The sequence below is a fragment of the Solanum lycopersicum genome, chromosome 6 (genome assembly GCF_036512215.1).
Source record: "Solanum lycopersicum chromosome 6, SLM_r2.1".
Taxonomy (NCBI): domain Eukaryota; kingdom Viridiplantae; phylum Streptophyta; class Magnoliopsida; order Solanales; family Solanaceae; genus Solanum; species Solanum lycopersicum.
Genome location: NC_090805.1, coordinates 34,795,895 through 34,867,137, shown reverse-complemented (window position 1 = coordinate 34,867,137; position 71,243 = coordinate 34,795,895). Strand labels below are relative to the sequence as shown.

Below are 71,243 nucleotides of genomic sequence, written 5' to 3'. Positions count from 1 at the left end.
TAAGGGAAAACCCACCGGTTCGCAGCATAGCTAACAGACTGCGAGACTTCACGAGGATGAATCCTCCAATTTTCACAGGGGCTAAGATTTCAGAAGATCCTCAGGAATTTATAGACGAGTTGCATAAGATACTGGTGGCCATGGGGGCCACTGATATTGAGAAGGCTGAGTTGGCTTCCTACCAGCTCAAAGATGTTGCACAGACTTGGTGCAAAATGTGGCGAGATAACCGTGTCCTAGGAGAGGTGCCAGTCACCTGGGAGCTGTTCAAGACAGCATTTTTGGAAAGGTTCTTCCCTAGAGAGATGAAAGAGGCCAAGGTTGAGGAGTTCATCAACCTCAAGCAAGGATCCATGACTGTCAGGGAGTATTCCCTGAAGTTTGTGAAGTTATCAAGGTATGTACTTCCCTTAGTATTTGATAACAAGAATGATGAGAGTACTTAACTTTGTTGAAATTATCCAGGTATGCTACTCCCTTGGTTTCTACCAGCAGGGAGGAGATGAGTAGATTCCTCACAGGAATCAATGGAGACCTGGAGGAGGATTGTCGGGCTGCGATGCTCCATGATAATATGGACCTTTCTAGATTAATGATGCATGTCCAGCAGGTAGAGGACAGCCGAAAGAGGAGAGGTGTACGTGATGTTAGGAGGCCTAGGCCTCAAGATCAGGCAGGTCCCAGCCATGGAGGCCATAGAAATAATTTTGGCGTCCGCGAGCAGCCCAAATTTAAGAAGGGGCAACAGAGTGCTGGTAATTCTGACCCTCAGAGAAATACAACACCTAGAGGAGGCAGACCCGAACCCAAGAGGGGCAATGGAGGTGAGATGCAGCGCCCAAGGAAGGCTTGTACTAAGTGCGGCCGAACTCACCTTGGGGAATGCAGGCAGGGCACTAATGCCTGCTTTGGTTGTGGTAAGAGTGGACACATGGTCAGAGATTGTCCCCAGAACAGAGGTCAGGCTGGGGGAAATGCTCAGCCTAGGCCTACCCCACAGGGTGCAGCAGCAGCCGAGCCTCCCAAGAGGAACAGATTTTATGCCTTGAAAGGTAGGGAGGAGCAGGAGAAGTCCGCTGATGTGGTCACAGGTATGCTGCAAGTATTCTCAACTTCTGTTTATGCCTTACTTGATCCAGGGTCTACGCTTTCCTTTGTGACTCCTCTACTTGCCCTTACTTTTAAAGTACTACCTGAAGTCCTGCATGATCCTATAGTGGTTAGTACGCCTTTAGGAGAAAATGTGAAAGCTGATAGGGTATACCAGAATTGCCCAATAGTTGTGAGTGGCAGGGCTATGTGTGCAAACTTGATTGAGTTACCCATGCATGATTTTGATATTATTCTTGGCATGGATTGGCTTCACAGCCATTATGCTTGCTTGGACTGTCGTAGTAGAGTGGTGAGGTTTCGTTTCCCTAATGAAGAAGAGTTAGTCTGGGAGGGGTACAATCCGACTCGCCCTAACCCCTTGATTTCAAATCTTAAGGCCAATAAAATGATGGCCAAAGGGTTACTATGTCATCTTGTGAGTGTTAATGACTTAGATCATGACGTTCCTTCCATAGACTCAGTGCCTGTGGTAAATGAATTCCTAGATGTGTTTCCTGAAGATTTGCCTGGAGTCCCTCCCCTTCGAGAGATTGACTTTGGTATCGACTTAGAACCCGATACTAAACCAATCTCAATTCCTCCTTATAGAATGGCTCCAGCAGAACTCAAGGAGTTGAAGCTGCAGTTAAAAGATCTCACTGATAAGGGTTTCATTCAACCGAGCATATCCCCTTGGGGCACTCCAGTGTTGTTTGTAAAGAAGAAGGATGGGACCCTTAGAATGTGTATCGATTATCGGCAGCTCAACAAAGTCACTATAAAGAATAAGTATCCACTCCCCAGAATTGATGATTTGTTCGATCAGCTCCAAGGGTCTAGTTTCTTCTCTAAAATTGATCTTCGTTCAGGGTATCACCAGCTTAGGGTTAGGGATGGGGATGTCCCAAAGACAGCTTTTCGTACCCGATATGGTCATTATGAATTCTTGGTTATGTCATTCGGTCTCACGAATGCACCTGCTGCATTTATGGACCTCATGAACAGAGTCTTCCGTGAATACCTTGACTCTTTCGTCATAGTATTCATTGATGACATTCTCATCTACTCTAAGACCAAGGAAGAGCATGCACAGCATTTGAGACTAACCTTGCAGGTACTTAGACATCATCAGTTGTATGCCAAATTCAGCAAGTGTGAATTCTGGCTGAGGTCAGTGACCTTCCTGGGCCATGTTGTGTCCGATCAAGGTGTAGAAGTGGACCCCAGAAAGACTGAAGCCGTTAAGAAGTGGCCAAAGCCTCTTACACCCACCGATATCCGTAGCTTTCTGGGATTGGCTGGTTACTACCGCAGGTTCGTGGAGGGATTTTCTTCCATTGCTGCCCCACTTACAGCCTTGACAAAAAAGAAATCCAAGTATGAATGGACGGAGACTTGTGAGAAGAGTTTCCAGGAGCTCAAGGACAAACTCACTTCAGCCCCAGTGCTTACTCTGCCTAAGAGTGGCGAGAATTACACTGTCTATTGTGATGCATCTAGGGTTGGTTTGGGATGTGTTCTTATGCAGGCTGGTAAGGTGATAGCCTATGCTTCCAGACAGCTCAAGGTTCATGAAAAGAATTATCCCACTCATGACTTGGAGTTGGCAGCTGTGGTGTTTGCATTGAAGCTGTGGAGGCATTATCTTTATGGAGTACATGTGGATGTGTTCACAGATCATAAGAGTCTCCAGTACGTGTTCACGCAGAGGGAGCTGAATCTACGACAACGCAGATGGTTGGAACTGCTGAAGGATTATGACATGAATGTGCACTATCATCCAGGTAAGGCTAATGTTGTGGCTGATGCTTTGAGCAGGATGAGCATGGGGAGTACAGCCCACGTTGAGGATGAGAAGAAGGAGCTAGTGAAAGAGGTACACAGACTGGCCAGACTGGGTGTGCGGTTGGTTGACTCTACTAGTTGAGGTGTTTCAGTTCACCCTAGTTCTGAATCATCCCTGATAGTGGAAGTCAAGAAGGGTCAGCATCTTGATCCGGTGTTGATGGAGATGAAGGACTCAGTGTTGTTAAAAATGAATGAGTCTTTTGCTTTGGGAGATGATGGCATACTTAGATACCAGAACCGGTTGTGCGTACCAGATGTAGATGATTTACGGACCAAGATTGTTACAGAGGCCCATGGGTCCAGATATTCCATACATCCAGGTTCCACAAAAATGTATCATGATCTTAAGCAGATTTATTGGTGGGATGGCATGAAGAGGGATATTGCAGACTATGTGGCTAAGTGTCCTAATTGTCAGCAGGTTAAGGCAGAGCATCTTAAGCCTGGTGGTCTGACTCAGATCATTGAGGTTCCGACTTGGAAATGGGAGGCCATTAATATGGACTTCGTAGTTGGTCTTCCGAGGACTAGGAGGCAGCATGACTCTATATGGGTTGTTGTGGACAGATTGACTAAGTCTGCCCACTTTATCCCAGTGAAGTCTACTTACAGGGCCGAGGATTACGCGAGACTTTACATTGATGAGATTGTGAGATGGCATGGGATCCCTTTGTCTATTATTTCAGATAGAGGAGCTCAGTTTACTTCACATTTTTGGAGATCTTTCCAGAAAAGCTTAGGCACGCAGGTGAAACTTAGCACTGCCTTTCATCCTCAGACAGATGGGCAGGCAGAGCGCACTATTCAGACATTGGAGGACATGTTAAGGGCGTGTGTGATCGACTTTAGAGGTAATTGGGATGACCATCTACCTTTGATAGAGTTCTCGTATAATAATAGCTATCACTCCAGCATTGGGATGGCACCGTTTGAGGCATTGTATGGTAGGAGGTGTAGATCTCCAGTTGGGTGGTTCGAGGTTGGAGAGTCATCTATTTTGGGTCCAGAGATCATTCATGAGGCCTTGGAGAAAGTTAGACTGATTAGGGACAGGTTGTCTACTGCTTACAGCCGACAAAAATCATATGCAGACAACAGAAAACGACCCTTAGAATTTAACGTTGGTGACCAGGTCTACTTGAAGATATCTCCTATGAAAGGGGTGATGAGATTTGGTAGAAAAGGGAAGCTTAGTCCGAGATATGTGGGGCCATATGAGATCCTACAACGCGTGGGTGAGGTGGCCTATGAGTTAGCATTGCCTGCGGAGCTAGCTTCTGTTCATCCAGTCTTTCATGTCTCTATGTTGAAGAAGTGCCTAGGTGATCCAGCATCAATCCTACCTGTAGAAGGTTTGGGGGTTGGTGAAGACTTGTCCTATGAGGAAATACCTGTTGAGATCTTAGACAGACAGGTCAAGCGGCTAAGGAACAAGGAGATTGCCACAGTGAAGGTATTATGGAGAAACCATCTTGTTGAGGGTGCTACGTGGGAGGCCGAGGCCGACATGAGATCCCGATATCCACATCTTTTCAACTCTTGAGGTTAGGCTTCCTACTCATAAGACTATAGTTCCTTATCTCTTCGTATTTGTTGCTATTGGCTGATTGTACATAGCAATTAAGTTATGATCTGATTGGCATTATGAGGTGTAATGGTAGTGTCATTCGGGGACGAATGTTCCTAAGGGGGGATAATGTAACGATTCAAAAAAAAATTTTTATATAAATAAGAATAAATAAGTATTTAAAGGGCGTAATTGTCCTTTCACGTTTTAAATGAATAAATAAATAAATAAATCAAAAACAGATTTGTATTTATTGATTATTTGACTGATTTTTGAATTAGTCTCCTAATCCAAATAGTCCTCTCTCTCTCACGCTCCTTAACTCTCTCTCTCACGTTCTCCATCTTCATCACATTATTTCTGCCAAAAATATCAACAGTTTTCATGCTTGAAAAACTCACAAAAAAATTTTCAAGTAAAAGAAAATAAGTAATCAAAACGTCAAGGCTAAGAGAGGTTCGTCGAGAGAGGTGTGCGTTGAAGTGAATTGGGAGTGGTTTGGAGGAGTTTTCCGGGCAGCAACATTAAAGTTTGAACATCGATTAAGGTATGGGTTTCTTCTCTCTTGGCTCCTTTCCCAAGAGGCCCCTTACGATTCAAGTTATTCATCTCGAAACTAAGGCTGTTTCCCGTTGCATGCCCCTGTCACTAGCTCCCAATGAATTTTAGGTTGGGTATGATTGCTGGTAGATTTAGGTGTATATTATGTTTTCGCGATGAATATGATTATGTTTGTGTACTTGGAATCGTATGAAAGGCAACCATGTTTTTCTTGAAATTATGTGTAAGTATGTTACAGTGAATGAGGTTCTTTATGTAATGCTCCAAAAGTTTAATGTAATATGATTGTATATTTTTCGTGAATAAAATGGGGTAAGACGTGAAGTTCATATGAAATGTTAGGTGGCTTGATTGAGGGAGTAATTCTTGGTTAGACGAATCTATAAAAAAAAAATATAATGTGTAATTAAAACATTATGAATGAACCATGAAATTTCCCTACGAATTAATGTTAAACTTGATGAAAAAGTGAAGAAAAATCGTAGAATAAATTTCCAGAGCTTGAAAACAGACTTTAAAAGAATCTGGAAATTTTTGAACATCAAAAGAATTAAAAAAAAAGTTTTGAGGCCTGCAGGGATCGAACCCAGGACCTCCCTGCAGCATGCCTTAATTAAAAAAAAAAATGGGGCTGGCAGGGATCGAACTCGCGACCCCAGCCACGCGCGAAAAAAAAAAGGATTAATAAGGGAATGTTGGGGGCGGGGATCGAACCCACGACCCCCATTCGCGAAAAGAAAAAAAAAAGGGGGATTTAAAAGGGAATGCTGGGGGCGGGGATCGAACCCACGACCCCCAGTTCGCGAAAAAAAAAAGGAATAAAAGGGGATGCGAGGCGTGGGGATCGAACCCACGACCTCAGAGTTGAAGGGAGGGGTACAAATATTAAGGAAATAAAGGTGAGGCTGTGGGGGTTCGAACCCACCACCTCACAGCCTCCATTTCCAGCGAAAATAAGAGAAAAATAAAGGGGGCTGTGGGGGTTCGAACCCACAACCTCCCTATTCAAGTGAATGTAATTAAAAATAATAATAATAATAAATTAAAATTCTAATTAAAGTTAAAAAAATTAATTCTCTTATGTAAACATTGAGATTAAATTTAGAATTTTGATTAAAAATAGAATATTAATTCTTTTATGTAAATATTGAGATTTAAATTAGAATTCTAATTAAATTAGAAAATTATTCTTTCATGTAAATGATTGAAATTTAATTTAGAATTCTAATTAAAATAGAAAATGTATTATGTCACGAAAATGTTGAGATTTAATTTAGAGTTCTAAATTTATGAATATTAGAACTAAAATCAATGAAAAATATAAATGATGTCCAAATAATTCAAGATTTGGGTTCTCGTGCCCAAACCTCCGTATTGATACATAAGTCATACGTGAGTAAAATATTCAAGAATAATGTAATCTACTTTGATCAAAAATCAAGATCTTGGTATATATACAAGATACATAAGTCTTGTAATACATAATCTTAGGAAAATAAGAATCACTTAACGAACTATAAACGAAGCCCCATGGCTTGTATGTGTAGACACATAAGTTTAACATACGTTCAAAAAAATAAGTGAACCTAAGATGTACGTAATGAAATGAAGAATGTGGTGACAATCATGATGTGAGGCTAATGTATATGGAGAGAGCAATCTCAAACGAGCCTAAGTAAATGTTACCAATACGTATTCATCAATGAGGGTGTAAGATAATGAAGAGACCAGTCTCTATAAATACTTTAATGAAAAATATTGAGTTTAAAACACTTAATACTAATAATGAGATGAGAAATCATCTATTGAGCTATGATGCCCTCATACTAGAAGACAACTTCCATGATGTATGAGTTGGATGTAATGGAACTTTATACTGAGCACCGATAGGCTAGCTATGAGCGGTGATGCCTTCTTTCGGGAAGGGCGGAGGTTCACGTAACTCTCGTGAGATGAGACTGTCCGGCTTGCCGGGTATGGGTCTCCATACATCTCCTAGTCTTTGAACCTATATTGCCACTATAGGGATCTGGCGGGGTTAAATTCCCATATACGCTAGCATGTTATTGAATCGCTTTGGCCGGTGATTCCACCTCTTTTCGGTGTGGGGAAGACACTGGATTTCATGATGCTCACATGATCTATGTCGGTTAAAGTTAAAGTTCCCAATGAATGAATGAGGCCAGCCTCAAATGAATCATATAAAGAAATGAATGATACCGAAGGTGTTAGGATAGGATAATCAAGAGGTGAGCTAGATTTAGGTAATGACATTAGGTCATTCCTGATCATTGCACAGCAAACCCGATGGAAGTCTTAAACTACATCCTAGGTATAGCTGGTGTTCGCACTGGCCTATGAATGAATTGAAATGAAATACGAACGAATGAATGAAGCAGGCTCTGTGTTTGCTGAAGAAGGCTCCCTAGTTGAGGTCCCATATGTTGAGCCCTCATTTTGGGAAGTCTTAAGGTTAAGTCTATGATAGTAAGGTCTCATGGTATATGAATGAACAATATGAAAGAAACTATGTGCTATATGTTATGTGTTATATGAAGATATTATGTGTTGTGTGCCATACCATAACTATAATGATGCATGTCACTCTCGTGGCATAACCTTCCTAATCTCATTTTAGCAAGTCCACCGACTTGACTTCCAAAAATCATGTTGTTAGGAAAGAGCTATTCTTTCTCATGCATGTCCCTGGTGTGTGCTTGCATATACCCATACTTAGTACAAGTGTGTACTAATTCCATACAAACATCTACTTTTAGGTGCAGGCACAGGTGTACGGTAGAGCTACAAGTTCTTTGTTGCAGCTATCTGGACGTCAGCATTCATCCGGAGTTTGGTAGGTCCTTATGCCTTCGAGGATGCTACTGTTTTACATTCTAGCGTAGTTTTAGAGTTGAGCTACTGGAGCATGTTCCACTAGCGTTTCTTTCCTGTTTTGGTTCAGACTTTGTATTGGTGCTATTTTGGCCGATATACAATTAATATTTAATGAATTATTTCTTTCAGTTGCTTATCTCTTAAATGTTAGATGGTTGATGATGAACGATTACGAAATGTTAAGAATGTTCAGCAAGTATGATTAAAGAATCAAAAATTCCAAATTTTCCGCTAAAATTAATCTATGTAAAGTAAGAATGACGTAAGTAGGCTTGTCTGCGACCTCTGAGAGGTCAACGACGCCGGTCTCGTCTGGGGTCTAGATTCCGGTCGTGACAGTCTTATTACCCCCCTGAACTTATGTTATAAATAATTTTTTACCCCTTTTCGGCCTACGTGGCACTAGATTGTAAAAACTGTTAACACATACTGTGCCCACAAGATAGTGTCATATAGGCTGAAAAGGGGTAAAAAAATTATTTATAAAATAAGTTTAGGGGGTAATAAGACCATAGTATAGTATAAGTGTGTCTTTGAGGTTTCGAGCATATGTTGAGGTGGTACTTGTGCATTTTCCCTATAAAGTTATTCTTCATTTTGTAATTTTTTCATTACAACCTTTAGAGTTGCCTTATCCTTGTACAATTGCTTCACTTTCACAATAGAAATATTTGTCTCTGATGTATAATTTTTCAACTCCATTCCAGGTATGTAATAGGAATAACCAATTTTTGATTTAGCAATGCTTAGAGTTTTTGGCGTTGCTTTTTCCACACTCAACACATACGATTGCACTCATTGTTGCATCGAAGTTTTGTATTTCCTCATCACTTTTATCCGGCATATCAATGCATAAAGGATACATACCGAATCTCACCTCATGTTTCTTAATTTCTATGTACAATTTCACCCCATATCATTCTGAATACACAATGAAGACGAAATACGATTCACGAACGAAATAAGATACACAATATATCGCTTGTATCTAACACCACATTTTCATAATTTAGAATATTCTTAAAAAATTAAAATATACATTACGAATTTTCATAGAATTGTGTTCCAAATTTTTTTTGAATCAAACTTCTATTGTTTGTTCGAAGAACATGGAGAAAGTTTTACAATTTGAAATATGAATTGAAATTTAAATTTTCTAATTCAGTTAGAGTTTTACGAACGACTGATTGATTGAAGAAAAAACGTACGTGTGATATGTGAACATTAATTATAATTTTTATTTTTAATTTCTTATTTAATGCATTAAACTGATAATTAATAACTTATTTATTAATATATTCCGTGCAATATTATGTATCCAAAAGACAAAAAAAAAAAAAAGTTACAAAAATAAAAGCATATAAGAACCCATAGTTATGAGTCCAGCTAACCATTTCCCGCCATGTCGTCTCTTTCTCTCATCCTCAAACCTCTATCCATTCCTACATTTATTTCCGATAACCCAAACATCAAAACCTTCATATTCCAACGTAACATTCCACCGCCCTGTAAATCTCACTGCCATACCGAAAGGGGCCATCAATTCGATGTCGGCGACACCTTCTTCCGCAGTGAAAGCGCCACCGCCCGTGACCTCGGTGTTCTCTCCGCCGCCCTCTACCGGAATACCACTGGAAGTCTCCGGGTTCTCGACGCCATGTGCGGATGTGGAATTCGTTCTCTTCGATACTTAGCTGAGGCTGAGGCCGATTTCGTGGTGGCGAATGATGCAAATGAAAATACCAGGGATATTATTTTGGGAAATTTGTCTCGGGTCGCAAGTGGTTCTGAAGAAGGAAAAAGATGGGAGGTTAATCATTTGCCTGCCACTAGGTTACTGGCTGAGTGTTACTTGCGAAAAGATTATTTTGACCTTATTGATGTGGATTCTTTCGGTAGCGGTTCCAGTTACTTGCGAGTTGCCTTGGATGCTGTGAAATTGGGTGGCTTGCTATACATTACCTCCACCGATGGGCTTTCTTCTGGTGGTCATAGGCCTCAACAGTTGAGTTCTGCTTAAACTTATTGTTCCTTTGTTATTTTTATTTCTTTAATTTGCGTTTTCCCTCTTGAAACTCCGAAAAATGTCCATGTCAAATGTTTATTCGGGTTCAGAAGGGAGAAGTTCGCACCTATGATTGATTGATAAATCTTCATCACACCTGGTTTGATTACTCAGATGCGACTTAGGTAGAACTGCATAGTAAATGTTCAGGAAACTAATTTAAAACTATTCATAATTAGGCACTGGTATGACAGAAGTTTTTTGCAGAGGATATTTTCATTGGTAAGGATTTCTTTTGTGTTTGATAAAATCAGCTTGACTCATACTTATCATGTAGAAAATCAGAGACTAGGAATGGGAAAATTTTTCTTGCTTTCTATGCATTCAGCTGTAATGTATGTATGCAGAATACCTAAAGAGAAGAAAACAAAAGTATTCCTATACGTGTATGGAATCTGATCAGCTATCGCTACAATCCAATTTTGGACAGCTATGTATTTACTATTTTGTACAGAATTTGAATAAATCTGTCAAGGGAAATTTGGATTATTTGTTGCCTCATTTCTGTTTCTACTTGGCCCTTTCCTGTTTGTCCAAATCAGCTCTTCTAAATGAGCTTGGATGGTCAGGATTAAAATTTATATTGCTTGATCCAAAGGTTGTGAAACTTTCATCTCTTGAGCCACTTGAAGTGTCTAGACTATCTGCGAATTGAACAACTAATTGTGAAGCTCCATTGCAGCAAGAGTTTGATCAGTTATCTCTTCTTCGATGGTTGTTTGTTGACCTGTATCAACTTTGTCAATTTCGATTCCAACATCCCCCTTCAAGTTGGAGGGAAGTGAAACAAGACCCAACTTGCCGAGAATTGAATGATGAGATGGTCCCGATAAAGGTTTAGTGACAAGTCTGCAAGCTGAGAGGAAGAGGGGACGAGTTGAAGAGAAATCAAACCGTAAAGGAATTGTTGCCTAATAAAATGACAATCAATTTTTATATATTTGGTTCGTTCATGAAAAACAGGATTGCGAGCAATATGGATCGAGGCTAGGCTATCAGAATGAAGTGGAATCAGAACTAAAGGAGTGGCTCCAAGATCCGTGAGTTATAGAGTGAGCCAAGTGATCTCTGAAACAACTATAGACTTATACTCTGCCTCAACAGAGGATAAAGAAACAGATGCCTGCTTCCTTGATTTCCATGAGATTAGGGATCCTCCTAAGCTGATAAAGAATCCGCTGATTGATCTACGAGTGTTGGGGGCAAGAACCCCAATCTGCATCTCAAAAAGCAAGTAATTTGAATGAAGGATCAGGAGATAGGAAAATTCCTTGGCTTGGATTTGACCTGAGATATCGGAGTACTCTTAATGCAGCTGTAAAATGAGGTCCTCTTGGTTGTTGCATGTATTGACTTAGATGATGAACAGCAAAAGAGAGATCTGGCCTAGTGTGGATGAGATAAATTCAATTTTCCAAGGAGTCTCTGATAGGAAGTTGGATCAGTCAACAAACCACAAGTGAAGAAATCCAACTTCGAAGATGGATCGAGTGGAGAAGAGACTAGGGTAAATGATCACAATTGAACTCATTTAAAACCTCCAGAGTAAACTTTCCTTGACTTACTATTATTCCTGTTGGCTCCCGGAGGATTTCAAGTCCTAGAAAATAGTGTAAATTCCCAAATCTTTAAGCTTAAATTCTGAATGCAAGAACTTTTTAGCTGCACTAGTTCTGCTTCATTGTTTCCTGTTAGAATAATATCATCTACATAGACAGCTAGAATGGAGATATTAGTTCTTGATTTCTTGAAGAAAAGTGAGTAGTCATTGAGTGATGAGCAAAAACCTTTGAAATTTAAAGCTTCTGCGAATTTTGAGTACCATTGCCTTGATGTTTGTCTAAGTGCATATAAAGACTTCTTGAGTTTGCAAACATGTTGGGAACTAGGTGATTGCATTCCTATTGGAAACTTAATGAAATCTTCCTCATCAATTTTTCCATGTAAAAATGCATTAATGACATCTAGTTGTGAAATATTCCTTCCTTGCTTCACTGCTATAGTCAATAAGCACCTAATAGTTGTCATTTTGACAACCGGTGAATAAGTCTCACTAAAATCAGTACCTTCCTTCTGAATATCTTTCTAATCACCAATCTTGCTTTTAGCCTCTCCATACTTCCATCAAAATTATGCTTGATTTTGTAAACCCATTTGCATGGAAATGCTTTCCTTCCTTAATTCCATGACTTCCCAAGATTGATTCTCAAGGAGTGCTCTAATTTCATCTTCCATAGCTAATTTCCATCCCGGATGTAAAGCTGTCTGGGCATAAGAAGTTGGTTCTGTTATGTTTGAAATAGAGTTCAAGACTTGTTGATTTGTTGTGGATAGGCTAGCAAAAGAACAGCTTTTAGGGATAATAGGCCGACTGAAACAAGTATTGGTTAGATCTGTCAAAAGAACTGCATTGCAGACATACTCTTCTAAGTAGGTTGGTTCTAGTGTATTCTGTCTGACTTTCTTTGCGTGACTATGGAAGATGAAATATCTTGCGTCTCATGCAAGGTCACAGAGTCAACTCCTTCTGAGTTCCCTGTATCAACGTGTTGTGATTCAAATTCTGTTTCCAAATGTGATGTATTAGGCACCTCATTCATACTTTCACGTTCACGATTTTGAGGGTAAAAAGGATCTGATTCAATGTTCGGCAGAAAGTCAGTTTGTGAGATAGAATGTTCGGTGGTAAATATACGAGTTGGGAATGAGGTTTGTGAACTTGAGATGGTGGGAAAGGGTAAATATTTTCATGAAACTTGACATTACTGGAAACTATTATCTTTCTAGTATCTGAAACAAGCAATATATATCCCTTTTTTCCATGAGGATAGCCTATGAAGACACATGGAATGGCTCTGGGCTCAACTTTCCCCCTATTGTGCCCCACACCACAGTACTAGCATAGCATAGACAAACTAAAGCTCCTAAGATACGAGTAATTAGGAGGACTTCCAAATAGAACCTCATAGAGAGTTTTGTTTTTAAGGACTTTAGAGGGATATCGATTTATAAGGTATGTAGCAGTTTAGACACACTCTCCCCAATATGAAATAGGCAATTTAGATTGATGAAGTAGTGCCCTCGATACATCGAGAAGATGCTTGTGTTTTCTCTCCACAACACCATTTTGTTCTTGAGTATGAAGACAAATGGTTTGATGAGAAATACCTTGTGAAGCAAAAAATTCAGCTGACAGGTTGCTTCCACCCAATTCCAATGCATTGTCGGACCTGATTATCTAAACTTTGACGTTGAATTGTCTTTCAACCAACACCGGAAAATACTTTAAGACAGTGAAAACGTTACTTTTTGTTTTGTTTTAGAAGATGAGTCCAAGTTGCTCTACGATAGTCATCCACTATAGTTAAAAATATTTGTATCCATCATGAGAAAAAGTTTTGTACGCCCCCCAAGAGTCAATATGGATTAGTTTAAAGATCTTCTTAGAACTGATATTACTAGATTGAAAAGGTAACTTGGATTGTCTTGCTAAGGTATATATATTGCAATTAGAATTAAAATAAAGAGGAGAATCAAGAACTGAACAAATATTCTTCATTAATGAAATGACATATGCCCCAATCTAAGGCGACACAGCCTTACATCAGAAGCATTCTTTACGGGAACTGAAAAAGTGCTTGAAACAGAAAGACATCTAGATTTTTCTTGATTGCACAAATTAACTGATGTGCAGACGGAACTCTTAAGGTACTGGAAACTTGACTCTAGGAGATATAGCCCTGCTCTTGCTTTACCAAATGCTAGAGGCCTCTTTATTGAATGGCCCTGCAGAAAACAACCAAAAGAGGAAAAAATGAGTAAGCAACTTAACCATTTACACGACTTGTAGACTGAAATGAGGTTATATTTGAAACATGGATGATGGAACAAATAAGAAATCTTTCAAATGAGTTTAGTATGTAAAGGGACACTTCCAACTTGAGTAACCTTGACCCTATGAGAATTAGGAAGATCAACAAATACACGAGTCTTAAGAGTATTGAGTTCTAAGAAGATCTTTGTATCAAAACACATATGTTGAATAGCACCTGAATCCAATATCCAGGTTCTTTGATTTAAATTAATAACTTTATGAGGTATTTTATTGAAAACCTTACCAGCACAAGTCACTGCATTGGCTGAAGCATCACCAGTTGAACCTTCTGATTGATTCACCCTCACATTCTGAAGCATATGAATCAGTTGTGAATATTGATCCTGGGTGAAATGTTGTCCCCGTCCTTCTCCATTAAAATGTGCTCCATTTTGTCCTTGTGTTCTTTCTATGTAAGCAACATTGCTCTTCACACTTCCCTGGAACCTCTTTGTCTTAGTAAACTTGAAAACACTTGGAAAACCTATTATCTTATAGCATTTATCCACATAATGCCCAGGTTTCTTACAGTGAGAATAAATAATGGTGGTTTTTTTTCCTTTGGAGTTTGGACTCATAATATCCAGATCTTTGACCAAGAGTGTTCTGATTTGTGGCCAAGAAAGAAGCAGAGTTTCCTGGATAGTGTGTGCTCATATACACCTCCCTTTTTTTTTCATCTTGCATTAGGAGCGAGTATGCATGATTCACAGAGGGTAAAGGTGAGAGCATCAATATGTTACTCTTTCCAGCAGCATAGACATCATTCAAACCCATAAGAAATTGGATCAATCTCTCGTCTTGAATAAACTTGGCCATTTTTCGTTTTCCACCATATTGGCAGTCACATAAGCAATTGATAGAACTGTTCAAAGCATCAAGCTCATCCAGAGACTTTTGATCTTTGTGAAATAGCCAGCAATATCATTTGGACCCTGCACCAAGTCACTCAACTCCTTTTGCAGGTGATAGATTTGTGTTTCATTGGACTGGCCAAATTTGTCCTCAAGTTCTTTCCATAGATCCTTGGTTGTCTTGGAGTAGATAACACTGTCAGCTATCTCTTTTGAAAGAGAGTTGAGCATCCATGACAGGACCATGTCATTGCGTCTGTTCCATAGCTTGAAATCTGGTGATATCGAAGTTGGTTCTTTGTGAGTACCATCAATGAACCCAACCTTATTCTTAGCTGAAAGAGCTATCAAGATTGATCTCCTCCATCCACCATAACCTTTCCCATTAAAGGGTGAGTTAACAAGATTCATTCCTGGAGAATCTGAAGCATGAAGATAGAAAGGATGAGTGTGATCAGTTTAGAGTTCCAGTGCCTGTAGAGCTACCAGAAGTGGGATCTGTTGTTGTCACCATTGTTGAACTGAGAGATGGAGAGTAGGGATGAAGAAAAGGGAAGAAGAGGCAACAATGAGATGACATTCTCAAGGTTGCTCTGATACCATGTAGAAAATCAGAGACTAAGAATGGGAAAAATTTTCTTGCTTTCTATTCATTCAACTGTAATGTATATATAGAGAATACCTAAAGAGAAGAAAACAAAAGTATTCCCGTACGTGTATGGAATCTGATTGGCTATCACTACAATCCAATTTTGGACAGCTATGTATGTACTATTTTGTACAGAATTTGAATAAGGCATAATACATAAATATGCCCTTTAACTTGGGTTCAAATCATATTTATGCCCTTCAACTTTGGGTGTGCATAAGTAGACACTTAAACTTGTATAAAGTTGAACAAATAGACACACATGTCTTACATGTCATTTGTGGTGTCCTACGTGTACTTTGTCATTTAGGACTCATGTGTTTATTTATTTAAAAGTTGGATAGTGAAAGTCTGTTTGTGAATTATGAAAGTTGGAGGTCAAAGTTAAAATTTAAAGCCAAGTTTAGGGTCCAATATATGTATTATACCTTTGAATAAATCTGTCAAGGGAAATTTGGATTATTTTTTGCCTCATTTCTGCTTCCACTTGTCCCTTTCCTGTTTGTCCAAATCAGCTCTTCTAAATGAGTTTGGATGGTTAGGATTAAAATTTATATTGCTTGATCCAAAGGTTGTGAAACTTTCATCTCTTGAGCCACTTGAAGTGTAGACTATCTGAGAATCGAACAACTGATTGTGTTTGTCTCTGATTTTCCTTTGATTGTGAAGCTTCATTGCAGCAAGAGCTTGATCAGTCTGATGACCTGTATCAACTTTGTCAATTTCAATTCCAACATATCAAATTTTAGAAACAAAAGGGAGAACTGTTTTAGGCTCAGTATGGAGTTACTTGTGGACTATAGTGCAATAGCTATTTCCAAGTAGTTGTTTAAATTTACTGACTCCTGTCTTTGTGCTGGGATGATCATAAAACTCATTCTTTCTTTGTAGGTCCTTAGCTGCCTATGGAGCATATGTTCGGCCTTTGCCGTACTCAAATGAGATAGGTCTCCGGATGCTTATAGGTGGAGCTGTTAGAGAGGCTTCAGTTCTTGGTTATCATGTTGTTCCACTTTTCTCATACTACTCATATCATGGGCCTGTGTTTAGAGTGTTGCTACAAGTCAAGCGTGGAAAGTCTCTGTCTAGCAGGTCGGTTGTGGACTTTAACGGAGTTATTTCATTAGTACTTGGTGATGATGCCTTAGCTTCTCATGACAGGTATTATGGTTTTATCAGCTATTGCAACCGATGTGGGAACACTCGAGCATTTTCCTGGAATGAACTTGGTGAGATCAGCTGCCCTTGTAGTACAAATGTATGCTTTCGTACCTCATAGGATATTGATTTTGGTATTTTGCATCAAGAACTATTTAGGGCGTACTTATCCATCATCAAATTATTTGACATTGACATGTGCAATGCCACTAACTTCCATTCCTAACCCCTTTTTTTAATTGTCATAATATCTTGCATAAGATTTTACTCCGATCATGTCAGTAAATGTATAGTAGCCTGGGGGGATCCATGTGGAGGGTTGTGGGTTCACATGCACCCATGCTCTCGTCGTTAGATTATTTATAACAATGCTACATCTCTTCAAAATGATTTAAGAATATATATGTGCACACAAGCTCAAAGACCTATGGTGCAATGGTTATTTGGTGCACCTCTACAAGTGAGATCAAGAGTTCGAATCCCATGTCCTACTTGTTTTTTCTGCATGGGGATGGGCATGTCTGGTGTCCCTCTTGTTTTTAATTAACTGCTTTTTCTCTTCTTCTTTTTTTTGTCTGGTTTATTCCTTCTACACGTCTGACACATTGAAATCCTCATTTACCTTTTGTTAGTGTAGTCTTCTTAAAATTAAATCAAATGTCAATATTAAAACTAGTAGCAACAGAGGATGATGCATATAGTCAATAGGTTTAACTGATCCCAACCTTTTTTATTATGGAGTACAGATATATTGTGGAAAGTTACTAAAATGAGTGGTTCAACAGTAAGAACCACAAGGTTGGAACTAACCAGATATAAATCCTTGGATTCGCCCCTGATAGTAACCCTATAAATGAGTGGAATTGTGTGTGCACATAGTCAAACAAAATTATCATCAGGCTCACGCCTAAGCGTGTCACTTCTTTTCAGGTTAAGCGTTCAATTGTAGTTTCAGGACCCCTCTGGACTGGGCCTCTTCACAGTGCTCCCCATTTAACAGAAATGATGAGTTTGGCTGATCAGTGGGGATGGTTTGGTGATGAAGAAGGAAAAAACCTAGAAAAGCTATTGAAACAGATGATTGACGAGAGTGACCCCAAACTGCCAGTTGGATACCTCAATGCAGATGAGGTTTTACTAAACAATTTTTCTTTACTATTATTTCTTATTATCAGAATAATTTACTTAAAATGTTTGGGACCATCAGCAATTTCCATTTTTTTGCATTATTTTAGTTAATGATTGTTTTTACCCTATTCTGAACTTCAATTTATGTTTTATCACTTGCAGATAGCAAGTCGGGCTAAACTTAACTTGCCTCCCCTTAGTGTGATAATGAACAGCCTGCACGAGGTATGTCATTAGTGTAGGTATTACATGGAGAGTTTAGTGTTCTTTCTCTTTAATCAAAAGTTACTTTTCCATATTGAGCGTAAATATAACGGTTTCATTTATTCCGCAACAGTTAGGTCCCTTTTTTACAATATTTAAGATTTGTAGAAAGATAGTCTGACGCGCTTGACCTTGTAAACTGTAATTGGTGTTGGCCACTACAAAATGTAAAAGAAATATGAAAGAGTCGTTTAGGTAGGTATTGAAATATTTGACCAGTGTCTCTATGGCCTTCTTCAGCTAAAAGACCCCTTAGAGTTTGATTTAGAGCAGAACACTTTACTAGTCCAAAACAAATTGAACAAAACAGTGGTCGCAGCGAGCAACTCGCCCGCTGACAGAAACACAATCTACTTCCTAAATACCTTTAGTAGAATATAAAAATAGTTACTACCTTTGTTTCAATGAGCTTGTCTTACTTTCTAGTCGGTTTAAAAAAGAATTACTTTTTTTTTTGGACAACTCTTTAATTCTTACATTCAGCATGGCATGTTTAAGACCACAAGATTAAAAGACATTTTGGTACATTCTATTATCTTTAAAATAGGACTAATAGATTCAAAAATATCTTTTACTTTCTTAAACCCAAACTCCGTGTCAAGTGAAAACTACACAAACAAAGTGACATGAGGATTAAGTAGTAAATATTGAATTTATTAACTTTGATGCATATGAAAGCTTCTTCAAATGATTCAGCGTTTGGTGTTTTTTTTTTTTTTGGCCAAAAACAAATCCAAAACCGGATTCTCCTGAAGCTAAATATCAAAGCTGCTTGTTTCTGAACCCTTACACCACCACATGTTATTCCTCTCTATCCAGATACACCAATAAATAGTTGCTGGGATCATTTTCCAGATCGTTTTATGGCCTAATCAACTCTCCAATAAAACCAGCACTCATACTTTCCTTCTTTATTTGTACATACATTTTGATATTAGACTAAAATTTGTTGATGGAAATGAAATTCATTGAATGAACGTATTAACATGTTAGGCCAGACAACAACATGTAAAGCTAGGAAAGAAAACTTTGAATAGTTTTGAAGTTTAACCAGCCTTAGATGAGCATAATGATGTTTTCCTACCAAATATTAGGGAAAATGCTTGTTTATGAAAGTATTTAATACCAAGTTTATAGTTTCATGGAACTTAAAGGGCGTATTTGGTGTTTTCTTGAAAAATAAGTGGGTGTCTTACTTATTTTCTAGTGTTTGGTAAATAAGCAAAAAAATATAGTCCCAAGAGCATTTATATGTAATCCAGTAAAACACTATGGACGGAGGGGGAGGGGGGGGGGGGGCGCTCAAGTGTGGTGGGATGAGACAATAGACTTGGAATGCCACTTATGGAACTTGTTTTCTCTACTTCCATTATGGAATTCGTTTTCCTCATTTGTTAAAGAACTTGTTTTCCTAGAGAAAATATTATCCAAAACATTTTGACCGACCAAACATGGGAAAGTTGGAAGACATTTTCCAGAAGATGTTTTCTCCATACCAAGCTCATCTCCTATACATTAGACTAGATGTTTTGGACTTCAGGTAGCAATTTGTTTTTTTATGGAGTAACCTATAATCCCTGTTAATAGTACCGCTACTGTTTTGGACATCGTTAGTTCCCTGGTCTCAAGTACATTTCGCTCATGTATTGGTAGCTAGCTACCACATCTCATTTGTACTTGTTGCATTTGGTTGATGCCTTGTAAATGAAATTATTTTACTACATTTATAAAAAAAAAAAAAAAGGCAAAATAACTTTTGTATTTATATGCAATTTTCAATAATTTTAATTCGTGGAGCATTATAGAACCCATGGACTATTTGTGATCGGGGTTTGATTATCTTAATATGATGTAGGTTGATTACAATCTTGAATTGACATATGTTTACTTGAGTAAGTACCTCCAAGAGTATATAGTGTTTGCTGCGACTTGCTTTGAGATTCTACAGATCTTTTCAATTAGTTATGAACCTTTTCAATAAATTCAAATAAATAAAATACGAGAACATTAAATTGAACTGTTTTGAATTTGAATTCCTAATGCACAGCTGACATTTAAAGCTTAGTCATGAAGTATTTGAAGTACAAGAAATATTTGTTTTTAAAAGTTCTCCTCTTAATAATAAACTCAACTATAATTTGTGGCACCACTTTAGTGCTCACTTCAGAAAAATTACACCCTTTATAATAAGTGTATTTTTTGAAAATGGTAACATCATATACAAATCAACTTATCAACCACAATATATTTGTTGTATCTCAATATGCTAAATCATATTTAATATAATTCTGTGAAATGCTTATTCATACAAAAATGTTAGTCAATTTTAAATAACCTGAACATAAAAAAGTTAATGTTCAATAACATATGACTACTTTTTTAATTTAAACTCAACGTTTTTAAACTTTAATAGGAACTTATATTTAGAGTAAAATAGGCATCGTGTGCAATGGCCTTAACACACAATCTGTAGGAGTAAACTGCCATATAATCATTTAGGTGGGTTGAACGGGTTGTGCAGGACGTCTTTTATTCAGGCTTTGGGAGCAAAGATGTTTTTAGCTCACAAGTAAATGATGTTTTTGCATGGGTTCTCTCCCTCGGGTGATTTTATGCCAATATCGCCTGTTCTGTGCCAAGTGTATCTGTGAATAAACCTCCATTATTATTATTATGCTAATATTATCTTATTTACTGCTTTTGTTTCTGTTACTAGTTATCTTCACTATTTTTGCCGTCAGTACTTTTCTTTCTTTAATATTTTCATCTTTACACTTGCATTTCTTTCAAAACCTACTTCTGGAAAATGATTTCTCAAGTCGACGGCCTTTTAGAAAAGCCTCTCTACCCACAAAACCCTCCCCTAACCTCATTTGTGGAACTATACTGAGGATGTTGTTGGGTTTTCTTATTCATGTGCCTAAACATTGCTGATGGAGCAGTTGCATTATTGCATCAGTGAACTTTAAGCATAATCTCCTTGACATCTGCGCCCTTAGATTTATTACTTGTTACAAGCGTTAGACATAAGATTAACATCATCAAGGGTTTTATTGCAGGGAGGTTATGCTGTTAGCAGATCCCATATTGCCCCAAATGCGATTAAAACAGACTGCCCCATGGTTGTATGTGTGAAGATTGTGAAGCATCTCCAACAGGCTGCTGAAATGAGCTCGTGCCATTAAAGTTCGTTCGATGAAGGGGAGTCATTACTGTTGCAAAAGGCTTGAAAAAATCAGTGATTCCACGTTGTGCATGCACCTGCTTCCACGGGAGCAATTCAGAAATTTGGAGGTTGCTGATCCACCCCTAGTTTTGGTTTAACTAGGCAGAGTTATGCTAAGTTTAGCGTATCATGTTTTTGACCCCAGCTTGGGTGTATAAAGAAATATGTAACACTTGGGTGAAAGTTGAGAACGTATTTAGCTCTTGTTGGAGAAAAAAAAGTGTGTGAAATGAATATGGACGATTTACATAGCCAATGCAACTACATTGAGATTAAGGTGTTTGTTGCTCATGTAGTTTTGTAAAGTAGATCCATTTAGAATCAGCTGCAATTAACATCATTACATCAGGATCAATTAGGTCAGCTATGTAGTAACATTACCACCTTGGAACTAAGGTTGCAATAGTATGGAGCGCGGTGATAGTAGTATACAGGCTTATTCTGAATATCGACACAGGAGAGACGCAGATGTTCAGTAAAATCAGCTACGAACTTCAACCTGTTACTATATTTGCATGAACTGGATGTCCAAGAAACTGAGTCACAACTCACGAGATAAAAAGTAGTTTTATTTGGGATCCATACATCGATTACATCAACCAGCAACTAAAACTTGAGAAAAATAGGTTGCTCGTGTCACTCAGCTATTATTTCACATCATAAGCTTTTACAAACATGGTCCCTGTTCAGGGGCACTCATTTTCGTAAACATCATTGGCATATTTCCAGTTGATAACTTTCCATATATTCTTCAGGTAATCTGGTCTTACATTTTTGTACTGCATTACAAAAAAGCAAAGCGAATCAGTCAAGTTCAATAATAATTCTAATATTTGGATGAAAACTACCAACTTAATAAAAATGGCTTTTGAAAACATCTCTGTCCATAAACTATGACAAAAGACAAGAAGCTCTTCAAAAAATTCATGCATAGAAGCTCATTCACCCTTATTATTAAACCTTTTTTTCAGTTCTGTGCAACATACAAAGGTCAAAAGCATATAGTTAACTCCACCAACAAGTAAAGAGAAAATCTTGGCTTGCAAGAAGTAGCAACGTCAATCATGCTTTGGAAAAAAAACATTGGTAGTATCACGAATATTATCACAACATTGTAGACACATGATATTTGGGTACTAAAGACTGAAACAGAATAATCAAATCACCTGCAAGTAGTATGCGTGTTCCCAAACGTCTATACCCAGAAGAGGTACCAAATTTGCTCCTTTAGAAACCAAAGGGTCCTGCAAGAACAAAATAATCCCAAAAATGAGCCCTATCATAATTCATAAGACAACCTGACAAGCAACTATTGCGAAAGCATATGCCAACATTCTTATACATTCCTCTGTATAAAAAGGATTGTCAAAAAAGATAAAAAATAAGACCCATCTACAGTTAAAGCCGGACAGTATGATGTAGACTGCAGAATACTGACAGACCAAGGAGGTCGGGAAATGCAAATAATCCTAAAGGACCGGTTAGAGAAGTTCATTAACCAAAGAGGAAAACTCAGAGTCTCAGACCGAGCAAAGACAGCATCAATTAACATAAAAAATACATCTATCAATTATGGCAGCTAATAATAAATGGAAGTCAGATTATTTAGTCTACAGCTCTAAGACTTGTAAGCAATCAAGAATTTAGCAGTTTTATGTATTTTGTTTTCACACTTTCTTGGGTAATATTAACCTCTAAGTCAAGGCAACAAAGTGGAGGCATCAGCTTCACTTGTTGAAGATGATGCTCAGCTATCTATTAATTTAGGATAAACAGAACATGCATCAATCACCTGATTTGCAGTGGTTTCAACCACCAGGCGCTTAAGCTCTTTGTCCACACCAAGCCACTGCAAACATATATTCAAGCTCAATAAATAAATAAAAGGTACAATCCAAAGCTTGATTTGCAGCAACATAAGCTGACCAACAAAACCCCAAGAAAAGGAAGCGAGACCTACCACCCAGCCAGAGCCCTGTAAAGCAGCACCTTCTGCGTTCATCTTTTTTACTAAAGCTTCCAGTGAACCAAAGTTAGTGTCAATAGCCCAGCCAAGAGAACCCTTTGGAGGCTCCCCACCACCTTCCTGCAATATGATTAAGCAGTTATGTTATTCCCCCTCAAAGCAGAACAATCAAGTAATGAGGGAGTAAGCTTACGCTGACAGGGGCAAGGTTATTCCAGAAAATTGAGTGATTAATATGACCTGTGTGAAAAGTTGAAAAAATAAAATCGTCAACTTGGATATAAGAAAGACTACTCATGAAATCAACACAAACAATTCGTTGACAACTGGTTGTTTGGCCACATCAATGGATTTCAGGCATGGATGCAAATCAAGTGCAACTTGTTAAAGAAATGAACCTTGGGCCTAATTCACTCCAAAAACTAGCTCTGGAGGTAAGAATTGCCCAAGTCATATAGTCCCCCATCCCCTAGCCAATGTGGGAGACTCAACACAAGTTGCAAGAGGAAGTGCAGAACCAACATACTTCTGGGATGATAATCAGCATATTAGTTTGTGACAATCTGAGGTTTATCTTTTGGACCACCAAAGTTGTAACTAATTACTGTATATCTACGGATTTCTCATTATCCAGAAAAGCAAAAAGACCATTTCAGCAGTCAACTGACATCATTACCACAACCAGAATTTGTATTTAGAAAAATATCAGCCATCGGCCATGATGATTCATTCAATCAGACCTCAAGAGGGTCCAAAATTGGACTCCTCCTAATTTCTTCTCATTGAACTGAGATAATTAATTCCACCGAGAGTAATACACCATCAAATTAAAGAACCACCTAGTCCGTTTTAATACTAGGAAGATCAATCTCTCAAATCCAGTTCAATTCAAATCCAATTAATCTCAAACAAATGCAATAACACAATCAATCAATCAAATTCAACAAACCATAGCAACGGACAAAGTGTAAAAAAGCGAAGTGTCTAGAACCTCCTCAAATAAATTCAAATCAATGAATTATTCAGTAAAAAACAAAAGAGAGAGAGAAATGGAGATACCTCCGCCGTTAAATTTGAGGGCACTGTGCAATTTGGCGACGGCAGGAGCATCTCCTTTGGAGATGGCATCATGGAGCTGTTCAAGGGCCTTATTGTAATTAGTGATGTAAGTCTGATGATGCTTCTGGTGGTGGAGCTGCATTATATCACCGCTAATTGCCGGCTCCAGGGCGCCATAGTCGTATGGGAGATCGGGGAGCGAAAAGGTTTGAACGCCACGAAGTTGTTGGCGGAACCCTAGCCCTGCCGCTAAGGTCCGTCTGCTCACTAAAGTCCGAAGAGCCATTTTCGATTATTTTTAATTTCTAAATGCTTCTAGTAGAGAGATGTGGTGGAAATGATTCTGCCAGCCAGGCCAGGTCGTTTAATACTTGAGGGTGGAGAAGTGGAGATAGCTTATGGAGCTCACGACACCTGTAATCTTGACTAAGAGTCTGTTTGGCTCAGTTTAAAAGCTGGTCAAACTGATTTAAAAGCTGGTATTGACGACTCTACTTGTATTGTAACGACCTGTTTAGTCGTTTTGAGCAGCAGATTTTATTCTGGAAAAACAGGCTGAGGCGACGGACCCAACGACGGACCGTCATGGGCACGACGGACCGTCGCAGGGTCTCGTTTCAAAACACTTAGAAAATCTGAAATTGGGTACTGAAAATCGACTCTCTGAACTTCGTAACGGAGTGGCAGGACGGACCGTCACAGGCCATTCACCCAAAATCAAGTTTCTGAACTATGCGCCGGACAGCAGGACGGACCGTCGCAGGCGCGACGGCCCGTCACAGTTTGCATAATCCCAGTTGGAGTCGGATTTCTGGTTAAGTTTTAAAGGGGCGTTTTGGACTATTCCTGCTATAATTATATATTTTGTGGGTTTATATTAATAACTCAAATTCTTGGGGGTTAAAAGAGGTAACCTTAAGTTAATTCGTGGGGTATTATTGCCATCTTTTATTCTTAATTATATACTAATTAGGGTAAAAGAAAGAGGGTTTGAATAAGAAAACAGAAAGAACAAGAAGGGAGAGGGAGAACCGATCGAGAGAAGAGGAAAGCACCAAGCTTTGAGGATTAACTTTCTTGATTTCAATTCTTCGGTGGAGGTAGGTTATGGTTTTCATGCTATTCGTAGTAAACTCTTAAAAGCGAATGATATGTGTTAGTAGTATTGTAAACCTTCTATATGCTTAATTGTATGCTTGCATGAATAATGTGAATATGTAATTGTGAATAAATAAGCATGATGAAGCTATTGAATCCCAAATCTTGAAAAGAAACCCTAATCTACTTTGTTAATGATGATGCCTTGGTATAAAAGAAGGCTTGATGAACGAAAGTGGTGAGATTAGGGGATCGGGTGCCATATTCCGGTACCAGGATAGAATATGGATCGGGTGTCACGTTCCGACACCAGGATAGAACATGGATCGGGTGCCACGTTCCGGTGCCAGGATAGAATGAGGATCGGAGTGTCACGTTCCGACACCAGGATAGAATATGGATCGGGTGTCACGTTCTGGTACCAGGATAGTATATGAGGATCGGAGTGTCACGTTCCGACACCAGGATAAAATATGGATCGGGTGCCACGTTCCGGTACCAGGATAGAATGAGGATCGGAGTGTCACGTTCCGACACCAGGATAGTATATTGAGGAGCGGAGTGTCACGTACCGACACGAGGGGAATGAAGATAATGAATCTTGGAATATGTTAATATATCCAATCTAATGAACTAAATTCCCAAATGAGTATGATGAGCAGGTGTGAGTCCTCATTGATGTGCTTGGTGTTGTAACCAAGGGTTATGGTAACTGTAAATGCTGCATGCTAAGGATATTAGTTGATTTTATGATATTGCTTAATACATACTGTTTTCTATTTTGAGTTGGCCGATGATATCTACTCAGTACCCGTGTTTTGTACTGACCCCTACTTTTATTGTTTTCTTCTTGTTTATTTGTGGAGTGCAGCAAACGTGCCGTCATCTTCGACTCAACAGTAACTCAAGCCAGTCTTACTACATCGGAAATTCAGGGTGAGCTAATGTTTCTAGCTTGGACTGGATCTTCTTCTTCAAGTCTTGATGCCTTGAACTTCCGGCATGGACTAGCTTCTTATGTATTTTTAGCTTCTTAGAATACTCTTAGTTTAGTAATTTGATTATAGATGTTCTTGTGATGATGACTTCCAGATTTTGGAAATAATAATAGTTATTGATTTTATTAATGAGTTTAAGTCTTCCACATTTCTTTATGTTGATATTACATTGAAATGTTAAGGTTTAGATTGGTTGGTTCGCTCACATAGGAGGGTAAGTGTGGGTGCCAGTCGCGGCCCGGATTTGGGTCGTGACATGTATGGTTGAATACTTCACAACATGAGGTAATTTCACCTACACCCAAGTTAAGTACTTCCTCACCTACAAAAGAAGTTGGTGTAAGTAGGCTACATAATGGAAACGATCCAGATGTTCAGAGACCTTCTTAACAGCCTTGTTTATGTTATCCACATATAAAAATAATTCATCCTAGACAAAGATGAGAAAGGCATAATAGGTATATCTATATAATTATTTAATTCAAATAATTAAGGAGGTTTCCTCCAAGTCCATGACATGGGTAGAATAGATTGAAGATGAAGAATATCAAAATGAGATTAGCTCACCAATTTCGGAAAGTAATCTCAACCATAATGCACCTATTATTGTGTCTAGGAGTAGCGAAAAAATTACAATTATGGTGGATACGTCAATAGGTAGAATCAGCCCCATAAGCAAAAATTACTGAAATACATGTCGTATGTTTCTTTATTTTCCAATATCCTTCTCTATTTCGAAAAATTTTAAAGTTCCTTATTTATTAATGTATCCGAGCTAGTATTTAATGTGTTCGGCTCATATTATGTATCAGATTTATTTTATAATGTATCTGAACTACATATTATCTATCCGGTTTATGTTATAATATATCTGAGATGCTCCTTAATGTATCCAAGCTACATATTATACATCCGGTTTGTGTTACTTTTTAAGAAATTAATGTAATTACAAACTAAAGAGGGATAGATTGTAATTTCATATTAAAACTATGATATTTATGTAAGTTATACTAAAAATTTTGGTATAATGACAATCAATAGGTCTAAACAACCATTTGATGAAGGCATTTGGAACAACAAGAACATGTGATTATAAAGAAGAATGAGTTAGGGGCCTTAGCGTCAACACTTAGTCCAACTAACACTTATGTTATTGATTTGGGCGAGAAATTTTCGACGAAGATGAAGAAGACAATATATTAGACATACGCTTTGATAAAGTAGCTAGATATTAGAGATATTTCACCTAGGTAACAAAGGAGTGGAAGCAACAAAAAACAAAAAGAATACACATGGAAGATAACATAGTTGGGATGGTAAAGTGGCTGGAGAGTTTGTTCCAAGGCACATATTATTGCGACTGGCAAAACATAATCATATAATAGTATCAGTTTCTTCATCAAAATCCAAAAAGAAATGATGAATTATAAATTATTGTAGGATAGATTTGAAGAAATAGAAGACAAGATACTTCAGACGGACAGTCTATATTTTAAAAGTTACGTGTTTGTAAAAGGAAGCTTGAATTTGATACTCAATTTTCTTTTTGTCTTTCATATTTTTGCATTACTTAAGCATCTGTCATTTTTAATATAATTACAGAGAATATTACAAATGTTAAGTGGCTATCTTTTGGTCAAGAGTTTTTTACTTGGAGCCAAAGTACAAATGTGGAGGAAATAATTTTCATATTTCACTTTTTTATTTTTACCCAACTTGGAGCCCAAGTTTTAGCTTCTATAAAAGGAGACTATTTCTTTTCATTTAAAATACAACCGACATACTTACAAGAGATTCTTTATCTCTTGTTCCCCCCACCCCCCCACCCCACCCCCCTTTTTTTTTATGAAACATTTTGTAAGAGAGTGAGTTTTGAGAAACAATTTTGTGAATCCTTTCTTTGGAGTGATCCTGTGAGATTATTCTCTTTAGGTTATTTGGGATTAGTTGGAGTTTTATCTCTAATTTTGTACTCTCTTATGTACTCTTGATGATATAGTGAATTTGCTACTCTCCGTCTGTGGATTAGGTCACACTAATCGAACCCTGTTAAATTTGTGTCTTCTTTATTTATTTTATATTTTTTATTATCAATTTATTATTGTCATTATAATATTTTTGAGCTAAATCCCGCAATACTCGGATCACCGATTCTTACAAATTGATATCAGAGCTAAATTTAATTGGATTATTTTCAGTAGCCAGAAATGACAGTAACAAAGACTTGCATTTAGAAATTTGATCAAAGTGTGAACTTTGGGATGTGGCAATTAAAGATGAAAGCTATCCTAATTCAAGGTGGCCTAAATATGTTGTTGGAAGGAAAGGAGAAGAAGTCAGAAAATATGACGAATTCGGAGTTCGCTGTCTTAGACAAGAAGGAAAAATAAAGTATCATTATTAATCTCTCAAATGAGATTTTACGTGAAGTATCTACAGAAACCACAGCCAAAGGCATGTGGAAAAAACTAAAAAAATTGTGTATAAAAGAGACGGTGAAAACACACTTTACCTGAAGCAAAAGTTTTATACATATTCCGTATGGTTGAAGGTACTTTTGTTCTCTCACATCTTGATGCATTTGATTCCATTTTTATGGATTTGAGTAATATCGATGTTGAAGTTAAAGATGAGAATCAAGTCGTCTTATTACTTATTTGCTTACCCCAATCATTTAAGCATATTAGAGATATTATGTTTTATCGAAAAGATAATATCTCTTATAGGAAAATTAAATCTACCTTAAAATCAAAGGAACAGATAGATAGAGATATTATTGAGGAAAGTCGTGTAAGCCATGGGGAAGGACTATTTATAAGAGGTAGATCTAATAAGAAAGAATCAATAATGAGAGGTCTAAATCAAGGTCAAAGTCTGATACAGAAATATAGTATGAAAATATTGCCATAATAAAGGTCATATTATTTTCAAATGTTATAAGTAGAAAAACAAAGAAAGTATAAGGAAAATAAAAATAAGCACCAAAATGTAGATCCTGCTGAAGCAAGTGTAGCGGCTGATGAGTGTGAGGGAACAATATTCTTTTTTGCTAATAACAATTTTAAATCTAATGATGATGAGTGAATTTTGGATTCAGGTTGTTCTTACCATATGTTTCCGAATAGGGATTTTTTTTTTAAACTACATATGAATCTACGGGATGTGGAGTTGTTTTGGGAAACAATGCTCCGTGCAAAGTCTTTTATAAAGGTACAATTCGAATTCAAATGCACGATGGGGTGGTGAGAACTCTCACCAATGTTAGATATGATCCTGGCTTAAAGAAAAATCTCATTGGGCACCCTAGACTCTGTTGGGTGCAAATACACAGGTGAAAGTGGAGTTTTGAAAGTCTATATTTGTTATAGTGATCATGAAAGCATGACGGTTTGGTACGTTGTACACTTTATTGGGATCCACATTTACAAGTGCTATTGCAGTTTCTACTTCAAATCAATTTGATTCTGACATCATCAAATTGTAGCATATGAGACTGGGGAATATGAGTGAGAAATGTCTTTCCATCCTCACTAAGAAAAGGTCTTCTATGTGGACAACGTACCAAAAACATGGAGTTCTGCGAATATTGTGTGTTCAGGAAGCAGAAAAGACTCATCTTCATATCTCCAACAATTCATCGAACAAAAAGTATTTTGGACTACAATCATTCAGATCTTTGGGATCCTTCTAGTTCCCCGTCAAAAGGTGGTTCCATGCATATGTTAACTTTCATTGATGATTATTAAAGAAAAGTTTGGATTTATTTCCTGAAAAATAAAAGTGATGTTTTCTTAACTTCAAATAATAGAAAGTTTTAATTGAAAATCAAACATGAAAACATGTCAAACGACTTAGAACAGATAATGACTTGAAATTTTGTTATGATGAGCAGTGTTCAGAGAAACGTGAAGCAAAAAAATCGATAAGGCCCCGTTTCACGCTCTAAGTGATGAAGCGCTCGCTCTAAGTGATGAAGCGCTCGTGTACTCATTCTAGTTTGTGAAGCGTAGAAGGCGGCGATGAAGCGCTCTCTTCCCTGAACACTAATGATGAGTTTTGACGAATTTTACAAAAATAAAGGAATTGTTCGACATCACACGTGAGGATGAACCCTCAGCAAAATGGTGTTGCAGAAAGGATGAATAGGACTTTTTTGGAAAGAGCTTGTTGCATGATTTCAAATGTTTGGTTGACATATATTTTTTGGGCAGAGGCTATTTGTACAACTTGTTATATTGTAAATCGTGCCTCTTATGCACCTTTGAACTTTATAACTCCATAGGAAATATGGTCAGGTACTCTGCAAAGTATTCTGATTTAAATTTTTTGATTATCCTGCGTACATGCATGTAAATGATGGAAATTATAGCCAAGGGCTAAAAAGTGTATTTTCCTTGGATATGCATCTTGGGTGAAAGGATACAGACTTTGGTGTCCTGATCCGAAGTCACCAAAATTTATAAGTAGTAGAGATGTAACCTTTGACGAATCCTCCATGTTACATCCCAGTAAAGACTCTTCTAGTTCTTGTAACAAGAACAAAGAGGTGAGTATACTTGAGCAGGTGGAGGTTATGTTTGGCGTTTCTTTTGAGCCAAACTCATCAACTGTGGAAGAAAATACAGTTGAAATTCCAGAAGCGGAAGGCCCAGTAACTTCGGAAGTTGAACCAAATGAGTATTCCATAGCCACACACATCAAAGAAACAAATTCAAAAACAAGGAAGATATGGAGATTATGTTGCATTTTCTTTTTCAATTGCACAGGAAACTGAAGAAATTGGAGAACTATCTAATTATTCAGAAGCAGTTTCTAGTGTTGATTCAACCAAGTGGCTGATTGCAATGAATGAAGAAATTGAATCTCTCCACAAGAATGATACTTGGTCTCTTGTGAAGCCGTCATCGGGAAAGAGAATTGTTGGGTTGGTTGCAAATAGGTCTTTAAGAAAAAGGATGGCATCCCAGGAGTTGAAGATACAATGTATAAGACACGAGTAGTTGCAAAGGCCTATAGTCAGGTACAAGGAGTTGATTTTAATGACATTTTTTACACTTGTTGTTAAACATAGCTCTATTGGTGTCTTGCTTGCCTTAGTTGTCATGTATGATGTGGAGTTAGAACAACTTGATGATAAGACAACTTTCTTATATGGCGAACTTGAAGAACAAATATACATGCATCAACCTGAAGGATTTGAAATTGAAAGAAAAGAAGACCATATTCATCTATTGAAGAAATCCTTATACTGATTAAAGCAATCTCCAACACAATGGTACAAGAGGTTTGATTCCTTTAGGTTGGGTCATGGTTATTCGAGGAGCATGTATGATAGTTGTGTTTACTTTTAAAAGTTAAAATGATTCATTTGTTTACTTATTATTATATGTTGACGACATGCTTATTGTTGTTAAGAATTTAGCAGAAATTCCCATTTTAAAAGGTCAGCTGAAAAGTGAATTTGAAATGAAAGATTTGGGAGCAGCTACTAAAATCCTTAGCATGGAGATCAAAAGAGATTGGGGAACCAACATGCTACTCCCGACCGAGAAGAAGTACTTAGAGAAGGCCTTGGAGAGATTTGGCAAGAAATATGCTAAACCAGTAAGTACTTGTCTTGCTGCTCATTTTAAGGTAGCAACTGCTCAATCACCACAGTCAAAGAAAGAAGAGGGATATGACACATGTACCATATTCTAGTGCAGTTAACAATATTATGTATACAATAGTGTGAGCACGTCCAGACATTTTACAAGCAGTAAGTGTGGTAAGTCGGTATATGGCTTGTCCTGGAAAAGCACACTGGCAAGTTCAAACTCTACTTGAACTTGATTTTCATATGCGAAAAATGTTTTACCCCATGTGGGCTTTGGAGAAGAGGGTGGAACAATTCATTATAATAGCCAAAATCAAGCCAAGGTGGAGCTTTGTTATATGGCTATCTTTTGGCCAAAAGTTTGTTACTTGGAGCCAAAGTATAAACTTGTGGAGGAGATAATTTTCATATTTCTCTTTTTTATTTTTACCCAACTTGGAGCCCAAGTTTTGAATCCTATAAAAGATCATTTCTTCTCATTTGAAATATAACCAGCATACTTTCAACAGCTTTTTTATCTCTTACCCCCCCCCCCCCCCTCTTTCCCCCCTCTCCTCCTTTTTTTAATAGAGAATTTTTTAAGAGAGTGCGTGTTAGGAAATACTTGTGTGAATCCTTTCTTTGGATGATTTTGTGAGATTTTGTGATCACAAATACTAGAAAAGCTATGAGAGGACAGACTGCACATCTAACCATTTAAATAATCTTAAGAGCATATCTTTACATGACCGTTTAATCAAAACTTTGCTTGCACTTTCTGACATCAAGATTAAAAAAACAAATCGATGTTGACAACAAAAAAAATATGAAGTCAATGACAAAATCCTAATTTTCTATAGAAATGCATGTGTATCCTAAGTTTTTATTCTTTTCTTTATACAAAGCATGTGGTATCCAAAATTTATGGATTAATTTGAATCGAAACCTGTAATTATTGGCAGAAGAATCTCATGAGGTGGTTAATATGTATAAGTATAATTAGAAAAATCTGATCATTTTTAGTCAAAGACCTTAACGTTTGTGGTATTCTGGGGACGTCTTGGAGATAGTGCAAAATATACATTAATTTATCAGTTCTCTACTAATATGATTATGGAAGTATAGTTCCATCTACTAGGACTCTTCAGGAATCAAAATATCAGTAAGCACATCCCCCCTCAACTGTTTTTTTTTAAATCACCGTAATGTTCAAAATAATTTATGTGCACTTGATTAATTCCCTAATAAGATTGGAAAAGAAAGAAGGGACAAATGGTTAGGAGATAATCGAAGTGGAGGGTACTACGATTTCTTTTGATAACGAAGATATTCCTTGTGGGCTAGCTCACCCAACCCTAGTTATGCTCACAAATTCAGAACTTTGGGTTCACCTTTTTATTCTGCTCCCACTTAAATACCATGCTTCACAGTTCACGGTTCAAATTTATAACCTATACCTAATGTGCAGTACATGTGTTGCGTCATTACCACTAAACTAAAGCCCTATTGGCCCTAGAGGGTACTAAGAATTACCAACGACATATATATATATATATATCACCTATTATGCAAAAAAGTTATCCACAAACTAAAAAGGCAATTTGCACAGAGTAAAGATATATATAGCTGGATTTAATAAGAAACATCAAATGTAAAACAATGGAAAGTATTGGTGGTTGGGGAAGAGATAACATCAAAGTATGCAGATTGGAGAAAAGCTGCTTAGAGTAATATATATATACTGTTCAGAGATAACATTATTCAGCTAGAACTCAAATAATTTCTGATCAAATCATTTTTACTATGCCTCAAATATTCTAATTATACAATAAATCAGGGAAGTACATGCATTGCTTACTATGGAGCAGTGGTAACATTTCAAATCTAGACATCAAACAGCAATCAAAGTGGAAATGAAAGCGTTCTTTGTTACTCATATGATTTTGAAGTAGGGGAAGTATTGTTGCAATTGCACGATTCCCATGGCGAACTATCAATTTCATCATAATTCAATTGATGCATCTTGGAATGCTAAATATACCATTTTCAACGGTTGTAGTCTCGAGCACGGAAATCATTATCTGCTTTCCCAATTGGGGACATTGGGAGAGCTACATCATTTATTGCACCAGCTCCAGTCTCCATGCCTATTAGAGGATCAGATTCATCTTCTTTGGTCTGTAATCATTATAATGGGAGTAGAATTGATGAAATTAGTAGCTAGTCAAGTACTGTAACAAAGAAATAAAATGGATCTGATGAACCAAAAGTATCATGTTATACCTGAAGTTGTACTGATGCTTCTGTAGCTTTTTTCTGACCTTCACGAGTGCAATAATATGAATAAAGAACCATTCCCAGCATAGCAACAAAGATCCCAAGAATATTCCTCCAGTTGAATGGGTCATGAAGCAAGATATATCCAAAAGCTAATACTAGACAAGTTTTAAGATGGCCAAGGACTTGGTAGGTGACAGGGGATGTTTTTCCAATCACAAGGAATGTGCTAAAGTTAACAGAGACTGAGATCAAGCAGGACATAGCAATGAAAGTCTGCACTTACAAAAATGAATTAGATCTGGAACCATTCCCCATCCATTACTATAGGAGCAGTAAGGACATTGTACAAGATGGGTTTATAATGCTTACCAGCACTTGTGGCGTATATCTGAAGGCAAATACATTTTGCTGAGTCAAAAACTTATCCAGAAACGGACCAGAGACGAACAAAGTCATGGCTTGATAAGGACAAGATTGATACAACAGTTGTGTTGAAGAAACCTTGAACTTCTTCTGGATGGTATTGGTCATCTGAAAGAAGCTAATTAAGAACTAACTTGAAGAAAAGATGTATGGACCATGACGATATATGGATGTGTGTGTGTGTGTATATAATACATATAACATAGGTTAAAATCCATAATTGTTCAGACAATCATCAATTCACTACAGGAAAATATCTAGGCATAGATTGGAACCCCACTTTTTGTTTTTTGCAGAGGGATTCCCCCGACTTTGTATCTACAAAGCACCATCTTTGTTGTTTATACTAGTTACATCCTTGCTTAACATTTCAAAAAATATGTAAAAGAAGCAAATACAACTCCAAAAGCAGCAGGTATAAACAGTTCACATACCAAGGAGCTGCTTGGTAATGCTCAAGCTTTATGACATTGAATCGAGATCAAATAAAGCTAAAATAGTATAGGATATAAGTTTAAGGTCATCTAAAAAGATATAACAAAGCAAGTTATATGTTCAAGGTAGGTCAGATAGATAACACAAAGATTTTGCATCTCCATATTAGTCTTAGAAGAAAAATATGAAAAGTGATAGCATGAAGATGCATCAATCACTAGTTAAAAGTTAAGCTAAAGACCTCTTGTGACCCACAAAACTTGCCATATCTGATCCGTATGCAGCTTGAAATATGCAAAAATAGTGCAAACAATGGAAATAAGGAGCCAGCTACTTTAGAAGGATACAATTTGAGCAACACAAGTGGTAAGAACTGCAAGGAGTGACAAGATAGAACCCAGGAAGTTCAGCTGTAAATCAGTTACAGTTGCAATTCCAACACCCAAAAGAAGGACGCAAAGAGAGAGTTGAATGCTCCGACTGTAAAACAAGGAAATTTCAGGTTAAAGCTCAAATAGAGAATAAGAATTTTATGAGAACCAAGTCTAGCAAAAAGTTACATAGCTAAAGCAAAATCCATTATTGTCAGTATAAAAAAACCATTAGTAGATGAAGTACTTTCTCAGACCATCTTCAAATAACCAGTTGATTGCTTAGGGAAACATGATTCAGTCTTTACAGGTTTCGCTAAGAATTAGTTTGGTTGCCATCGTCTGATTTACCAGTACTGGATCAGTATGAATGGATTGGTCAGTGAATCACTTATCTTGGTAGCTAATGCAACTTTAGGAGTTATCCAGTTCATCTTTTAGTCAAAGTTGCAGTGCAAAGGAAAATTAGCGACTCCAAGATGAAAATGGCATCAATCAAAAAACACTGATTAACCCAATAAAAATGATAAACTGACCTGAATTTCTTGCTGAGGAAAATTGTCTCTAAAAATACAGTGCATGGTATGATTGCAAGCTTCGTCATCTAACACATTAGCGAGAAAACTTGGAATTTAGGAAAATCATTATGCAGCCATGTTATCTGAAATAGAGATGAAGGGAAAGAACGTACCTGATAAAAACCAACAGAATTGAAACCAAGGCTAAGGTTTAGCAACCCAATTGATATTCCATTCAGAATACCAAATCCAACAACAGTTCTTGGATCAAAAGGTTTGTGTTCAAATAGCTTCATCCATAGCGCCACATGGAGGGAGCAAAAAGTGACCAGTAGATGCCAGCTCGTCAAAGTTGTAGCTGCCATAGAACAAAATTTATACACATTATCATCTCATCTCTATCTTGGAAATTATAACAGCTATTAAGACAACTTGAAAAATCTAGGTAAAAAAGGTAGATCTTGATTCTTAAGTGGTTTGAACATGAATCTGCAAACACAAAGTATTATTCACTGCAGTTAATAGTTCAAAACTATCTAAACCAAAGTTCATACCTTTAACTAAAACTTCAAGGACAGATTTATCTAAAGACACTAGTATAGAGGGAAGACTAACTTATTCATCCATCAGTGATTAGTAGGGACAGTATCATGTCATGACAACTTCTTATGTAATCAAAACTAGAAACACGTACAGTGTAAGACAAAACAGAAGCACATCCAACTTGGAATCGATATGTTATCAAATTGAGAGGATGATTTGAAAAATCAAACATAGCTGCTGGAAATGAATCTTGGACCTAACTTAACTGCAGAGTATTGCACAAGTCATATAAGGAGACTACATATCTCATTAACAACTGATGTTGCTATTTTTTCATTTTTTCAATAATAGCACAAAAAGCAAACTTTTAGCATGAAAAGCAAAATTTAATCACGTATTCACATTTCGATTCCGTATTCAATATGACAAGCATCTTGTAAAATGATGATCCATACAATGACAATTAACTCACCAAAACGAAAACCTAAAGAGCTCATAAGCGCTTTATTGCATATCACAATAGATACTGACGAAACAACAGATAGAGACAAAGCTCCAATGGTGCCAAGCTGAAAGCGCTTGTTCTCACTCATCCTTTCAGCTACAGCTCCTTGCTCCGCTAATTTATCTAGATCGAACAACAAACAATGATAAACCTCAACATTCCACAGCAACAATCAAATGAAACAAAACAAAAAATCAGTATGTACAAAATCTCACATCTGAAAGAAATACTTCCCAAAAACCAGCAACAAATTTGATCCAACACCACAAATTCTTCACGCTACCATTTCCAAAATTCCATATAATTACAGATCCAATCAAGTTAACAAGCCTGTATATGTGTATTTTGTATGGATTTGAGAAATTTTTCGACTTAAATTTTAGGGCAAAAGGTTGTGCAGTCAGTTCCAAGTTCCAACTACAGCGAGTGTATACAGAGAGTTTGATAATTTTGTATCCTGGAAATGTGAGTAAATTATATGTATGCAAATCTCAGTCAAAATCTGAGAAGGGGGGAGGGACGTGCTTGCATCTTCAACAAAAAAATATTTAACTTAATTAGTCTCTTAATATTGAAGGTTAGTACGGATTGGTCCTTAAAGTTTAATACTGAACATATAGAGTCCAACAAGTTTAGAATTTCTTGTTACTTTTAATTTGATCCAATGTTTAACGATGTCTATTCAATTAAGGAAATATAATTATTCATTATTATTTGAGACCAGTAGTTTTTTATTTATTTGAAAATAGCATTTGATCCTAAAAAATTTAAAGAAATTGTATTTCGAATTTGAAAGACATTCAATATCTTGTTTTTATATTTATTATAATTTTTTTAAAAAATAAAAATAATTGCATAAATTAAAAGTAAACACACCTCAATCTTTAATTTCAACTTCAAAAATTTTAAATATTGTGAAAAAGTATTTTTAATAGTATGCAGTAGCTCGTATATGACATCTAATTTATGATATTATATAATTATTAATTTGAAGATATTATTTTGTTAAGAATAAATTGAATAGTACTCCTGTTTTAGGTAAATTATCAAGTTGAGTAATTTTGATAATTCTTAAAAACTAAAAGATATAAATTATATATTTTAAAAAAAAATACTTTAAAATTCTTAATATTCTTTTTTATGGAAACAGAACTTCAACTTTAAAATTTTAAAATAAAGTGTTTTTGTTATTTTAATGGTCAACCCATTTAATAACACGTGGATTAGAAATATGACTCTGAGGCTCCATACACTTCTTTTATATTTCAAAATAATCATGTAATATATTATAAAATCTTAAGTAATATTATTTTAATTAAGGGATTTCATTATTTTCAATGCTATTGAAATGAACACTTCGGAAGAAATATTTCAGACTTTGGAGAATACTTCAGAATCTTGTTAATATTTTTATACTATATTTTCTTTCAAAAAAATTGACTTTGGTTAAATCAATTTTTTTAAAAGGAGAAAATGGTTTAAACAATCAAATATTAATTGGAATAATTAAAAGTAAATACACTTCACTCTTCAACTCTAACTCCAAAAATTTCAAAGATAGTGGGAAAAAAATTTAATAGCATGTAAAAGCTCGTACATGAAATATAACCTATAATATTATATAATTATCTTTTTGAGATACTAATTTTTTAGAATAAATCTAATTGTATATTCTAGATAAATTAATCAAGTCGAGTAATTTTGATAATTTTTTAAATTAAAAGATATAAATCGTATTTTAAAATATACATTCAAATTCTAAATATTATTAGGAAAGAATATGACCAAACATAATTTCCTTCATAGTTTTTAATTAAAGTAATACTTTTTTTCGTGGTCAAATGTCCACTTAATGCATGTAAATCTGAATCTAGGCTCCCTGCCATTTTATTCCAAATAACCATGTAGTGATATATTATTAAATCTTATGTAATATTAGTTCAATTAGCAAGGTAAAAAGGAATTTAATTATTTTGCTATGACTATTATGCTAAACTCAGACATAAATTAGAAGAAAGTTAATTTTTTCTAATAATATCTTCGTCCATTTTTAAATGTTATAATTTTCATTTTAGAGTCAATAATAAGTATTTTAAATAACATTTTACGATGTTTTATTAATTATATTAATATGTAAAAAAATTATAATTTATAGTACTTTTATATAATTTTTGAATTTTTATTTTTCTTTTGTTTAAAATATCGAATTAATATATTCTAATATAAATTTAAAAATTAGTCAAATTAACTTGTGAAGCGCAATATGACAATTAAAAGTATATTTTATCTTTTGAGTGTAATCAGTAAAGTATAAAAGTGAAGTTACTACATCTGGTGTTTACACCAAACTAATGCAATTTTCATTACTATGTGATTTAATAAAGTAAAACACATTTAAATTAATCAAGGTTAAGAAAAATGAACAATAATTTAAACACATGACACACATATATTAAATTAGTTTAAACACTTAGTCCGAATAAATTTTACCTATCGATTACGAATACCACACAAATATTTTTCATTCAATTTGATGGCTAATTTTGTGTAAATTTAATGTTTCTACTTGAAGGTTGGGTTTCTCCAAAGTTTGTTCTTTCAGTTTACTTTATTCATTGAGACTTCATGACAAAGACGTACCATAAATAATAGGGCTTCATCCTTGTCTTATACTACGTACATACCTAATTTTGACTCAATCGAATCATACTGTCCAAAAATAAAAGTTAGACACCAATTATATTTGACTTTGTCATTTAGTAATGACGAAATAATTTGATAAACTCTTATAATAAATATGTGTTTATATTCTGAATTTTTTTTACTTAACTTTTTGTCCATTAAATTTTTAAACTCAATTAAAATGAGATTTTTAAATTCCTTCAATTATATGTGTACCTCACTTTTCCTTGAATTAATGACATATTATATCCATGTCACATATATTAATATCAAGTTATTATTATTTTTATACCTATTTTATTTATTAACCAAAAAAATTAAATTAAAGAAAAATAATAATAAGTTTTCTATTTTCAAAATAAAATAAAATTATTATTTCCCTTTCATTTCCCACCTTCCCAAACTCAGAACCACTGTCAACCCAATTCACCATCACGCACATTGACCTTAAATTTCTTCTTCTTTGAGATTAAGCTCGAAGTACAAAGGAGAGGATTTTCACAATATTTGTTGGTATATCTATTAGAGATATTTAAAATTTTTATTTTATTTGAATTAGAGGGTTTAATTGACAAAGAGTAAAGTAGAGTTATTAAAAATATGAATCTATACAAGTATAAGGTCCATCAAACCCTTTAGCCTTTAGTAATTGATCTTTATTTGCTAATATGTATATGTAATTTTCTCTTTATTATACGTGAATTTGTAATTTACGTATCTTTAAAAGCTTTTTTTTACAACAAATATGAATTTGACGTTTCACTAAGGTAAAAAATAGTTCCGAGAAAAAACTTGGAATGTTATATAATTGTCGAACAATTAGTATTGTTCTTTTTAAGAAAAAATGGAGAAAACTTCTTTCCAGAACATACTTCTACTTCTAATGCAGTTTGTTAAAAGCATAAGCAATAAATCAATGCTTGTGATTTACGAATTTGGTGTTTAAATGGTAAAGTTAGAGATATTTTGTGATCAATGTAATCTTAATTTTTGTTATATTTCTCTTTTTGATGGGTTATTGAAAAATATGTTTAAAAAAAATAGGTATGTGAAATGATGTGAGACATTTTATTTAATATGAAATGAGACATATAAATCTAATAAATTTATGAAGAGTTAATTCATATATCTTCAATTTTATGATTTTATTATTAAGTAAGATAAAAAATTTAATAATTCTGTCAATAAATTCAAATGAATCACTAATATTATAGACAAAAGTATAGATTTGATAAAGGCAACACACAAAAATGATCATAGCTGGGAGAATCTTTAAAATGAAATCATCATTCATTTTATCATTGATCTCCATATTTACTAATCCTTCTTAATCTCAACTAATATATACACTTATTCTTTGTTTATATATTTTTAAAAATAAGTATGATAGGAAGTGCAAGAGCGATGACAAAAAATAAGAGAATGGCCTAAAATCATAGTTTTTTGGACTATCTATTATATCAATATTTGAACAAGTATTTATTATTATGGCAATTTTATGATTATTGTTTTCTTTATTTATACATATTTTTAGAAAATCATTATAACACGAAGTTCAAGCGTAAATATCATTACGCTAATAATAAAGTAAATATAATTTATAGAAAAATATTTTTAAAATAATAAAAATTAAAATTTAATATTCAGAACTTACTCTTCCACGTGACTTATGTATTAAAATAAATTCTAAAGTGGACTCACAGATTCTAAGATGTACACCTTATAGATCCACTCTAAAATATTTTTGATACATATTCCGTCCTAAAATTTGTCCAAAAACTTTGAAAACACCGATTGATACACCGTTAATTATGGGACCAATTACCCTAAATTACAAACTTAAAGGACTCTTTATGTTTAATTGTTAACAAAAAGGACTAAATCAAGTCTAGCCATAAAATTAATGGAGCAGCTGTGTTTTTTTTATCGCATATGTAGCGCTGATGAACGTGGAATGCATTTTATAAACGCGGAGTAGCAGAAAAAGAAAAAGACCCTGGTCTGTTTGATGGTTACGGGAACCATTTTCCTGAAAAAAAGTAATTTTTGTAATACAAGTTAAAAAAAAATATGATAAATTTAAAAATATTTAAGATAAAAAAAATATTTGTCTCGAGGAGTGACGGATAAAGTGGGGGTGGGGGAACGGGAGTCTGAGAATAACAATAATAATCAGAACAAGGAATGCAATTTGTCAAAATTATTTTCTTTAATTTTCTAATTCAAGTCAATTTTCTTATTTGTAAAGAAATTTATTTTATTGTAAAAAATTTAACTAGATAAATATAGAAAAATTGATTATTCAACAATATGATTTAATGGTTAGTAAATGAAATGAGTTGAAAGTCATTATTTAAATAAAAATGTTAGATAATTTCTTTTTATCTATTATAATCTTATTGTATACATTTACTTTTAAGTTTATTGTTGGTGGGAGGTGGAAAGTATCACATGGAAATCGATTATAAAAATCAAAAAAATGTTTCCTTACTTGCCAAACATATAAGAGTTAGGGGTGGCTATAAATACTGAAAAATCAAATCGAATTAAATTAATTTGATTCTTTGGTTTTTCGATTTGATATCAGTGCTATTTTTTTTAAAATTCGGTTCGGTGTTTGGTGTAAGGGTCTCAAAATTTTGGTGCACCAAAAAATCAAGCTTTTACTTTAAAATATATATAGACATTCTCTTAACTAAAAATTAAAAATTCAATCAACAATTAAATCATTCATGAACAAATCAATGTAACATCAACGTACGGTTCAATAGTTAACTTGAAATTTCCAAGAGAACTCATACATATTTTTATCAGTATCCATTATATAAAGGAACCATCTTCACACTTATTTTTCTTGATAAATTGTTGGAGGCACAATGTTCTTGATATAAATAAATATAGTCTTTTAGTTAGTATGATAAGTGTTCCACGGTAATACACATCATTCCTTGATATAATTTTCTTATACTTTATTTTTGTTTTATTTTTCATTCATACTAAAAAACTAATTTAAAAATACTGAACTAAATTAAGCCAAAGCAGAAAAATAAATCTAACCAAATTAATTTAATTTAATATATAGTATACATTTGTCTAAAATCGAAAATCGAAAACCGAAAAAATTGAAGGCTCATAATTGAGAGGAAACAATTGATAAATGGCGGAGCGTGAATGACACACACTACTGGCGCGTGAAAATATTGCTGAACTAAAGCAGCCGCATCCACGTCATAATTACCCCCACACGGGAAGAAAAAAAAAAGAGATGGTTCATTCTCATTGTAATCATCGATTGGTTCGTTGAAATTTTTAGTACCAAATTAGCCTCCTTCCATCATGATTATGGACTTCAACATGCCCTACTAGGAATTAAATTTTGTTTAGCTAGAGGTATAAGTATGCCAATTTCTCTATCTTCCTTCTTCAAAAGTACAAATTTTGGGGTTTTGTGATGTGAATTTTGATACTACCTTATAGTGAAATTCAATGGAGCATTCCGACGATCTTTGCAACATAGAAGGGAACGGAAATGGGAGAGGTAATAACGGTGCTTCCGGTGCTCCGTCAACATCGGCCGCGACTAGTTCTGCTTACAAGTTGTTCGGCCGGCAAACCTCTTTCCACCAGATGATGGGCGGCGGAAAAGGTAAATTCCTCTATTATTGAGTCTCAAAGAGATCAACTGGCAGAAGTGCGCTCTTTGGTTTAACTGTTACGCCAAGTTTCATGGAAATGAAGCTGATATTTCGTCTGAAAATATGATCATATAACTTTGATTAAATATGAATCCCGAGTTTAAGTTTTTGATTTTATGTTAGGTTAGCAATTATAATGTATTGATCCAAGGACTGAGACTAGGAAGCGTGTAAAGTGAAAAATCATGCCTGTATATGATTCTCTTTGTGCTCATGCTGGAAATGCTTGGAACTGTGGCCCTGCAGCTTTGTGGTTGAACTTTCTGATTTAATTCATGTCGGCATAGAGCTTAACAACTCATGTTGTTACTGGTTGAATTACCTTTTTATGCGTATTTCTCTCTTGCCTTGTATGAAGGATGTGTTCTAAAAATAGATTTGGTAGTGGAGCTCAATCATCATATGAATCAAAGATGGCTCTCAAATGAAGACTTAGTTATGTTTCTTGACAATCTCCACATATATTAGCTTTGTTACCTCCTCTACTTCATCTTTGAGTGCAGTAGCTATCTTGAAGCCAGGGCTGATTGTTTACATTCTCCTTAATTTGTGTCTTCTTCAAATTTCATTCTTGTTGCTTGATGACTTTGTTGTGACTTACTTGTTGTTTCACTTGGTATAAGCTGCTGACGTTATATTGTGGAGGCGGAGGCGTGTCTCTTTTGGCATCATTGTTGCTGCTACAGTTGCTTGGATCATTTTTGAGTATTCAGAGTTACCTTTCTTATCAGTTTCTTCTGATGTTTTACTGATTCTGATAGTTCTGCTCTTTCTCCGTGCAAACTATGCAGCCTTCAGGAAGAAGTATTGTTCCCATACTCATTTCACTAATTCGTTTAGATAGTTGTCTCTTTCTGTGTTTCGTTCTCCTATGGAGAAGTTCAACTGATTTTTCTTTTTCTATCTTCGACAGACAACTCCCAGCATTACCAGAGTTAGTCTTGTCAGAAGAAATGGTTAATAATGCTGCAGCATCATTTCGGGTCAAAATGAATTATATGCTTCTCATGGCTCATGATATCACTCTTGGCAAAGATTTCAAACTATTCTTCAAGGTTAGTGCTCACCAAGTGTGAGGATGTGATTCCTTATCCAAAAACAACAAAAAAAAGGCCAAAAACGTAGGGGTGTGATTAATGCTGGACATTGTGCCTTTGACAACAATAAATCAAACTAAACCATGATCTCTGAAAAAACTTAAACAATGATTTTAAATTAGGTGTTCAAGTGTTTTTCCCAAGTGAATAAACTGAGAAGAAAAAATTAGAATTGACCTGGAATCATGCTGAGAAAGGGAAAATGCATTATTGTTCTGTAATGTTTTAACTTTCAACATAACAGAGTGGAGAATGTCCAGTACTTTGTGACATCTGGTGCATATGACCAGTAATGTATTGTTTTCATTCAACAATTATAAGGTGCTTATGAATCTCGACGTTTGTATTTTGATTTATTTCATAGTGAGTTGTAAGTATTACATGACGACTGGGGAATTTGTGGAGCATAATTTGTGCCTTTAGGCCCACAACTGGCTTCATCTCCTTTCAGATTACGTGCAATAAGTTATCCAGCTTGACTAGTAATTGATGATATTACAGTAATTTACTTCCATCGAGCCACCCATGGTAACTGATGGTTTAACTTATGGGTTGCTGTTATCATATCTTGAATATTGTGTCCTACTTTATTCTTAGGATACAAGTGTTGGTTATAATATGGACTAATTTTCATTTGAATAGAACTGAGTTGGCCAAATTTTGACATATTTGCAGGTAGTTATTGTTCTGTGGCTTCTATCTGTCATAGGAAGCGTAATATCTTTCTTCACACTTGCATATATTGGTATGTGCCTATTCATTACACTATGATGTAACTTGATGAATCTTTATAGATATATGTGCTGAATGAATTTATCCTTCTCTATTTATTTCTTGTTGTGCTTTACTGAGTTTCCTTGGTCCCTTGTATGACTGAGCACCCTTGTTCCAATTTAATAAGGACAAATAAGAGAAATAAATTTGAGTAGATTACTGTAGTATTAAACCTATGAATCATACTATGGAAAAGAGCAATAAAGTACAAACATCAGGACATTGTAAGGATGACAATGAACCAATTTGGTTTTCGGGTAGATTTATTATAGACTCTATTTTCCTAACAAGATTTACAGAAATTTATAGTAAGAGGCAGAATGATTTCATATTCATCTACCTAGAGAAAATATATGATAAAGTAAGAAAGTTTTTTGCTAAGTCTTTGAGACAAAACAACAAACATATCAAAAGTAACATGTAAAAAGAAAAAGAAAGTATAGACATAATGAGTATGAATACTGTAACGGATATGTAAGAAGTGGTACATGGTTGAGAACTGTTGGAAACTAGAAGTGTCTCTTATACTCATGAACCTACGTTGGGAGTTTTGTTGAGCTTGTATTTGTAGTCCTTAGTTATGAATGAGATAATCGATACTTAATAGACAAAGAATGAAGATTTAAGGTGCATGCTATTTGGGGATGGCATTGTATTAATTGACAAAATTAGTCAAGGAGTGAACCAAAAGTTGCAATCATAACGAGCACTATTACAGAGGGTAATGATTTTAATGATAAGTAAAAATAAGACAAAAATACATGGAGTAAATTTAGCTCCCATAAACAAAGGTGAAGTGAGATGAGATATAATTGTGGTGCCTACAAGTAGTTAATTAAGATATTTAGTCTCAGTCTTTTCTAAGAATGACATGCTTGAAGAAGAAACCGAAATTCAATGGTCCTACTCTGAGTGGAATAGGTGATTGATGAACCCCGATGATTGGCTATGGAAGAGAAAGGGATTGGAATTTTATCGGTAAAATCCTTCTACAAAACTTTATTGAATTGAGAGGACACAATATTCTTAGGCTTTTTAGTTTAGATTCCTAGAACTTTTAGGAAAGTATGCTCTCTCACTTGACTAGCAGTAAGAAGGGAGATTCTCATAGCGGAACAATGAAGAAGAAGAAGAGGATTACGTCTGTCAACTTTGCACTACATATGCAAAGACTAGGGAGAATATCTTGAACATTTACAGTTAAACTGTCCGACCGTAGGACTAGTTATGATAGACTACGCTGAAAAATTTCAGAATATTGTTCATTATGGAAAAAAGATCAGAATATTGTTGTCAATGCTACCTGTAGTTGTGGATGTGTTGTTCAATCAGGTGTCGAGACATTGTAAAAAGAAGGCGAAGAGATTGAGATGTAGCTCATGGCCTTTTTGTGGCTTATAGAAGGAGAGAGAAATAAGAGAGCTTTTGAATGAGTGAGAACACTTCGGTACAAAATGAGAGCATGTCTTTTGTTTCTAGTCAATTTTTTTAAAGTGTCATAAGGTCTCAGTCAATTTTGACGATTTGGTAGTCTTTTATACTTTATATAATCATATTTTGTGCAAGGTTCTTTACTTTCTGTATCAACCCTTGTAGACTCGTGATTTACCTCATCACATTTATAAAATCTTTACTTTATCAAAGAAAAAAAAAGAAAAAGAACAAAGAAAATGAAGATGTAAAGCAGTAAAATAAGATGGTTGAAAATGGAGGGGTGGTACATAATGATATGTGATTGAAGATACATAATGAAGTGAAATGTAGATTTTATGACTACTGTGAAACTAACGATGTTATATGAGAGTGAATGCTTTTTTTTTTTTTTTGGAAATCAGTCGTATCCACGCTAGTTTGCTCGCATCTCGACTAATCTACCAGATATCCAGTATTTCCATTAGCATGAATACTGCGCAACACTGTCCACCCAAGTTTAGACATGAAAGAATTCACTTTTGGTTATTGTTATTAGTATCAAACTTATCTCTAAATGAAGATATTGCACGCTCCTTGGTTCGAATACCTTCATGTAGAGATAAGTTTGATTTGTCTTTAAAGATTAATTAGTCTCTAGTATTAAAATTAACAGTTTTGAACAGAGCAAAATGAATATAAATATGTATATAGTTGACCCTGATTGGTCTGGGGTCAAAGCACAGTTGTTTGATTGACTTTATTCTGTTGAGGCTTAAGATTATATTGTAGTTGGTAAGAAAATCTCAAGTTTGCATGAATAAATCTTGAAGATTTTATGCACTGGCGTCCCTGTGAAACCCTTGAATATCATCTAAAATTGGGTGGGAGTGACCAAATAGAATGATATATGCTTGAAAAGCGCGATGCACTTCTTTATCAAGTGGTTTCTCTTAGGGATGTCAATGGGGCGGTTGCGGGGCAGATCCCATATACCCATGAAGATAACAACCCGCTCCTCCCCTCATAACAAATATGTGTGTTTTCAATCCGCTCTACCCCACCCTGCATAGACCCACCACACCCTGTCCCACATAATATTTTTTCTTTCTTAACCTAGTTTCACACGCACAAAATAATAAAAAAATATTCATAAAACTATTTTGATTTTTCTGCTGAGTATTAATTTAAGTTAACTTGTACTGTTATATGATTTCTTACTACTAACATAGAGCATTATCTCAATCATGTAGTTGGGGACAAAAAATTTCTTGTTTAAAGAAGGGGTCAGGGGATCTGTGGGTCAAGCTTATGTTTTCATTTGGTTTCTAAACTTTCTTTGTCAAACACGAAACAATACAATTTCCAAAAATTACAAGGCTTCAAAAATATTTGAGAAAAGGCAATGACGAAGTAGCTAAAGAGAAATAGAAGCCAGGACTAACTTACAACTTACAAGTATTTTTTTCTCAGTATTAGAAACTAATTAAGTGGAATTGAGTGGTTGAAATCTTGTAGAGTATCTTACTGAGAACTAAGTTAATGATCGAAATCAACAAAAAAACTAAAACTAATGTTAAGTTTTGTAAAAGTTAACTCCATAACTGGCCAAAAAATTCAAGCAAAAAATTTCATGTTTATATATCTACTAAACTAATGGAAGAAAACACATATATTTTGAGTCGGAATTCCGCAACCCACATCCACACTACATCCGTTGAAAAAAGTTTCAACACACCCTGCCCCACCCTGCCCATTCCGCTCCTGCATAAGGGGAAACCCTCTCTGCCCCGCCTCATTGTCATTCCTAATTTCACTGCCCTACGCTGCTATTTTTACTGGTTTCATGCCCATCCTTGTTGGTCCACTGCAACAAATCTGATGACTTCATGCAGATGATATAGTTCCACCACAATAAACATCCTCTCAGTTAGTGGGTCCCATTTCTGCAAAGACTGCGTTCATATTTTTTGTTTCTTCATATTCCCAAAGTTCCACAACAATTTGCATCTTCCATGATTTGAGCTGTGTTTTTCTACACCATGGCCAGTTTGCAATTCTGATTTGTTTTTGCCTCCACAATTCATCACAGGAACGATAGTATTCATTACTGTGCCTGCCTTGTATAATAAATTTGAAGACCACGTGGATCGATATGCTGGAAAGATCCACAGGCAATTTTCAAGGCACTACAAAATAGTGGATGAGAGCATTAGCAGGCTGCCCCGGAGTATCTCCAAGAACAAAGAACTATAGTCTTTTTTACCAAGTAGGAGCATGTTGATTTGCATGAGATAAAACTTTTAGGTGTGCATTCCTTTAGTTCTGATTCTCCTTTTCCATAGAATGAGAATGATCTTGAAATCGTTCCTGTTTCCAAACTTCAAGTTTGGATTTTCAGAATTAAGCTAACAATGGCAATTGTCACCTACTCTCACCATCTACGCTGTCCTAGTGGCAGGTGTTACATAGTACAGATTTTTGTAAACATATTGTATTATTTTTTGTGTGTTGTTGTTGAAAAGTTAACATCTCGGATAGACAACTCTTTCTTTTTTACAAGTTTAACAAGCACTTCAAAAACTGAATTGTACGTTTCTCTTTTTTTTTCTCCTTCTTGCTTATTGTCTGCTTCTCTTCTTCTTCTTCATATCCACATCAATGTCTATTTTCATATTGCAACCAAACATGAATTTCAAATGATATAAGTTCTATCATGTTATTCTCACATGATACTAAATTGAAGTATGTACTGCATAGCTCAAACTTACACACACAATCTGGAAGTATAAACTGTGAGTTCACAATGTCACAAATTCGTGAATGTTTGTATTGTTTAGTCATCCAAATCCTAAGAAAACTTAATTGAAGTATAAACTACTACAGTTGTTGCTTTCTTACACTCATTATTCTTTCTTAGTCTCTAATTGCCAGAAGTTGAAATCACAATAAATGAACACAAGCTTGAAGTTTATTTAAATTAATTAGCTTGTATTTTGTTATTTAGATATAATTTTTTTGATTATATATATTATATTTTATTTTATACTAATAAATTTATTTAAATTAATTAGCTTGTATTTTGTTATTTAGATATAATTTTTTTGTTTCTAAAATATGAGTTATTTAATTTATTTATTATTAATATAAAATATTATAATCGGACTAATTGATGTATGAATTTAAGAACAATTCATAAGTTATACATTACACAAGTAGTTTAAAACAAGAGAGTGTGTGTGTGTGTGTGTGTGTGTATATATATATATATATATATGCAAACATACACACATCTCTAGTATAAAAATAGTTTAATTTATTTTGCTATATTTATTTTATTTTATTTTAGGATAAAGAGTTTTTTTAAAGCTTATTGATACAAAACAAAGTTCAATAAATTTTCTCTATAAATCATTGTAGTTCTGTGACTTTTTGAGATATTAACTCTAATTTATTAAGATGACAATTATTTACTCTCAAATAATTTAAGTGAGAAAATAGTGAACATGACAATAAAATTTTTATTCTCCTAGCTAGTTAAAAATGTTATAAAAAATAATATTATCGGTCAATTATCTATTTTGACCCAATTACATGAAATATAAAATCTCATAATAACTTTAGCGTATAATTGGAAAGAATTATTTTTTGTAAACTTTAAACCACACACAAAATTAGGTAAAAACAATGAACCAAACACTTGATAAAAATAATCTCTGCATTACCAAAAAATGTATTACTACTCCCTGAAGTATTGATCTTTGTACCGTACGATCTCTTAGTGTATATCAAACAATACTTAAAAACTAGTTTGACCAACTTATAGGTTTGAAAGGATTAGTGTAAGTGTTATATTGATCTTGTTCACTTGCCTTGCCAATAGAAGCAAATTAGTCAAATGAGAAAAGTCAGGAGAGACTCAAGCATATTAGTGACCTAAAACAAAAATTAAATGGGGCCTTAAATTTGAATTGTTTAGAACTTTTATATAATTGATTTGTTATAATTTTCAATTGATAATATAACTATCCTTAATTTAAAATTATTTTTCATGAGATATAGTACTTCAAATATATCAATTTTCTTCTAAGGATTTCTTCATTTTCATGAAAAGTTTACTTTTTTTACAAATAATATTCAATATTTATTAAAAAATAATAACTTATAACCTATTACTATTAAAAATGAGCCCTTCTTAAATTTGGGGGTTTAAGACATATCTTTTTTTTAACACTGTCGAGCCATCGATCAGAAAGGCAAACCCAAAGAAAGATATAGAAGAAGAAAATGAACCAAAGCAATTATAAAGAAGGATAACATGATGACATTAAGTTGCCCTAATTCTGCTTACACAATGAATTAGGAACTACTAATAGACAAATCTATGTGATATTCAAGTGACCCTCAAATCCATAAATGGCCGCTAATCAAATATCTCTAAAATTGTAAAAATAAAATAAAATTACTAATAGGCCTAAGCGGGTGCAAACCAGCCACCACAGCAATAGAGCCAAACCCCCCACCATAAGGAGTTTTCTCCCAAACCTACTCACCCCTTTTATGCCATATACAAATTACAAGTTGAAAACCCCTCAATTTGTGCTTTGTAGTAAATAAATTAAAATTGAGCCCCTTCAAAAGTTTGTCCAAATTGCCAATTATTTGGTGCAGCATTGTTGCTAATGAGTGTCCTTCCATCACTTGTGGTGACTTGAAATGAAAGACTTTGACCATTTAGATTAGAATTGCTTTGCCAATTTTGGCCCCAATTTCTTGACATTGCTTGCCATCCAGTATTAGACCCTTTAATTGAAACTGATTGAATATCACCAGCACCTCCAACATTTGTCACTAAAACCAAGTTGAAAAATGAGTGTCCATTTACTGTAAACCTTATTCCTCCTTTTCTCATACAGGGCACCCTGCAAACAAAATTCACATATTATTACGTGTTCAACTGAACTCGTTACTTTTTTTTATAAATAATAATTAAGTCAATACTAATGTTTACCTTCGAAAAGATACAGGGACGATACCGGCTTTGTATTTAGCAATTTGCAAGAAAGCAGGTTGTGCTAAATCAAAATGTTGGAGAGGAGGATTGCACCAACCACCATTATTGTTAGGTAGAGACGGGTTCGGAGGACAAAAATTAGTTGCAGTGACAGTAATAGTCCCTTGGAGACACCATTGAGCTGCATTGTTGCAAGTGAGCTCATAACAAGCACCACAAGTTAAACCATTGTTGAATAGTGCTGTACTTAGTGCTGCAGTGTTAGTTCCATACCCTTGGCTATACAAATTTCCATATCCACAAGCACCCCCTGCAGTTGTTTGGACAACCATATATGTTATTATACTACAACAAGTTTAAGTTTTATACACTAACGGCGTCCATACTAGAAAATATGACATGGTATAAGTTAAAAACTAAGTCAAAAAGTCCACTAGTAATGTACAAATTCTTTACACTTATAAGTTAATTTTATTAATAATTAATGTATAGTTAACCTGATTTAAATGTGAAAAACTATATGGAAAGCAGGAGCCGCTCAATTGTCTTAGCCCCCAAATTTGAGCGCCTCGTTTTCTTAAAAAAATGTATATATGTTAAAAATATCAAGTATTATTTTGTAAAAGAAGTAATATAAGTTAGACAAATGTTGAATACTATGTTTCAAGAAAAATTAAATAATTGGTTATAATAGACTTTACAAAAATATATAGGCCTCTATTTAGATTTTGCTTTAGACCACTTATATATTTGAGTCGATTTGATGGAAAGTAAGAAAGTACAAGTGGATATACCCATTGTGCCAGAGGCATCACCCCCTCCATAGAAAGTGGCATGAGCAGTTTGCCATCCTCCATAATCAGCAAAAGTAGAATAGAAGCAAAAGCTTAAAAAGAAGAAAACAAGTGGAAGTGAAGCCATTGAGTAAATTAAAACTAAGGAGAGGATAAGAGATGAGTGGGAGTGGGAATTGATATGAGCCAAGGGTTATTGACAAAGTTCTATTTATACACAAAAAAAATAGAAGCTGAATTTTAGGCATAAGATATGCTAATTAATTATAGAAGAAAGTGGCAAGTTTAAAGTGTCCACGTTTTGAAAGAAAGACACATGAGTTCTGGTGCAATTGCGAGATTGCTTTATTATTAACCATAAATCTCAGGTTTAAATTTTGAGTATGAAGAAAATTATGTTGGGAACGCCACACTCCTGCATGAGCCCTGAAGTGCGTCATTCAGATTTAGTCGAGGCTTCAATTCAGACTCCGAACATCAAGTAAGAAACCAAAATAGAAAAGAAAGAGTACTAGACCAACATGAGTTGTAATGCAGTTGGTAAAATTGTTTCGCTCTTAATTAAAGATCTCGATATGATCTTGTTGGCAGTGTCACCCTCAAATAGACTCTACCGCACATGATTTGAATTTAATTAGAATTATAATACAGACATCGTGTGAAAATACACAAGAGAAAGAAAGAAAGAAAGAGTATTAGAACCATTAGTTTTTTAAGTCATAAAATAAAACAACTACCAAAACGCACATGCAATTGTTACACTTGAGATTTGATTGACCCTACTTAGCACATGCAATATTTCTCAACCCTATTTTTACGCTTTCCTTTCATTCATTCATTTGTTTTCACCACTTATTTCCCCTAAAAAGTTGCGCCACTCAGGTAGGTGACAACGTAGGAAGTTGGAAGCTTGCTCAACAAACTTTTTAATTGTAACTATACCATTCTACTACCATAGAACAATTTTTTTTTCAAGGTTGGCTAAGGCTAATTTTACTTAATATATAAAAAGGGAATCTCAAAAAGAATCTGAAAAAGAGAAGCATAAATAAGTCGGTTTAGGTCTTATTTTTAACGAGGCAAACATGTTCAGAGTTTCGAAAGAATGAGTGCATTATAATTACAATTAAAAAAAATAGATCTAAGATACAAATTTGACATGTTAGGCGTGATAATTAGGGCTGATTTTTATTGATAAAAAAAACAAAAAAAAAACCCTCAAAGAGAAGAGTACAAGTAAAGGTACAAGTAAGGGGGGAAGGGAGGTGGGGAGGGGGGGGGGAGTCTAAGCTTTATTTTATTAATCCTCGCGAGACAAAGACAAATTCAAGATTTTGAAGGTCGGTCTATTACGGAAATATTCCTTCTGCGCATAATTACTCGTTCATTATTTTACTTGGCACACCTATTAAAAAATTAATACTTTTGACATAGAGTTCACCACTTATCTTTATTAACCGATAGAATTTCAAAAATCAATTTACTTATTGAAGATATTTACTTTTTTTCAAAAACATTAACTTTTAAATAAATTGAGAGTATAATAAATTAGAAAATATTGTCTTTTTTGAATTTATCAAAAATGACAAATTAAAAAAAAAGACAAATAAAAAATTAAAATTAAACATGTTAAAAGGGACGGAGGGAGTATAGATCTAAGACTAAACTTTGACCCATTTGACTTAGAGTTCTTATAATTACCATAACTGTTAAAAAATTTAAAATTACAGATCTAAAAATAATTCTTATTTATTCAAATGATATTTTCTTTTTTACCACTTGCGTCGAAATGATATCAAGAGCGGTTGTAGTCATTGACAATATGCTATATCATTCAGTATTACTATCTAGTTTTAATGTACATATTTGATTTAATCATGTAAAAAGTTTATAGCGCTAGAAAATAGGATTTTTGTAGTGTGACAAAGCTTAAAAGTTTTTAAAGATTAAAACAAATAAATAAATTATAAATATAAAATAAAATAATAATAGCTAAAACGTCAAAAATATTATCAATAATCCCTTAGAGATGTATTACCTAATTTTAAAAAGAAAAAAACTGAAAAAGAAATAGGATTTGAACTCCAGAACCGTACTTAGAATTGTGCACATCTTTAAATTTTTTTTTTAAAAAAATGCCATTACTATATATAATTTTGAAAGGGAAGGATGGGTAATATAAACTCGGGGAACAGCCCCCTTGATATATTTTATTAATGTGGTAACAGGATATTCTCCGTTCCTAATTATTTGTCCACTATTTTTTTTTATAATTGTCTTTAATTATTTGTCTAATTTGATAAATCAAGAAAAGTAAAAAAATTTTACCTATTATATTCTCAATTAAATGATTAATTACTTTGAAAAATGTAAATCTTTTCATCCACTTTATAATTAATATGGGTAAAATGATAAACTCACAACGTCAATAAAAAAACTGAGGGAGTAATAAACCTCTACTAAGTAATAAAGTTCTTAACTATTTTACATTCTCTACTAGAATAGTTTGAAAATAATCTGAAGTAACCAAATATTTCATGTTTTTAAATATTTTTGTTGAAGAATAGTTCCTAATTTACCATCATCATTAATTATAGTCATTTTTTTATTATATTTTTCAAGACATTATATTTATTATATTTAAAAAGTGATATAATAAAATTATCATTTTATTTATATTTTCTTAAAAAATTGCAAAATCAATAATTACAAATATTGCTAAACAGAAAAAGTATATCATCCACCAACAATTTACTTGTTGTCTCTAATTATTTGTCCACTTTTTTTTTAGTTATCCTTAATTACTTGTCCATTTTGACTAATCAAGAAAGAATAGTTTAACTATTACTTTACCTATTAAACACTAAGAACTTCTTGAAAAATTTAAAATTTTGATTTATCAACTTTATAATTAATAAAAATAAAATTATAAACTCATCAATAATTATTTCCTTAGTAAATATCAATTTAAAAATGGATAAATAATTAAAACATGGAGAATAGTAACAAGTATTATTGGAATAAAAAAGTGTATCATACACCAACAATTTACTTTTTTAAAAAAATCTTTTTAGCGTTATCTATGTTATTTTACTTTTTAAAATATTTTTACCTTTTAAATTTTTTTAATCTTTTAATTAAAAGATTAAAATTAAAAAATTAATTTATTTTAAAATAATTATAATTTTCTTGCTATCTCGCTCTTTCCTTGGTTTTAATATGAAGGATGTACTCTTGCTTTATAGTGTGAACAAATGATAGAAAGTCGTCTTTCCGTACTAAAAGAATTAAATGTAAGGGTAATTGTGCCCACATTTGGTCAAAGGTTGTTTAAAGACCAAATTGTAAGTGTTTAAGGGGATGGGTGAAAATCAAAGATAGAATTTTTTCTAAATATTGGAGCCATGCTTTTATGTTGCATGTGGACACTTGGGTCATGCATTAACGAAGCTTTGAGATCCGCTTCCTATAAAGAAAAGGTTTGAACTCGTACATAAACACGATAGGCGGGAGATCTGTTCGATTTCGATTAAGATTTTTAGAGATTATTTTAATTTATAACTATATAAAGGATATTATATTTCTCAAATATAACACAACTCTTGAATATTCATAAAGGGATTAGGAAGATATCATATATTGTCTTTCTAATCAAATTCTTGAGTATTTCTAAAAAATAAAATATGTCAGACTCTTCGTGAAAATCAAACTTCTTGATAATGAAATACTTCAATAAAAATCCACAAATTCTCTCATGGGCATCAAATTCAAATCATCTAAGTTCGAAAAATACACTACTAATGTTTTCAAATCATAGAGAAATCTTAGAAGAAAAGAACCAAGAAATAAACAAATTTGTAGCCATAATGTTTATCAATATAATTGTATTTCTTTTATTTGTGATTATAAGTTGTTTTTATCGCATTAAAAATTATTACAAACACTCGTTTTTTTTTTCTTTTCACCTTGTATAAACATAAATTATGTCAAATTATTACCCACTCTCTTCTACTTTGTGTGTGATAATGCTTGATTGGACGATATTGATTTTAACAACAAAAGAATTTTAAAATACATAAATTGAAATAAGATCATAAATATTTATAAAAGTATCTCATTAAATGCTAAACTAAAGAAAAGTTTAAAGTTAATTTAATTTTTAAATTGAAAACTATATCATTTGTTTTAGACGAATTAAAAAAATAAATATACCACATGACTTGAAACAGAGAAATAATGTATATGCTATAGAATACTTTATGCTATATAAATTATTAGAACATCCGAGATATTATGTAAATACACATGGATGGGGAAATTTTAGACCAGATCAAGTAAGGTCTTTTTAGCCTTTTTTATGTTGGCCAATATATATAATGAGCCCTAAGTAATTTTTTACAAATTTTATATTTACATTGAGAAATTCAATAAATATATAATAACTACAAGTTGAGAATTTATCAATTAAATGTATATATTATCGATTTGATGGTCGAAAAAAATATTGTTAAGTTCTACTAATTTCTTGATTAATGGATTGACTCCTCTTAACGATCATCTAGGCTTTTCTTTATAATCTGATGATCAGAAAATTCACAAACTTTTAGTTTTGAATTAGACCTCTAATTGATAAGCTTAAAATATCCTTAATGCACTTACCTAAAGGTATTAATTCATGAGTTTTATTTTACTCTTTTCTAACTTCCTAAAACAAATTAAGGCAAAAAGAAAAATGTGGCAAACCTTATTATATGAGGAATCAAAATTGACTAAACAGATGCTATGCCATGAACATGAAAAGGAAGTTGTTGGCTATTCATTTTTCAATTCTAAGACTAGGTCCATATGTATTTAAAAACGCCAACAAACAAACTATTGCAGCTCAATTTAGACTTCATAGGTAACCGTCCTAGAAGTTATATTTATCATTATTTTTTAGAAATAAAAAACAAGTACACGTGGTTAGTCCACAAATCATGCAAATTTGTTAGCTTAATAAGACAAAATCAACCAAGTAATTATAAGTTTACGTGCTACAACGAATAATGATATTGTAATCGTGATTTTTTTTTCCTTATATCAATCATTAATATTTTATTCAAACTAATTATATAATGTTTGGTCAATCTTCTATAATCAAATTATTATGAAAATTATTAAGCACTTTTGATGAGAGATAAATAGTGTTTGACTGTTCAATTTTTAATTTTTTTTAGGAACAACTATTTGACCAATTTTTCAAAAGTGATTATAAAGGAAATCAGGTACATAAACGTCTTATCGTCGCAGTTAATGAAAGAGTCTCGGAGAATGAATACATTGAAAAGACCCTTTCATACTTGCAACAAAGGAGGTGGACCAAGTGAAGACCTTCATGACCTTACAACTATGGTATTTCTGGAATAAATTTGTTTTCCTCGCTAGGAGGCTTTACGTAATGCAACGACCTCAGTCAGGGACTTTGAACCATTTTAGGGGTGATCGGCACCATTGGTTATACTATAGTTGATTGATGCGAGTCCTAATCCCATTCCGTGACAACTTTGAGTGCAATCGGAAAGGAATAAGGTCCGAAATGCTTACGTCGAAAGAAAAAACATTCTTTAAATTAATGCACTCGATTTTGCCTTATATTGCTAAAAGAAAAGCAAATCAGCTAGCACCCAGAAGAGATGTTTACTAGCCTAGGCAAGTGAAAGGCCATCCGAACCTAAGTATGATAGAGTGTATTAGAAAAAAATAATTCTTAAATTAACTTTATGTATTCCTCCCCAATCTATTATTAATTGTCATACTTTTCATTTTTAGAGTTAAACTATAAAACTTTGACTAACATTTTACAATATATATTTCATCATACTGATGTGCAAAAAATTGCAATATTTAGTACTTTTCGTATAATTTTTGAATATCTAATTTTTTTTGTTTAAAATATCAAATTAATTTAATCTAATTTAACTTTGAAAATTAGTCAAATTAACTTTCGAAAAAGTGTAACATAACAAATAAAAGTAGACAAAAAAAGTATATATTAATATGTTGTTTTGTTACATTTTTTTAGTGTACGTTTGGTACATTTTTTAGTCTGTAGATTCTATTGTTATTGAGGTATGTGTTACTAATCCTATGAATTTTCATGTATTAATAATACAAAGGGTTTCAACACATGTATTAAATTGATAATGAGAAAAAAGTTTGAACTATATTTAAATTTTGATCAAAATTGTAGAAATGATACCAATCTTTACAAATGATATTTTATCCTTGTACTATTTAACAGGAGTAGTATATTTTAAAATTATTATATGCCCATATAAACATTATAAATATTGCATAATTATAAATAATAATGTATTCACATAAATACATATATATACTTTAAATATATTATTAAATAGGGCATAAATAAAAGATCCTCTATAAAAAATTTAATATCGTAACAATAATTTCGATAAAAATGACAGTAAACCTTTTTACAAAATTCAAGGTATAGATGATAAATTGAAACAAAATAAAAAATTTATTTAGTTCGTTTACTTTTTAAAATTGAGTCAAATAAAATAAAATAAATAAATTGAAATGCAATAGGTTAATTATAATGTAAAAAAGTTTAGGGCCTACCATGTTAGGGTAACATGCAAGAAGCGGACATTACGGCCCCTACTATATCCGTACGTCATTATCATATCTTATGGTGAGGAAAAAAAATACATTATTATCATTATTATATATTAAGCATGATTTTTGTGAAATCCAAATTTAAATAAATATATATGAATAGACTTGTGAATATTTTAAACATGAATAGTTAAAATAGCTTACTATAGATGCCGCCCCGATTGTTAAATTAATTGTTTAAAGAGAGTTTTTTCAAAAGAAAAAATGAGACTTTGGAGTTGGAGACGTCCAATAATTACTATACAAAATTTTTTTTCTTGCCCTAAGATATTATTTTGTCCCTTTCACGTTGAGAATATATAAAAGTTGCATTTTGGGATTTACAATTTCCATAAAATTTAATAATATTTTGCCTTAACTCAGTGTAGTTATAGAGTGTGTTTGGTATGAAAAGAAAATATTTTTCAGAATTTTTTTTTCAATTTTTTCATGTTTGGTAGGCACAAAAGTTTTGAAAAAATATTTTTAAATCAATTCATTTTTCTCAAAATTAAGGAAAATAACTTCCCTTAAAAAATTAAGGAAAATATTTTTCAAAACTCTCCTCTAATTTTAAATTACATTTTTTTTTTGGAAAAAACATCAATTTTAAAATAATATTTTCAATTTCAAAATTTTATTTTTTGACCTGATCCCTAACCACCCACCCACCACTGGCCAGCCCCCTCCCCCTTCCGAAAAGATTAATTTTGTTTTTAAAAATATTTTCTACTTTAATTTTAAACTCCTACCCCCTCCCGCCAGCCCCCTACCCACCCCCTACCAACCCCCCAATTTTATTTTTTTTTAAAAAATATTATCAAGTTCAATTTTTTATTTTTTCAACTCCTACCCCTTCCCCCTGCCCCTCACCTCCAAAAAAATAATTTTGTTTTTAAAAAAATATTTTAAATTTCATAATTTATTTTCTACTCTAGTAAAAATAAAAGATGTTTTTCTTAAAAACATTTTTCCATTCATAAATCAAAAAATAAAAACCATTTCCGAAAAATACTTTCTAATCAGCAATCAAACATGAGAAATAAGTGCAAAATTTACTTGTTTTTGAGAAAAATATTTTTTAGAAAAACATTTTCCATGGATAACGTTTTCTTTCGTACCAAACCTACCCATAGTTTAGTTGGAGACACATTTTCAAAATGACTTATAAACTTAAACTAGAGATAAGTTGATGTCAAGTAAAACTAAAACATATATATATATATATATATACACACGATAAGATTACATTATTCTAAATTCATTATGTCTTAGATCATGGACAGTGATATCAAAAGTAATATGAACTGAAGTTATTTTCTATTTTTCAGAAAAAAATGGCAATAAAATGATATTAATACAGAATTGACGTCTCATGTCAATTTTATCTTCAATTATTGCTATACTATTATATTCAAATAAAGTACTTCTAATGATGAAATAATTACAATGCGACTATCTTGCTGGCTGAAAAAGGAAATAATACGTGGAGATTAAGACTAATGAAATATCACCCACTGGGAAAACCAAATGATTAAAACTTTAGGTTTGGAATAATGAAAAAACACAAAAAGGTCATGTGTAATTTCATCCAAATGTCATTAGGTTAGGATCCAATACCAAGTGAGAATTGTCCCTTTGTTTCTACTTTCTACTAACTAATTGTGAGCCATATATCTCCCAATTGAAATTCAATAACATGGGAACTGGACCCTAACACAATGTACCTTTCTCCAAGAGGGCCTTGCCTCCTACTATACAAGAAAATGTGTCCAATAGAGATTCAAGATACAAGACATAATTTTACAAATAGTGGATGTTATTTAATGACATGGTCACTTAGAGCATCCACAGAAGTGCCCCACATTTGATTTTCTATATCACAAGTGTCTTTTCTCTACGTTTGCCATGTGCAATTATGTGGTCTTCTTATTTCCTAGGGTATTTTTGGTCCCATTCTGTGTGTTAGCTAATTACTAGCGTATTTTCATAGTCATTTTTATGAGAGGGATAATGAATTTGAACCTTATATTGTTTGAAATAAATATTGAGTGAAACGTGTGGTTCCTTTCAGAGTTAAATGCTAATCGGGACTTTATATGTGACTCAACATAACAAATCGTTTACTTTTATAATAGGCACATAATTTATTATTGTACAAAATAGAGATATTAAGTCTAGCTCCTTATCCAATATAATCAATTATTACGCTTTATATTTAATTTTATAATCAAGTCGAATCAGATAACGCCGTGATATATAAATTAAAGATTTATTATTCCTACTGTTTGAATCTGAATTTTTTAATAAAATTAAAAAGAATTTTTATTCATCAGACCGCATAGATGCTAATTGTTACACTTTCACTTTTGCACCTCTAGTTATCTTTCCTAGTTCAATAATCATAAGAAAGTAGGAAAATTTTCTTTTATTTATTACTCTCTCCTTTCCTTTTTAGTTGTCATGTATACTAAATATATTTGATTTCAAAATATTTTCTCCATTTCTATTTATATGTCTTCCTTACTAAAATAAATGATCCTAAATATTCGTTATTTCATAAATCAATACATAAATAACGCTATTTTTCCTATCTTACCCATTAAAAGTTATTATCCTTGAAATATACATTTGTCTAACATAGAAATACTAAATTTTTTTTGTGTTTATTGGTCAAATTAGTCAATCAGAGTAATTAATTCACGTTCATTTATTGAAAATTTGCTTTGAACACTTAATAAGAGTTTAATGGTAAACTTACATAATTTTTTAAAGAAACTGAAATCTAAAATGATAACAACTAATAGAGATGGAGGGAGTAGTTGTCAATTTAAATAATCGAGAGAGAATTCATTGATCAAACAACACTCCTTTGTAATTTTTCTTTAAATGTTATATCAAATCTTATCATGACAATTAAAAAGGAACAAAGAGAGTATTATTTATTTTTTTAGGAAAAAGAGAATGTTAGGTTTGTGGTAATTATTTTTGATTAATCATGGAATATGGTAGATATTTGTCAGTCATCCATGACATACCCCTTAATCACAATTCACAACTTACAAGAAAATGAAAAGCTATAAGCAAATTGGTTTTTCTATCTATCATATTTGAAGTGTAGTTCTCACCAAGTTCTTTTTTCTTTCTTTTATCCAAAGCCTTCCGTTTCATACCCCCAAAAAGTAGAAAACGGATTTTTTTAGTAGACCCTCCATTATTCACAAATTTTAGGGTTGTTTAAGTACAAACAAAAGTACTTATAGTTAATATAAAAGAGCGGGATAACTTTTTGGCTTTCTTTTAGTGGCGTAATGAAATGTTGTTATATACAAAATATTTTCTCAGTTTCATAAAAAATGATCTAATTTGACTTAGCACGGAGTTTAAAAGTATAAAGAAGACTTTTAAATCTTATGGTAGTAAATTAAAGTTAGGTCAAATGTACAAAATTGCTCTTTGATCTTGTAGCCTTAAACATGCCAGGTGAAAAACTGAAATTAAAATGTTATTAAAAAAAGAAAGGATCATTTTTTTTGGGATAATGCCCAAGTACCCCATCAATCTATACCTAAAATCCCAGAGACACACTTATACTATACTAAGGTCCTACTAACCCCCTGAACTTATTTTATAAGTAGTTTTCTACCCTTTTTCAGCCTACGTGACACTAGTTTGAAAAAAAAGTCAATCATTATTGGGCCCACAAGATAGTGTCACGTAGGCCGAAAAGGGGCAGAAAATTATTTAAAAAATAAGTTCAGGGGTTAATAGAACCTTAATATAATATAAATGTGTCTCTGAGATTTCGAGCATAGGTTAAGGGGTACTTGTGCATTATCCCTTTTTCTTTTTGAAATAGACTAAATAAAAAAAAAGATAATTTTTTTTTAAAATGGAGGGAGTACTACTTATTAGACAGAGAATCAAGTGGCTTGTCAGTTACGACCAAACTCAACATTTAGGCGCTCAAACAAAATAGTTTACCTAGCTGATAAACAATGGACCTGAAGAGCCAGCATTTATGCATATGATCAAATCCAACAAATGGAACTTTCAGAAATAGCGTTTCTACTTTCATGAGGTAGGGGTAAGGTCAGTGTTACACTCTACCCTTCCCAAACTTTACTTATGGGATTACATTAAGTATGTTATTGTTAGTCCTGTTAGGATATATTATTAACCATGCGTTTTGATATAGTATTAATATTAAATAATTGTTTATTTATTTATTCAATTCAATAAAGTGTTACATTAAATAGATCAATTGTCATATATGTGTCCTTAACTTATATAGTAAATGATTTGATGTATAGAGTTTAAGCTTATACACAGAAGATTAAATCATCAGTTCTTATAAGTTAAAATTTATAGTTCACAATCATAGATGGAAATTTGGACAAAATCATCAGAAAGATTGTAGCACGAGATTAAATGTAATTTATCTTGATTATGAGAATGACATAGTTCTAACTTCTCGTGCTAGTGCATTTGGAATGTATTGAACGAGACCAAACAGAGATAGTTGTTTTAAACTGACTGATAAAAACATATTCTCTAAACTATTAAATGTACTTACATTCTTAATCTTGATATAACGATTATGATCTGTATATATTAATTATCATTTTGGTTTATTAAAAGGTGAGATTCTGAGATGGGTCAATATGCCTCGTAGATTGGATGATAATAATATATATTGGTGAAATAATTAGTTAGTTGATGGAATATGTCTCAGTATAGAGATTGATAATACACCTTTTATGAGAAGCTTGTAAGTTTTCATGTGCAAACCCGACCGGTAGATTTATGAATCTGGCACATGAAATAAGTTAAGTATTGCTTTAAAAGAAGTTAATCATTGAATTAAATTCGTCAGTAATTTAATTTATTGATTAGTATCGGTAATCTTAACATGGGGAATCAAATAAGTGTTTAGTGGTGAATTTCGAAATAAATAGAGGAGTTCAATTATGAATTTTTAGTGGAGTGATTTGTAATTTATTATGATAAGAATAATTCAAATTAATTATTTAAAATTATTTCCATAATAGGAAGCCTCAGTAATAAATTCTGTGGTCCCTCCGGTGCCCAATTTAACTAGAACTCAGAATCCTATTTTCTAGTAGAAGATGGAAAAGTAGCGTTCTTTTTTCTTTGAAGGAAAAACGTGTGTTTCGAAGTTTTCTTGAAGAATAAGAATTGACTTTTCTTCTCCTCTTTGGACTAGGAAGACATCTCTATAAATAGGGAGTCTTCTAACCAAGATTTGATTGAGGATTCTATATACAATACTTGCCCACCCAAGTATTGAGGGAGTTCAATTGTTGATTGGGATCACTGTAGAAGACTATAGAGCTGGAGTTGGATTTACTTCAAGATATCTGCACTTGCTTCAAGAGGTAATTCTGAGTTAATTTTCAGCATCTTTGTATGTGATGACTATTTGTGGTTGTTGTTTATATTCATGCAAGATGTATGATTCTGGAATGGTTCCGCTATGTATGCTATTTTCTATTAAGTCCTGCCAATGAAATGAAGTGAAAAACATGTTCTACTGCAATGGATTAATTTATCAGTACTACTTATGGAGCCACACATTAGTTATTCAAAACTAGAGTGAAGTGGTACGTTCAAACACTAAAAAATGCAACAACACAAACACGTCGCAACACCAAGTAGTGGTGACAGTGGACAACCTTCCTATAAGCATTACATGAATAAATCATAAGGTTTTGCTTCAGATTCAGAAAGGAAACTGAACAGAAACAGAAATATCATAACCTGTTAAGCCTAAACTCGAGTCTAATGGGACAAATAACTAATCAGAAAAAAATTAAGAATAATGAAGTTCCTACGGTTTATTAACACGTGTCAGTCTATGGACAGTTTAATAAATATGGTTGGGAGTGTAATGCACGAATTGACAACTCAATTAGAATGTAGTGCTGCTTTCACTGGCAGAAATGGAGGGTGCTTCACTCTTTACGAGATGAGAGCCCCTGCTACTAATATCAAGACCCTGAAAACGACCGACGGGATCTTGTTGCATTGCGTCTGCCAGAGCCTGTACATTGCCTGAAAGTAGAGGGTGACGCGGATTAGACATGCTGTCCTGGAGGTGGTGAAACTGCGACATCTGTATGTTGTGTGATTCGCTTGGCCCTGGCTGCGTCTGATGAGGAAAGAATGCTGGACGGTTATATTGAATTTGCTGCATTCCTGAACTGTATGCATCTGAGGAAGCTGATATCTGCCCTGTAGCTATTTTAAGTCTTTCAACTTCCTGTTTCAGTGCTTCGTTCAGAGCTGTTGATTTGGAACAGAACGAGAAAGATTTGCAAAACATCAGTAGTTTTTCTATAACAGATGAAACTTTTATTATCTGAGTGTAGAGGGATAAGGTAATTAAGTCATTTTAACGTAACATTAGATTTTATTTGTTCAGTATCTTCCGGGCAAGGAGTTTATAATTAAGTAGCTGACAATTTTGAGATGGAAGGGGAAAATGACTATATAAATCAAAGACAATATTGCAACAATGCAGCAGAAAGCAATAGATGGGAAGCATACCATCACGTAATTGAGCTTGTTGTTCCATTGCTTGTAACCGGAGCTTAAGCTCTGTATTCTCATTAGTTAGCCCAGTTGTATCCCTCTGCCGAAGTTTACAGAACAAAAAAATAACCAAAGTTGTACTAGAGATTTTAGAATGTAAGTTGTAAAAAGGAACAAGTACCTGGAAAAGGGTCAGTTGTGTAGAAAGAGTGGTCGCTTCTGCTTGAAGGGTCTGAACTTTTCTCTCAAGTTCAGATATATAACGAGTCTTTCTCTCTTTAGAACGAGCAGCAGACTGTCGATTCGCCAAAATCCTGCCCAAAATTCTCAAAAGTCAGACACATAGCAGATCTGAACTTAAGAATTTCTTCCCTTATCAATACACGTAGACTTCAACAAACTTCTATAGCAAAAAATGTTTGTGTGAGTTGATCATTAACTGATATGGTATATATATCTCTACGTAGCACTTTTACTCAGATTTTGCCTTCGGAGTTTGCATGAATTCTTCTTTAGAGTACTCGTGCTTCTTAGACAAGATGCATAAAAGTACTTGCAGTAACAACTCTAAATTCCATAGCGTTGTTTTTCGGATAGTTTTAAAGCATATATTTCATCAGTAGATACTATATACCAGTTCCACATAGATATCCGCTTTTCAACTTAACATCTATCCAGTTTTACTAGTGAAAAGCATAAAATTATTATATCATGCAAGTCTTATGACCAATTTTATGGTGTTTGAGCCTAACTTTTCGCACATGTCGGAGCTTTAGATTAAAAGCTTTTGTTGGACTAATCTAGAGTTTTGTCGCCCTTTCTTTAGATAACTATGGTATTTGAGTCAACTTACACATATTTTGATTAATTTTACAGGATATCTACCACTTCTTACCAACAACAGCTTTCGCTAGCAGCAGGTTTCAGGTAACTCTTCCCATTAAGGCTAGAACATATGAGAAGATAATTCAGAGGCGTATTTAGAATTTCAGTAAAATGGGTGCACGATTACAAAAAAAAGTGCATCAGTTTGACTTTTAGGTTCTTAATATTAACTATTAAATTTTAAAAATTATAGGTCAAAAATATATAATACTACTAATATTAAATTTTGAACTACATATTTAATTTAATTATATAAAATTTTACCATGCTAATTTTTTAGAACTTTTTGATGTAACATACTTGAAAATTTTGGGGAAAAAGGTTTAATACTTTGACCGAAATTGATGTAACAATACCAAACTTTGAAAAGAATCTTTTACCCCGCACTATTTCATAGTGCATTTTAAAAGTATATATGTGTCCACGTGGACATCATAAATATTGCATAATTATAAATGGTAACATGTCCGCGTGAGTACATATATACTTTTAAATACACTATTAATAGTTTAGATGGGTAAAAGTTCGTCCATAAAGTTTGATATCATAACAATAATTTCGGCCAAAGTTGAAGTATTTTTCAGACCTTTTCCCAAAAATTTGAAAGATTAAATAAAAAAAGACAAAAGAAAAATTATTAAAACTTCAAAAGTGTGATCGTGATTAATAACCACTTGGAGATGTGTTATTCAAAAAGACAAGATAAATATAAAATTTAAATTGCTATAACTCACGTAGAAAAGTGCACTCAATCATCATCATATATATGATGCTTTTATCGTGAGTTCAAACATCTATAATTAAATAATTTCTTAAAAATATAATACTACTATATAATTTCAAGAAGGGAGCATGAATTTACGTGAACCCACAACACCCCTTCTAAATACGTCATGAGAAGAAATAACCTAACATTTTTATCTCAAACGAAAATTGAATCCGAGACCTCATGCCTGTGCTCTGTGCTTCACTGCCTTCTTTCTACTGTGTGCTTTAGCATTTGTATAATTGTATTGTACTTGCTTCAAAGAAATTTCTACCTACGCTATGTGTTATCGGTTTAGTAGCTTTCCTATTGAGTTTGAGTGTGGTATATTATTCAATACTCTCTCCCTCCCTGTTTATTTGTTTACTTTTCTTTTTAGTGTTGTTTCTAATTTTTTTAATTAAATGACTAATTACTTTATAAAATGTAGAATTTTTCATCTACTTCATAATTAATATGGATAAATTGATCAATTCCCTATATCATTATAGATGTGTCAATTCAAAAGTCGACAACTAAAAAAAAATGGAGAGAGTACCAAAAATGAGTAAAACAAAAACATGACATTCCTCATTTTACTGTGCTCTTCATCAAAGCAGTGAATTAGAGAGCAAAACAACTTGATTAGTTTTACAATGTTGTTCAATAGAAAATGACTTTATCTGAAAATTCAGATCCATGAAAAGAAAACAGGGGAGCATAAGTAAACAGAGAAGAACAGAATTGCAGCGAGGCGAATCAACGATCACTTAGAAGGGAAAATTGATAATCATCACAACTAGTAACAGTTACCTTTTGGCACGTTTTGGATCAATAGTCCACAGTTCAGCTAATTTATCAGGAGCCATAGCTTTCTTAGCTTCAATACTCTCCGTCATCAACAAACTTGAACTATCAACAGAATTACTATGCCTATGACGTGGCTTCTTCTCTCCATCACTACTCTCGACTCCCACTCGAGCAGCAGCAGCATCGATATCAGTGAGATTAGATCCACTGGCGAGCTTCTCAATATCCATATAAGTAGAGAAAAAATCATCCTCCGACCCGATCTCCTCGAAACTTCCTGCCGGAGCATCGAATGGGTCGGATACCAGATCTAGATCCTCCGGCAACCGGAAATTGACCTCCGAGTGAGCTCGTCGGTGGTGAGATGGACGGAATGCAGCTGAAAACGTTGTCGTCGGCAACTTAATGGAATTTGGATTTGACGGATCTTGCATTTTCAAGTAAAAAGAAAAAAGCTCAGAAAAAATGAAGTTGATGGAGAAGAAGATTGATACTGTTAAGTAAGAATAAACAGTTTGAAGCGGTTTGTTTTGACTTTTTTTTTAACTGTTAAAAAAGCTTTAACTTGATTTGTGAAAAAAAAAGAAAAAAGATTGTGGGGTCCACTTTATGTATGGAGAGCGTAATGATTTCATCGGACTGCCTCTGCATGGGCTTCGTCCCATTTGGTCCACCAAAAGGATAAGAGAAAATAATGATAAAATAGTAACTTGGTTGCGTCATTGTGTTTTTTGGGAACTTATATAAATAATACACTATATTTTTTAAAAAAAGTCACTATTTATATCAATAAAATATTTTTTATTTATTTAAATTATTTTTAATATATTTATAAACAATTCTAATACCTATTATAGAGAAAAATTTATACAGCATATATAATAAGACAATTTTTATTGATAGATAATAAATGTCACACATTTTAATAGATTTATTATATAATGTGTTAATTTCTAATCAAACAAGCATAACATATCTTTTAAAAAAACAATTATAGTATAAATATATTGCATATATAATTCACTTTTAATACATGTTATTGCTATAAATAGTGATAAATGAAAAGTATCACTAAATTAATAATTATTTACTACTCCCTCCGCCCACTTTAAAATGTCAAGGTTTTCCTTTTTCAATCAAACTATAAGAATTTTAACTAACATTTTATGATATATTTTTTCATTATATTGGTACGCAAGAAATTGCAATATATAATTTTTTTTATAGTTTTTAAATATCTAAATTTTTGTTTAAATATCGAAATAATGAAATCTAATTTAATTTTGAAAATTAGTCAAATTAACTTTTAAAAAATATAATATGACAAATAAAAGTAGACGGAAATAGTAAAAAGTACTCATCCAAAATTTCCTTGTTTTATTGTGATTTTAGTTGTCGTATTTATATGTTATAGTATGTTTTATCTTTAATTAATTAAAATATGTTTTTAGACCATAATAAAGTTGATAGATTTGAGGATTATTATCTAAAGTAACATACATATATATATATATATAGACCATAATAAAGTTGATAGATTTGAGAATTATTATCTAAAGTAACATATATATATATATATATATATATATATATATATATATATATATATATTATATATATATATATATTTTCTCGGTTATTCTTTTTATTTGTTCAAACACACATTTGTTTATCTTTTTTTTTTAGGAGCGAATCTATTGCTAGAATTGTCTTTGAGATTGATGAGATCTTAATGTACTTCCTTTTACCTATTTTTTGCTTTTAGTATATCTTGCACCTTTATTGTGATAATACATGACTATATTTCAAGGTGTCATTTTCTTTACGGTTGATTGTGCATTGAATATTGGCTCATACTTCACCTTAAAAGGTTAAAAGAATCGATTTTTACAAAAAATCTATTTAACAATTCACAAAATCATCTTGCATTTGTTTGTCTCTAACTCTTTGCTTGTGTAGAGTATGTTAAATACTGTGTTCTTAATCAAAACTTTTTAATATTCATCAACTGTAGAGATTAAAATTACATATTTTAATTGATTAAAGGTTAATGTACGAAGTCATATAAAAAAAAATCAAAACGGCAATATAACAATAACTTAATGACCAAAATTGCTATTTGAATTTAATAAATAACGTATTTAAAAGTTGTTATTACTAGTATAAAAATAACATTTTAGTTTTTTATCCATAGCATTAGATTTCTAATAGTCCGAAACTCAAGGGTACAAAATATTAACAAAAATTTCAAAACGGTATATAAAATTTTATATTAACCAAAACGGTAAAATCACTGCAGGCGCAACAACTTACCTCACCTGAAAAAGTAAAATCGCTGCTGAGGCAGTGATTTTGCAAAAATTATTTTTTTAATAAAAAATTGAAATGCTGCTTAGGCAGCGATTTCAAAATTTTGCTTCTTACAAATCGCTGCCTTGGCAGCAATTTCATATTATTTTTTAATTATATATATTTTTTTAAAAATAAGGTATATCGCTGCCAGTGCAGCGATTTATAAAAATAATTTTTTTATAATATAAATCGCTGCACGGCAGCGATTTATTTTATAGAATTTTTTTTACTAAATCGCTGCAAGAAGCTATTTTTTTAAAAAAAAAAATTTTAAAAATGTTAAAACAACGATTTTATGTAAAAAAAATTATAATATTTTTTAAAATTTAAATATATAACTTATAAGAAAATATACATTATTTAAAAAAAATTAAAAATAAGTAAAGTAATAAATATATTTTCTTTCTAAAAAAAGATATTATATTGAATTTAAATTTAAATAATATTTGAATTCAAATAATTAATTTTTTTAAATAAAAAATTAAAGGCAGCAAAATTATTGATTTTTTTTAAAAACAAAATGATATATATATATATATATATATATATATATATATATATATATATATATATAGTTAAAGATGATCACATGAGAATAGTAAAAAATTTGTTTTTGTTGTAAATAGTTGAACAAAGTGTTCACATGTAAATAGCACTAATATACTTTTAATGCTATAAATTGGACTCTTATCTTTCATATTACTTTCAATCTTCCAATCTACCAACACTCTTAGGTAAATAAAGTCATTTGAATATTATGGAAGAGTTTAGCCAAAATTTCAGTCATTTGATTTTTTTCTCATCGGATTCAACTAATAGGT

At 33.4% G+C, this 71,243-nt stretch overlaps 7 protein-coding genes and 1 long non-coding RNA gene across 11 annotated transcripts in view; 4 read left to right on the top strand and 4 right to left on the bottom strand.

Annotated features, from left to right (window-relative positions):
* LOC112941118 (uncharacterized) overlaps positions 1-8,099 on the top strand; it is an 8,995-nt gene extending 896 nt beyond the window's left edge. The window contains exons 2-4 of the mRNA XM_069299173.1: positions 1-397; positions 466-1,091; positions 7,846-8,099. The exon at positions 1-397 is cut by the window's left edge and continues 217 nt beyond it. Coding sequence (XP_069155274.1) covers positions 1-397; positions 466-1,091; positions 7,846-7,868 — 1,046 coding nt within the window. The 3' untranslated portion in view covers positions 7,869-8,099. The remainder of the gene's footprint in view (positions 398-465; positions 1,092-7,845) is intronic.
* A 1,251-nt stretch (positions 8,100-9,350) lies between these two features.
* LOC101256679 (tRNA (guanine(26)-N(2))-dimethyltransferase) lies at positions 9,351-21,457 on the top strand. Its single transcript, XM_004240821.5, has 6 exons — positions 9,351-9,967; positions 16,297-16,497; positions 16,567-16,663; positions 17,494-17,694; positions 17,854-17,916; positions 21,015-21,457. The coding sequence occupies exons 1-6, from the start codon at positions 9,366-9,368 to the stop codon at positions 21,138-21,140; spliced, it is 1,290 nt and encodes a 429-aa protein (XP_004240869.1). The 5' UTR covers positions 9,351-9,365; the 3' UTR covers positions 21,141-21,457.
* A 214-nt stretch (positions 21,458-21,671) lies between these two features.
* LOC101256386 (Mn-superoxide dismutase) lies at positions 21,672-24,536 on the bottom strand. Its single transcript, NM_001330621.1, has 6 exons — positions 24,207-24,536; positions 23,341-23,387; positions 23,142-23,267; positions 22,974-23,030; positions 22,348-22,425; positions 21,672-21,960 (listed from the first exon to the last, which is right to left on the bottom strand). The coding sequence occupies exons 1-6, from the start codon at positions 24,490-24,492 to the stop codon at positions 21,868-21,870; spliced, it is 687 nt and encodes a 228-aa protein (NP_001317550.1). The 5' UTR covers positions 24,493-24,536; the 3' UTR covers positions 21,672-21,867.
* Positions 24,537-33,584: 9,048 nt separating this feature from the next.
* Positions 33,585-37,537, bottom strand: LOC101256094 (UDP-xylose transporter 2). Its single transcript, XM_004240819.5, has 8 exons — positions 37,168-37,537; positions 36,920-37,075; positions 36,078-36,262; positions 35,923-35,990; positions 35,363-35,495; positions 34,527-34,688; positions 34,161-34,430; positions 33,585-34,055 (listed from the first exon to the last, which is right to left on the bottom strand). Exons 2-8 carry the CDS (start codon positions 37,038-37,040, stop codon positions 33,924-33,926), a joined length of 1,071 nt encoding a protein of 356 aa, XP_004240867.1. The 5' UTR covers positions 37,041-37,075; positions 37,168-37,537; the 3' UTR covers positions 33,585-33,923.
* A 5,337-nt stretch (positions 37,538-42,874) lies between these two features.
* On the top strand, positions 42,875-49,198 carry LOC101255798 (reticulon-like protein B16). The gene is made up of 6 exons (XM_004240818.5): positions 42,875-43,024; positions 43,112-43,280; positions 43,953-44,133; positions 44,243-44,384; positions 45,102-45,171; positions 48,703-49,198. Exons 2-6 carry the CDS (start codon positions 43,121-43,123, stop codon positions 48,864-48,866), a joined length of 717 nt encoding a protein of 238 aa, XP_004240866.1. The 5' UTR covers positions 42,875-43,024; positions 43,112-43,120; the 3' UTR covers positions 48,867-49,198.
* A 1,693-nt stretch (positions 49,199-50,891) lies between these two features.
* EXP2 (expansin) lies at positions 50,892-52,601 on the bottom strand. The gene is made up of 3 exons (NM_001247236.2): positions 52,419-52,601; positions 51,622-51,934; positions 50,892-51,532 (listed from the first exon to the last, which is right to left on the bottom strand). Exons 1-3 carry the CDS (start codon positions 52,543-52,545, stop codon positions 51,229-51,231), a joined length of 744 nt encoding a protein of 247 aa, NP_001234165.1. The 5' UTR covers positions 52,546-52,601; the 3' UTR covers positions 50,892-51,228.
* Positions 52,602-63,001: 10,400 nt separating this feature from the next.
* Positions 63,002-68,677, top strand: LOC104647943 (uncharacterized). Of its 4 annotated transcripts, none has more exons than XR_003247187.2 (4): positions 63,002-63,167; positions 64,127-64,474; positions 66,507-66,557; positions 67,956-68,677. It is a non-coding gene; the product is annotated as an uncharacterized lncRNA (long non-coding RNA). The 4 variants fall into 4 exon arrangements; XR_741944.4 differs by having other exon boundaries at positions 63,007-63,167; positions 64,307-64,474; XR_741942.4 differs by having other exon boundaries at positions 63,009-63,167; positions 64,303-64,474.
* Positions 64,739-68,504, bottom strand: LOC101255499 (transcription factor RF2b-like). Its single transcript, XM_004240817.5, has 4 exons — positions 68,074-68,504; positions 65,812-65,944; positions 65,646-65,730; positions 64,739-65,381 (listed from the first exon to the last, which is right to left on the bottom strand). Exons 1-4 carry the CDS (start codon positions 68,502-68,504, stop codon positions 65,008-65,010), a joined length of 1,023 nt encoding a protein of 340 aa, XP_004240865.1. The 3' UTR covers positions 64,739-65,007.
* Positions 68,678-71,243: the final 2,566 nt, after the last annotated feature.

Bases quoted from the DNA above. Each gene is read 5' to 3' on its own strand.
- EXP2 (NM_001247236.2), bottom strand. From the start codon at position 52,545: ATGGCTTCACTTCCACTTGTTTTCTTCTTTTTAAGCTTTTGCTTCTAT. The intron at 51,935-52,418 runs GTATATCCACTT...AAACAACTGCAG, and splicing joins TGATGCCTCTGGCACAATGG to GGGGTGCTTGTGGATATGGA. The intron at 51,533-51,621 runs GTAAACATTAGT...TTTTGTTTGCAG, and splicing joins GTCCCTGTATCTTTTCGAAG to GGTGCCCTGTATGAGAAAAG.
- LOC101256679 (XM_004240821.5), top strand. From the start codon at position 9,366: ATGTCGTCTCTTTCTCTCATCCTCAAACCTCTATCCATTCCTACATTT. The intron at 9,968-16,296 runs GTTGAGTTCTGC...CTTTCTTTGTAG, and splicing joins GGTGGTCATAGGCCTCAACA to GTCCTTAGCTGCCTATGGAG. The intron at 17,695-17,853 runs GTTTTACTAAAC...TATCACTTGCAG, and splicing joins GATACCTCAATGCAGATGAG to ATAGCAAGTCGGGCTAAACT.
- LOC101255798 (XM_004240818.5), top strand. From the start codon at position 43,121: ATGGAGCATTCCGACGATCTTTGCAACATAGAAGGGAACGGAAATGGG. The intron at 43,281-43,952 runs GTAAATTCCTCT...ACTTGGTATAAG, and splicing joins GATGATGGGCGGCGGAAAAG to CTGCTGACGTTATATTGTGG. The intron at 44,385-45,101 runs GTTAGTGCTCAC...ACATATTTGCAG, and splicing joins ATTTCAAACTATTCTTCAAG to GTAGTTATTGTTCTGTGGCT.
- LOC101256094 (XM_004240819.5), bottom strand. From the start codon at position 37,040: ATGAGTGAGAACAAGCGCTTTCAGCTTGGCACCATTGGAGCTTTGTCT. The intron at 36,263-36,919 runs GTGAGTTAATTG...GTTCTATGGCAG, and splicing joins CTCTTTAGGTTTTCGTTTTG to CTACAACTTTGACGAGCTGG. The intron at 35,991-36,077 runs GTACGTTCTTTC...CTAATGTGTTAG, and splicing joins ATTCTGTTGGTTTTTATCAG to ATGACGAAGCTTGCAATCAT.
- LOC101255499 (XM_004240817.5), bottom strand. From the start codon at position 68,504: ATGCAAGATCCGTCAAATCCAAATTCCATTAAGTTGCCGACGACAACG. The intron at 65,945-68,073 runs GTAACTGTTACT...AATTTTGGGCAG, and splicing joins GATCCAAAACGTGCCAAAAG to GATTTTGGCGAATCGACAGT. The intron at 65,731-65,811 runs GTACTTGTTCCT...AAACTTCGGCAG, and splicing joins CACAACTGACCCTTTTCCAG to AGGGATACAACTGGGCTAAC.
- LOC101256386 (NM_001330621.1), bottom strand. From the start codon at position 24,492: ATGGCTCTTCGGACTTTAGTGAGCAGACGGACCTTAGCGGCAGGGCTA. The intron at 23,031-23,141 runs GTAGGTCTCGCT...ATATGTTTGCAG, and splicing joins TACAGGGCTCTGGCTGGGTG to TGGCTTGGTGTGGACAAAGA. The intron at 21,961-22,347 runs GTGATTTGATTA...TTTGTAATGCAG, and splicing joins AACACGCATACTACTTGCAG to TACAAAAATGTAAGACCAGA.